General features: G+C 40.7%; 2 protein-coding genes across 4 annotated transcripts in view; one reads left to right on the forward strand and one right to left on the reverse strand.

The window, feature by feature from the left end:
- Positions 1-23942: 23942 nt before the first annotated feature.
- On the forward strand, positions 23943-56452 carry CFAP100 (cilia and flagella associated protein 100). Of its 3 annotated transcripts, none has more exons than XM_063426268.1 (16): positions 23943-24008; positions 27078-27160; positions 28668-28757; positions 29170-29273; positions 31342-31525; positions 31997-32064; positions 32917-33080; positions 34502-34582; positions 37802-37995; positions 39682-39787; positions 40497-40566; positions 42843-42994; positions 43175-43310; positions 50500-50702; positions 50897-50990; positions 54507-56452. In XM_063426268.1, exons 2-16 carry the CDS (start codon positions 27094-27096, stop codon positions 54618-54620), a joined length of 1827 nt encoding a protein of 608 aa, XP_063282338.1. In that variant the 5' UTR covers positions 23943-24008; positions 27078-27093; the 3' UTR covers positions 54621-56452. The 3 variants fall into 3 exon arrangements, with proteins under 3 accessions (XP_063282338.1, XP_063282337.1, XP_063282339.1); XM_063426267.1 differs by lacking the exon at positions 23943-24008 and adding an exon at positions 24015-24067; XM_063426269.1 differs by lacking the exon at positions 23943-24008 and adding an exon at positions 24015-24067 and having other exon boundaries at positions 50897-50999; positions 54515-54627.
- Positions 56453-64112: 7660 nt separating this feature from the next.
- The window catches only part of LOC134568032 (zinc finger protein ZXDC-like), a 15604-nt gene continuing 7627 nt past the window's right edge, over positions 64113-72089 (reverse strand). The window contains exons 5-10 of the mRNA XM_063426270.1: positions 71353-71523; positions 69285-69970; positions 68504-68585; positions 67256-67416; positions 66098-66199; positions 64113-65079 (exon numbers count right to left, since the gene is read on the reverse strand). Of these exons, the coding sequence (XP_063282340.1) occupies positions 64993-65079; positions 66098-66199; positions 67256-67416; positions 68504-68585; positions 69285-69970; positions 71353-71523 (1289 nt within the window). The 3' untranslated portion in view covers positions 64113-64992. The remainder of the gene's footprint in view (positions 65080-66097; positions 66200-67255; positions 67417-68503; positions 68586-69284; positions 69971-71352; positions 71524-72089) is intronic.

The raw sequence follows: 72089 nt of genomic DNA on the forward strand, positions 1-72089 counted from the left end.
TATGAGTTAAATCACTTTGTTTCTGTTTATGCAGCCCTAGCCAAACCTCCTCTGGCTGTGACTGACACAACCTACATGAAAGCAAAATGGTTTCATTTTCAATCACGTATTAACTTACTTTAAAAGTTTGTATCTCCTGCGCTGTAAATTTTTATTTAATCACATACAGGAGGCTCCCGCAGGGACTACAATGCTATTAACAGAGCAGGAGATAAAATATAAATTCTAAATTAAGCAGAATTTGCAATAAAGTGTAAACAGTGAGGTGTGGCTAGGGCTGTATAAGCAAAGTGACATAACTCCTAAATGGCAGAGAATTGAGCATTGAGACTGCAGGGGCATGATTTATACATGAAAATGGGTTCATTAGGCTAAAGTTGCTTTGATGACCATAGTGTCCCTTTAAGCTACTATGATCTTAACTTTGAAATTTAGTTTGAATCTTTACTATAGTGAAAAAAAACTGTTGGGCAGGGAAATGGCTTACCAGTTGGTAAATTGACTGTACTAACTGTAATAGTTATGGAATTCTAAACTGCCAATTCTGATTTCCAGGCTTATAGTATGTAAACCCAGAAAGTAAAATATATACACCCGTATAAATATGATCTAGTATGACTAGTATATACATTGGTTAAAATTGTGTCTTGTATAATGCAAAAGTGAAAATGTATTATCTATAAAGTGGCACCAAAACATGTTGGCCATAAATTAAGAAAAACTAAAAATAAAAAAGCTAAAAATTATTTGGCAAAAAAATTTTTTTAATGAAAAATGCTGTCACAGTGCTGTCACAGTTCCTTCATTGCAGTTTGGAGTAACTATGGCTAAATGTATCAGTGAACACAGTCAGCAATGTCACTATCCATTGAGTTGCCAAGAACCCTGTCTGAATTCCCATCATCTGACTGTTCAGTGATTGGTTGTAATCTGGCATTTGCACAGCCAGCAGCTGCAAATATATGCTGCTATCAACAGGATACAAGTACACTTCAAAGACTGTATAGTAATTTCTGCAGAGTTTGCAGAGAATCTAGAGAAACTGCAACTTGGTTCACATCTATGAATCCCCAGGGAAATCAATGGAATCCTTATAGTGAAAGTGGCCATATGCACCCTTTATATCGTTAATATAAATATGCTGATACCATAACCATTACAAATGCCTGTATTGCTTAGACTGCCCCTTTAGTTGCAACTAATGACAACAACTTTTGATGTTATTGCTCATGTGCACAATAAACCTATTGTATATGCACAGTGTGTTGTACTTTGACTTCATTGTGGAATTAGTTGGTTAGAAAGGCTCTACTTTATTTTGGCTTTATAAGAAGGCAGGAAGGAAGGGGTTAATGCATGTCAAGCGTGCTGAGCCAGCCCCAGGACGAACACAGACCAGCGCTTTTACGTTATCCCAGAAAACTGAACAAACTTTGCTCCAAACTTTTAAAACAAGCAATGGTTGAATCTTGATATGAACCAGACCTTGACTCGCTACACTGCACAAAAATCTGTGCATCCTTTCTGGGTTATGGCAGATAAATTCTGTCAAAACTTTGCAGTTGGAAAGGGATTATAACTAGATACAACAACAGAATATTTATAAGGAGACATTGTGAGACAAAGTACTGAAAATTGAGCAGTTTCCATGGAAACCAATGGAATGTCCCGCTAAATGATTAATACATGCTTTGCCTATAGATCATACACACATTTATGTGCATTCTTTCACTTGAGCAGAAAGCACTCACTTAAAGGGACACTCTAGTCACTATAACCATTTCATCTCTTTGAATTGGTTATAATGCCTGGAGTCACAAGGCACTGTCCCTCCATTCAGCGTTAAACCATTTTTGAGCAGTTTAACACTAAATAAGGGTCCGTGGCCACCCACAGTCTGGCCCCTTCTGGCAGTGTGGCTAAGGCAGAGATGACACACTCCCTTGTTTTTATACCCATTCATACCATCACTTGGAGCTCTGATAGGCTAAAGCAGTCAGCTGACACTCTCAGCCACTCACAGGTGCCCATTGCTGCTCAAGCTAATACTTCCTCATTAGCCAAAGCAGGACAGGAGAGGTGGACTGCCAGGGACTCTCGTTTAGAAATAATACATGCAAACATTCAAAAAGGGTTTCATGATGAATAAAATGAGTACCAGGGGACCCTGGACATTATTACCAGTTTAATGTGATGAAGCAGAAACAGTGCCTACAGTTCCTCTTAATGGATCTGAATACCGTATTTTGGTGTTTATTATTCTGTTATGTCTCTATCAGCGTATCACCCCTCTTCTCATGCTGTTTTTGTTATTTTCTGTATCCAACTTTTCTATTCTGTAGAGTTCTCTCCAAGTCGATATCCTTCTCCATCACAGTATTGTACATGATTATTGCATACCTCTTTAAACCCTTAAAGTCATTGTGTTTCCACCAGTCTTCCCCCAGTCATTTCCACCTTTGCCCTGTTCTAGCGGAGGACCTGATATATGGAAATGTTTTAAGCTCCCTGCTATCTCCTCTAAACCCACGGCATCGATGGGAACAGGCCTGACATTTACATAAAGTTTACAGGTTTATTCAATAAAATGTGAAACTCAATAAAGTGTGAAACATAGGGAATTTAAAGGGAATATCAAATCTTAGAAAAAAATAGCCAAACGTAAAATATGGCTGACTTTTTTTTTTGCTTAAAATGTGAACATCCATTTGAAATCCCTACAATTCATACTTTAGTAAATAACCCTGCTCATAGGGGTACTCCCAGACAAAATAATGACCGAAAATATAATGAAAAGCTTGGGTCTAAAACACTCACTCTGTGTGCAAGACTTTTGCACAAATCATTTTATGTGGGATCAAACAAATCAAATTCCTTTTAATCTACCTTGAAACTAATCATTTTGTTTGGAATTCACCTGTGAAGTCTTATTCAATGAATACAGCTACACAGGTAGATCCTGCAAGTATTGATTAGTTCCGGGGTATATTAAAAGGATTTTGATTTGTTCGGCCCACATAAACCGCATTTTGTGCACTAGTGCTGGGGTAGGCATCTTTTAGCACTCTAGATGTTGTGGACTACATCTCTCACAATGCTCTTACTGCCATAATTGCTCTTCAAGCCATAATGCTGGCAAAGCATCAGGGGAGATGTAGTCCACGACATGTGGAGTGCCAAAGGTTGCCTACTCCCGTACTAGTGTATTCAGTAAATTAAGGTGTTCTAGATCAATTATCAAAACATCTAAAAGGGACACTATAGTCACCAGAACAACTACAGCTTATCGAATTTGTTCTGGTGAGTAGAATCATTACCTTCAGACTTTTTGTTGTAAGCACTATCTTTTCAGAGAAAATGCAGTGTTTACATTACAGCCTAGTGATAACTCCACTGGCCACTCCTCAGATAGCTGTTAGAGATCCTTCCTAGGTCATGGCTGCCTAAAATGCATCCAAACATTCAGTATCTCCTCCCTCTGCATGCAGACACTGAACTTTCCTCATAGAGATTAATTGATTCAATTCATCTATATGAGGAGATGCTGATTGGCCAGGGCTGTGTTTGAATCATGCTGGCTTTGCCCCTGATCTGCCTCTTTGTCAGTCACAGCCAATCCTATGGGGAAGCATTGTGATTGGGTCAGACTACCACTTCTGATGATGTCAGCAGACTGCTTGTTTTTCTGAGGCAAACAGCATGCAGAGTTACAGTTTCAGGCTTGAATACAGTAAGATTTTGCTATATTTATGGAGGCATGAGGGGCCCAGGGGGGCTAGATGGTGGTTTTAACACTATAGGGTTAGGAATACATGTTTGTGTTCCTGACCCTATAGTGATCCTTTAAACAAGTGTTCAGCTAGAGTAAATAATGTTCACATTATCAATTACCAATTATGAAGAAAAGCCAGAGTAAATATAATAACAAAATGCATTTGACTCCCAGTGTAGAGTCTCATGCGAAGGTGAAGTGGATTGATGTAACTGTGATCCCGAAAGCATATAAAATACAAAATACATAATAATGTATAAAAGTACATCATTTTATTGTACTTATCAGGGGTCCACAGGCAGCCCTCCAAAGAGGTTGATAAAGGCACTCTGCGGTCCTGGGCAATAGATCAAACTTGCACCACATATTGCCTTTATATCCCATACACAAAAAAAGTCCCGTACTCTTCCATAGAAATCCAGGTGCTCAGGGCCCAGAGTTGACAAATCCCAATTCAGCAGATATGAAGAAAGTTAAGTCCAGGCACTCAGGATATTGCAAAAAGCAGATTTATTGGAACAAATGAGCAATGTTTCGGCCTGCACAGAGGCCTTTATCATTCACTATTTGTTTTCCTCAGCTGGCGCTGTAATATAAATTTCCCGGCATTTTCTGCATAGTGTATTAAACTTAGCTTGGGTCGTCTTTTACCTATGTTATTATCTTTTTATATGTACAAGTATTTTTGATCCTAGCAGACTACTGTCTGGTCTTACGGTAAACTCCGCCGGTTTTTAGGTGAGGCGAATCCCGCCTTCTAGATCTCAGTAAGTACGTCATTTAGCTCCACCTTTGGTTGCTGCTCCATCTCAAGTTCATCTGGCAAGGGATAACTCCCTAGTTGGAGTTCCGGTTCTGGGGCCTAGTCCATCTTAATCTATCCTGGAGAAGTGGAGGGATTTGTCCCACTTTATATCTCTAATCTAATCCTTTGTTTGTAGATATATTTATATATATATATACATTTATTCAAATACCTTTATATATTTTCAAGTTTATTGTTAGACATTGACAAAATGTGATATATATTTAGTTTTTTGTGATTTATTGATGCATTTCTTTCAAAGATTGATTTTACACACTTGGTAATTGCATGATTTCTTTTTTATTGATATGTTTTACATCCTATACATGTGCATTATGGTAAAAGATTGACAAAGAAATTTTAAATTTAGTCTAAGCAGGTAGAGTGTGTCAGGTTGCTGGTTAGGTGTGGGGGGTAACCCCTAACTGAAATATGTAGGCGCGAAGGAAAAGAAAGGATCGGAGGTAGAAAATAACTCATACCTCACAAACCTATACCTTCCAAGTACAAGTGCAACCCATGAATTGATCATTAAATAAATTAAGACATAACCTTTAATCAATTTAAATGTTAAAATAGGTATGTTTTAAAGTATCACAGCTATTGGTGCTGAAAATAAGGAGAGGGGAGGAATATTGGCTAGAAAAATAAACAATTAAATAATAGCTGGGAACAGGGAGGGGAGTAACTAACAATAGGAAAAACCTATATACACCCAATATCAACTGAAGTGCCTTCGTGGGCACACCTATAGAAAAGACTAGACTCCCAAAGTCGCCAATCCCCAAAACCCAAAACGAAATAAAGGAGCCAGACTCCTTCCCCTCACCTCGATTGCTAACTGTTGTTAACTAGTGAAAAGATATTGCATACTAAAATCACAGTGGTGGCTTGTCTAAAGAATAGAATATATTATAGCTGCAGCATCATCCCTTATCTAACTGCCACCCACTGCTCTAAACTGTCCCGACGCGCGTTTTTGCCGAATATTAGCTCCTCCAGGGGAAGACAAAGGCCTCTGTGCACGCTGAAACGTTGCTTCTTTGTTCCAATAAGATAAAAGAGAAGTATATGTGTCAGGATCGGGACAGGGATCCAACACGCAGAGTACAAACAGTAGAAAGGTACGTATACCGGGCCTTAAAATGGCCGGACTAACATACAGAGAATAACAGAGAATGGTCAGAGACAAGCCGAGGTCGAGGGAACGAGAAGACAGGTAAGCGAGAGACAAGCCGGGTCAGAGGGATAACAGAGATAAGCAGAATAGTACAACAAGCCGGGTCAGAACCAAAGAGAATACTAGAATACAAGAGCACTGAGTGACTAGACAAGCTAGAACCACGACAGGGCAATGAGCTGACGAGAGAAGCAAGCTTAAATACCCTGAGTCCGGAGAGTAGACACGCCTCCGATGGGTGCTGATTGGATAAAGCCAATAGAGTGACAGGTCGCTCGGGATAGCGTGAAGACGTCACGTATCGAGCGTCATGTTAGAAAAGGAAGCGGATCCCTTGCGGCCAGCGTTAGAATGACTGGATGGACCGCGAGGAACGGGAGAAATGGCCTGTCTAGACGGATAAACAACTAAGTCTCTACCCTTCTCAAAGGTAGAGACCTCAGGTACCCTGACAGTACCCCCCCTCTCAGATACGCCCACCGGGCGGAAGGAACTGGGACGAGATGGGAAGCGGGAGTGAAACGCCCTGCGGAGACGGGGAGCATGAACGTCCTCCTGAGGTACCCAACTCCTCTCCTCAGGACCATATCCCTTCCAGTTGACCAGATACTGTAATCTTCCCCGGGAGAATCGGGAATTGATAATGGAGTTGACCTCGTACTCCTCCTGACCGTCCACCTGAACCGAACGAGGTGAGGCAACCGTAGAGGAGAATCTGTTGCAAATCAGTGGTTTCAGCAAAGACACATGAAAGGAGTTGGGAATACGTAAGGCCGATGGCAGGGCTAGGCGATACGCAACCAGGTTGATACGAGACAAAACCCTGTAAGGGCCTATGTACCGAGGCGCAAATTTCATAGAGGGAACTTTTAAACGAATGTTCTTAGTACTCAGCCATACTCTATCCCCAGGAACAAAAACTGGAGCCGCCCTTCTGTGTTTATCAGCGTGTTTTTTGAACAACATAGAATTATGCAGGAGAATTTGACGAGTCTGATCCCACAACTTCTTCAGATTGGCGACATGATCATCAACCGACGGTACTCCTTGGGAAGAAGAGACCGAAGGAAAAATGGAAGGATGAAAGCCATAGTTCATGAAGAAGGGGCTAGAACGAGTAGAATCACAAACGAGATTATTGTGTGCGAACTCTGCCCAAGGAATCAAACCGACCCAATCATCCTGGTGTTCGGAAACAAAGCAGCGCAGATATTGTTCAATCTTTTGATTAGTACGCTCAGCGGCTCCGTTAGACTGAGGGTGATATGCAGAGGAAAAGTTCAATTTGATACCTAATTGAGAACAGAAGGATCTCCAGAATCGTGAGACAAATTGAGAGCCTCTATCAGAAACGATTTCAGAAGGTATCCCATGTAAGCGAAAAACTTCTCTCGCAAAAATCTCCGCCAATTCAGGGGACGTGGGGAGTTTAGGTAACGGCACAAAATGAGCCATCTTAGTGAATCTATCCACCACCGTGAGAATAACAGTCTGTCTCTTGGAAGCAGGTAAATCCACAATAAAGTCCATGGCCAAACAGGACCATGGTTTCTCAGGAATGTCCAAGGGGAGCAACAAACCACAAGGAGATGCGTGAGGCTGTTTAGTCCTGGTACAAGTCTCACAAGCTCCGACGAACTCCTTAATATCCTTTCGTAAGGAAGGCCACCAGAAATCCTTGGAGATCAGGGAATAAGTCTTGCGAATGCCCGGATGGCCAGCCACCTTGCTTTTGTGGAAACACTGTAAGAGCTCCAGTTGGAGTTCAGGAGGGACAAATTTTCTTCCCTCAGGAGTCTGTCCAGGTGCCAGATGTTGTAAGTTCAAGATCTGAGCAAGCAACGGAGAATGGATTTTGAGACTTGTGTTAGCAATAATATTGCATTGGGGTACTATAGAGGACAGAACCGGTTCAGAAGAAGCCAAAGGTTCATATTGACGAGATAGAGCATCGGCTTTAGAATTCTTTGAACCAGGCCTATAAGTAAGAACGTAATTGAAATGGGTGAGGAATAACGACCAACGAGCTTGCCTGGAAGACAATCGCTTGGCCTCTCCAATATAGGACAAGTTCTTGTGATCCGTTAAAATAGTAACAGGATGTAATGTCCCTTCCAATAAATGTCTCCATTCTTTCAAAGCCTTGATAACAGCTAGTAGTTCTCTATCACCAATGTCATATCTGCTCTCCGCACCAGACAATTTTTTAGAAAAAAATCCACATGGATGTAACGGTTTATCCACACCTAGCCTTTGGGATAGGATGGCACCTATGCCAGTCTCCGAGGCGTCTACCTCAAGTAGGAAAGGAAGAGTGGTATTAGGGTGAACTAAAATTGGGGCGGAAGCAAAAAGCTCCTTGAGAGTTTTGAAAGCAAGGAGAGCTTCCGTAGACCAATTCTTAGTATCAGCCCCCTGTTTGGTCATATTGGTGATGGGCGCAATAATAGAAGAATATCCCTTAATAAAGCGCCTATAATAATTGGAGAACCCAATAAATCTCTGAACGGCCTTAAGATCCTTGGGTAGAGGCCAATCTAGAATGGACTGGAGTTTATCCGGGTCCATCTTAAATCCCTCCCCAGAGATCACATAACCGAGGAAGTTTACTTGGGATTGATCAAAACTACATTTCTCCAATTTGCAGTACAGACCATGTTGAAGAAGTTTGTGCAAAACCCTTCTGACTTGTTCGTGGTGAGTCTCAATCTCTCTAGAATGTATGAGTATATCGTCCAGGTATACAATAACACACTCATGCTGAAATTCCCTAAGAACCTCATTTATCAGATCCTGGAATACAGCCGGTGCATTACATAACCCAAAAGGCATTACTGTATATTCATAGTGATCGTATCGAGTATTGAATGCCGTAATCCACTCGTGTCCCTGCTGGACTCTCACCAAGTTATATGCCCCTCTGAGATCTAACTTGGTGAAAATGTTAGAACCCTTTAAACGATCAAAGAGTTCGGTAATCAAAGGAATGGGATAAGCATTCCTAATGGTTATCTTGTTCAAACCTCGATAATCAATACAAGGCCTAAGTGTACCATCCTTCTTTTTAACAAAAAAAAATCCAGCCCCGGCAGGGGAGGAGGATCTCCTAATAAATCCCTTGTCTAAATTCTCGTGAATATACTCCTCAAGAACTGAATTCTCTTTAGTAGATAACGGGTATACATGACCCCTGGGAGGCATGGTACCAGGGAGTAAGTTAATTTTGCAATCAAAGGATCTGTGTGGAGGTAAGGTATCGGCTCTCTTTTTATCAAATACTGCCTTTAAATCCAGGTACTGAGGCGGTATTTGTGTCTCTGTAGGATTAGAGGAGTTAGCCGACGTGTTAGCCAGGCAAAGAGGTGAGACCTTCCGCAAACATTTCTCTTGACAATTCTGACCCCATGAAACTATCTCCCCTAACTCCCAATTAATGATAGGGTTATGTCTCTTTAACCAGGAGTACCCCAGGACTATGGGAATAGAAGGAGAGGAAATGATCAACAGGGATAGGTCTTCCTCATGCAAGATACCAACAGTTAAATTAACAGGTATGGTCTCACGGAAAATAACAGGCTCAAGTAAAGGTCTACCATCTATGGCCTCAACGGCCAGAGGTGTCTCCCTTAACTGGGATGGGATAGTATGCTTGTTAACAAAGACTTGATCGATAAAGCTCTCAGCGGCTCCAGAATCGATCAAAGCCATGGTTTTGACTACTCCCTTCTCCCAAGTCAAAGAAACGGGTAACAGAAGCCTGTGATCTTTATAATTGTGAACAGAGGACAAAATAGATACACCCAAGGCCTGTCCTCTAGAGAAACTTAGGTGCGAGCGTTTCCCGAACGATTGGGACAATTTAGGCGTAAGTGACCTCTGACACCACAGTACATACATAAACCCTCCCTTCTCCTGTACTGTCTCTCCTCCTCTGTGAGGTGAGTATTACCTATCTGCATAGGCTCTGGGAAACGTGAGGTTTCGATCTCAGAATTTTGAAATGCAGGAGCTAGTTTAAAGGAGGGTCTACGAGTCCTATCTCGAGTGTTCTGCCTCTCTCTTAAGCGTTCATCAATGCGAGAGATAAAAGAAATTAAATCCTCCAAATTCTCAGGGAGCTCTCTAGTGTCAACCTCGTCAAGGATTACATCTGATAACCCATTTAAAAATACATCTATATAAGCCTGTTCGTTTCACTTAACTTCTGCCGCCAAGGATCTGAACTCTAGTGCATAATCCACAAGTGTTCGATTTTCCTGTCTAAGGCGCAACAGTAATCTAGCTGCATTGACCTTCCTACCAGGGGGGTCAAAAGTTCTTTTAAGAGCTACAAAGGCATTATAGTTATAGACTAACGGGTTATCATTTTCCCATAAAGGATTAGCCCATCTCAGAGCCTTCTCAATGAGTAACGTAACAATAAATCCAACCTTCGCTCTATCTGTAGGATAAGAGCGGGGTTGTAATTCGAAATGGATGCTGATCTGGTTCAAAAAGCCACGACACTTCTCAGGAGAACCGCCATAACGTACTGGTGGAGTAATACGAGAAGAAGCACCTACAGTGGCTACTTCTAGACCTGAACTTACAGGAGAGATCGAAGGAGTACGTGTCTCCTCTGGTGGGTTACTAGCACGAGACAATAGCGCCTGTAGTGCTAGGGCCATCTGATCCATCCTGTGTTCCATGGCATCAAACCTGGGGTCGGAAGAACCAAGCTGACTGTTTGTACCTGCAGGATCCATTGGCCCTGTCGTAATGTCAGGATCGGGACAGGGATCCAACACGCAGAGTACAAACAGTAGAAAGGTACGTATACCGGGCCTTAAAATGGCCGGACTAACGTACAGAGAATAACAGAGAATGGTCAGAGACAAGCCGAGGTCGAGGGAACGAGAAGACAGGTAAGCGAGAGACAAGCCGGGTCAGAGGGATAACAGAGATAAGCAGAATAGTACAACAAGCCGGGTCAGAACCAAAGAGAATACTAGAATACAAGAGCACTGAGTGACTAGACAAGCTAGAACCACGACAGGGCAATGAGCTGACGAGAGAAGCAAGCTTAAATACCCTGAGTCCGGAGAGTAGACACGCCTCCGATGGGTGCTGATTGGATAAAGCCAATAGAGTGACAGGTCGCTCGGGATAGCGTGAAGACGTCACGTATCGAGCGTCATGTTAGAAAAGGAAGCGGATCCCTTGCGGCCAGCGTTAGAATGACTGGATGGACCGCGAGGAACGGGAGAAATGGCCTGTCTAGACGGATAAACAACTAAGTCTCTACCCTTCTCAAAGGTAGAGACCTCAGGTACCCTGACAATATGTTGGCACTCAAACTGTCGTTTGGTGCAGGTATCAAGGTTCCCCACCTATGACGGACCTCAAAATACTAAAACAAAAATAGAGAGACTGATACCGCACTTGAGTATATAAAAAAAGTAGCTCATTTTTTTCACCTTAAAGTTAACATTGCACTGACTCTTATTGATAAGAAAACTTTGATGGATTAATAATACGTATTAAACTTTTTTTTTAGCATTTATTATTGGAGTGCGTTATCAGTCTCTATATTTTTGTTCTAATAGATCTGCTTTTTGCAACATCCGGAGTGTCTGGCCTTGACTTTCATCATTTATACGCCATACAGGCACATGTTTGCCCCCCAGCCCAAAAAACTTCACATCCCATAGAAATTAACAGGAGCAGTGATACCTACAGGAGTTTGTCAGTATTTGAATTCTTAACATAAAGGCAGCGTTAAAATGTCAATCTTTGATTAGTGTATTTAAAATGAAGCCAAGTCATGTATTCCATAAAATCCCAGCAGGAAATAAATAGCAAAACTCATTAGGGTGAATTCAGAACTGTTTTAATTGCAATAAATAAAAGCATTATCTAAAAATAATTTTATATTTGAACTGAAAATGAACTTTCGCAATCTGTTCCAAATGTTCTGCTTCTTTAGATCACATCTTACAAATGTCTAAACGGTATGGATAAAGTGAATATTATTCAGACTTGTAGCTAGATGGTCACATTGTTTAAATTCTTCACATTAGCACATGACATGTTATGTAATAGCACACAGTATATTTCCACTACCTGTATGAACATGGCTTATTTTGATATAACCAGATCAAATACCTCTTATTTACTATCCTAAGGCTTTAGAGAAAATCATCATGAATTATTTAAGGGGAGATTTGTGGGGAATTTTAAGTGCATTTCAAACTGGAAGCATAGCTGACTTGGGAAATGTTTCCAGTCTGATTATTTTAGCCTTAAAGGAACACTATAGTTTTAGGAATACAAACGTATATTCCTGACACTATAGTTCTACTAGTGTTTTTTAGGCCCCGGCCCCCTGTTAGCAAGGTAAAACGCTGCGCTGCCCCATTCAGCATCTTCTCATAGTGATGCATTGAATCAATACATCTCTATGAGGAACGTTCAACTCCTCTATGCAGATCATTGTGCAGCACTGACCCAGGAAGCACCTCTAGTGGCCGTTTGAGTGACTGTCACTAGAGGTGTTCCTAGGCATTAATGTAAACACTGCCTTTTCTGAAAAGGCAGTGTTTATATTAAAACACCTGCAGGGACTGACTATATTTGCTAGGACAACTACATTAAGCTTTAGTTGTTCTGGTGACTATAGTGTCTTTTAACTTTGATTTTCATTTTAAACTCCCAACAATTCTCCCTTTAGTGAATAACTCTGAAAATGTTAGCAGAATAAAATTTAAAAAAGTATTATATATAAAACAAAACTGATTTTAGACAAGCTGAATGCAGTTATAAGCTTTCATTAAAACATCTGTCCGTTCTAAAATCAGTAATGATGACTTCTCAAGAGGTGAAATAAGAAAATTGTTGAAAATTGTCCCGTTTTTGCCAGCATAGTCCCATGTTTTGGGTTAATGTCCTGGGAAAAACAGGGCCTGTCCCGCATTCAGTCTAGACTAAGTGCTTGTCAGCTGGTGGATCTTTGTGGCCCAGGCATGGGGAGAGAAAACCTGGGCCAGCTCCCTCCCAGGGCTCGAGTCCTGCAGGAACGCGTGGGAACGGCGTTCCTGCACTTTTTTTAGAGCAAGAACGCCATTCCTGTTTGTGGTCCTGCAGGCACTCAGGGGGCGGCAAAAAATGCCGCCCCCAAATGCCCCTGTGTTCCCCCTGTCATGGGGGGCCCAAGAGGTGGCCTAATGGCCACCTGATGGACCCCCCCGGCCGGCTCTTGTCTCTCTGTCAGACGCGGCGAGGGAGCTGTGTTCTCTCTGCTCCCTCTCGCCGCGCCGTTTGCTGATGCCGGGAGCCAGAATATTATGTAATTTCTGGCTCCCGGCATCAGCAGACAGCCCGCGCGGCGAGAGGGAGCAGAGAGAACACAGCTCCCTCGCCGCGTCTGACAGCGAGACAAGAGCCGGCCGCACTGAAGCCCCACTGGACCCCAGGGACAGGTCCACGCCAGCTCTCCAGGTAGTGAGGCTGGGTGGACATTTTTAATTTTAAAAAAAATATACAAATAATTTTTGTGTATATGTGTGTGTGTTGTGTGTCTGTGAGTGAGTGTGTCTGGGAGTGTATGTGTGTGTTGGTGTGTGTATGTGTATGTGTCTGGGAGTGTGTGTCTGGGAGTGTGTGTGTGTCTGTGAGTGTATGTATGTGTGTGTATGTGTCTGGGAGTGAGTGTGTGTGTGTCTGGGAGTGTGTGTGTCTGTATGTGTGTGTGTGTGTCTGGGAGTGAGTGTGTGTGTCTGTGAGTGTATCTATGTGTATTTGTGTGTGTTGGTGTCTGTGTGTGTGTGCCTGTGAGTGTGTGTGTGTGAGTGTGTGTCTGTGAGTGTGTGTGTGTGTCTGTGAGTGTATGTATGTGTGTGTGTGTATGTGTATGTGTGTCTGTGAGAGTATGTGTGTCTATCTGTGAATTTGTGTGTGTGTGTTTTTGTGTGTCTTTGTGTGTGTGTGTGTCTGTGTTTGTGTGTGTCTTTGTGTGTCTGTGAGTGTACGTGTGTGTCTGTAAGTGTATGTGTGCACCTGAGTGTGTGTACGCGTTTATATATGCATACAAGTTTTGTTTTTTTTGGTGGTGGGGTGGGGGTGAAACTCGAGTGAGTTCCCACACTTTATTCCCCAGGACTTGACCCCTGCTCCCTCCCATCAGCTGAGCAGCAGTGGTGTTATTCTATAAAGTATGCATGTTCAAGCAAATGTATTCTTGCAGCCCCATAGCAGATACATGGAAGTGACCAGGTGATTTGCCCTTATACCTTCTCAAGTTTCAGGTAAAGATCTCTATCCCCCCCCCCCCTCTGTAGAATCCTGTACTGCAAAACTTGTCATCTTATCGGAGTACCCTCTACATGACGACCACCAGAGGTACTTCTACTTTGAGAACCTACTCAAACTCTCTTCTCACAGCTAACCTCCATCCATGAGAGGTGTAGGATAAGTGGGAGGCCCCCGCTCCTTCGCGAGCCACGGGGCGCCGCCGGTGAAATACCACTACTCTTATCGTTTTTTCACTTACCCGGTCACAGGAGGCAGATAGAGCAGGGTTGTACTCCTAGTGTTATGGTGTTCCTTTAATGCTATTGTATATCTACAGGATTCATCCACCCAATTATATTGCCTTTCACCATTAAAGGATTACTCAATGTACCATGACAACTTCAGTGAATTGAAGTGCTCATGGTGCTTGGAGTCAAATAGCATGCTAACGAACAATAGCAGCAGAACTCCTACTTCCATGCTGCCCAAGTCCTACTCTGAGCTCAACCTCTAGGATGTCCCTCCCATCAGGGCCGGACTGGGAAAAAAATTCGGCCCTGGCATTTTTTTACCACAGCGGCCCCCTAAGAAGGGGGCGGGGCAGAGAGGGTGTGTTTTGTAATCACTAATGACAAACACGCCCCCTCTCAAAGTGAGCATGTTGGTTCAAGAAGAACTGAAGAGCTCTAGCAGAGAGTTCTGCACAGCGCAAGCAAATTTAATAACATGCTTGCACTGTGTTTCCTTGCAACTTGTCTCTGGTGTCTCTATAAATGATACCAGGAGACAAAAATGCCAGGAAAGAGTATTGTGTATGTGTTTGGAGCCTGCTTGTTGTATTGTGTGTGTGCAGAGTGAGCTGATTGTGGTGTGGTATTGTGTTATAAGGTTGGTTTTAGGCGTGTTGTGTTTGTGGTGTAATGTACTGCATATGTGGCTAGGGGCTGTAGAGAATGTGTGTATAGGGGATGTAGCAAGAGTGTGCATGCAGGCTATAGTGTGTGTGTATAAGTGATGTAGTGTTTGTAGAGAGTGTGTGTTTAGGAGTGTAGTATGTGCTTGCTTACAAGGAATCTAGTGTGTGTGTATATAAATATATATGTTTGGAAGTATTGTGTATGTGTGTGGTGCAGTGTGTCAGGGGGGGTTCTGTGTGTATGTGAGGGGTGCAGTATGTGTGTGTGAGGTGTGATGTGTGTGAGGGTGCTGTGTGTGATTGATTTGTGTGAGGGTGCTGTGTGATGTGTATGTGGGTGCTGTGGGTTATTTGTGTGTGTGGGTGCTGTGGATGATGTGTGTGAGAGTGCTGTGTGTGATGTGTGTGTGAGAGGGTGCTGTGTGTGAGAGTGCTGTGTGTGAGAGTGCTGAGTGTGATGTGTGTGAGAGTGATGTGTGTGAGAGTGCTGTGTGTGATGTGTGTGTGTGAGGGGGTGCTGTGTGTGATGTGTGTGTGAGAGTGCTGTGTGTGAGAGTGCTGAGTGTGATGTGTGTGAGAGTGCTGAGTGTGATGTGTGAGAGAGTGCTGTGTGTGAGTGCGCTGAGTGTGATGTGTGTGAGAGTACTGAGTGTGATGTGTGTGAGAGTGCTGTGCGTGAGAGTGCTGTGGATGGTGAGTGTGAGAGTGATGTTGATGATGTGTGTGAGAGTGCTGAGTGTGAGTGCTGTGGATGATGTGTGTGAGAGTGCTGAGTGTGATAGTGCTGGGGATGATGTGTTAGAGTGCTGAGTGTGATGTGTGTGAGAGTGCTGAGTGTGATAGTGCTGTGGATGATGTGTGTGAGTGCTGTGGATGATGTGAGTGAGAGTGCTCTGTATACATGTTAGAAGGGATTGTGTGTGTTTGGGGGGGTAAATAAAAACAGAAAAAATAAGTAAGCATTATGTCCCCCCCCCCTCCCTTCTTACCTTTTAGCCTGGGAGCGGGGGGCGGCACGCTGGTGAGTGGGAGAGGGGTTCAGGCACTCTGCTATTCATCTCTGGTGGTCCAGCGGTGAGTGAACTCTAGCCATGGCAAACTGCAAGATAGAGCTCCGCCGGGTTCCTCTGCTGGCAGGCTGGCTCCCTCCCTCTCTCACCGCCGGCGGCCGCCTTTGACAGCATGTGGGCCGGTGAGGGAGATCTTTGATCTGCCCACCGGCCCTCCGTGGAATACAGCGGGGCCGGCGCTAGGATAGTGCCGGCCCTGCAGGGGAGCGGCCGGGGAGATCCTGTGATCTCCCTGCCGGCCTCGGCCCACGGCCACCGCGGCCCACCGGGCATTTGCCCGGTGTGCCCGATGGCCAGTCCGGGCCTGCCTCCCATTGTAGATGTGTGATGGCACTGGAGGAGGATCAGGCAGCAGGGGGAACTTGGCCTTGGTGTTGAAACAAAGGTACGTTTTTGGTTTATATATATATATATATATATATATATATAATTTTTTTCTTTTAAGATGGGGAGGGGGGCAGCATGTCAGCGAGTTTTAGAGCTATTTTGCAGTTTTATTTGTGTGGCCTTATTTTCTATATATGTGGTTTAAGCTGTGTTCCAGATCCAGACCAGACGTAGAGGGGATGGGGGAGATGTCTCTCTTGGCTTCTTTTTTTTTTTATTAACCAGAAAGTCAGTAAATATAGGTATTCGGGTAAGACAACTAGTTACCAGAAAAACACAAATGACCATAATATAAACAGTATTATACAACTGAAAACCACAGCAATTTATATGGCATAGCATTCAGCCCAACAATCCCAGCATTTGCGCAGATGTTGCAGAAAATATTATCAGACCTGGGAACTATTTCTGGATTGAGTTTACACTATTTCTCCAGAGTCTGTCTAATTCTGCCACATCGCCATACTTCATACACTCCCTTCCTTAACTGTTTGTTATTAACATGTGATGTATGAGTCAGACGTGGATTGAAGCTAAATAAATCATTATGACTTGAAGCATGGTGTGTGTGTACGTATTCTGTTAGTATGTAGCGTTTAATAATAGTCACACACAGTGCAGGTTGAGAAGTAGCAGCTGGTTGTTTGTTCCATTGAAACACATGAGCATCCCTTACATAAAAACAGTTCAATAGCTACAACATATTGGGTTTCATTCATCCTTCTTGGCTGCAATACTGAAATACAATAGTTAGCACATGCACACGAGCACATGCACATTCTCTTTCCAAATGGAATATATTTATCTATACAGTGGGACCTCGGTTTACAAATTTATTGCGTTCTCAGGGACGTTCATTATTGTGAAAAATTTGTAAACCGAAACGCAGTTTCCCACAGGAATGCATTGAAAACCAATTAATCCGTTCTGGAGGTAAGAAAAAAATCAAAATGAGCTGGCATGGAAACCAACCCACAATGCAGAACACACAATAAAAGGCATGTAAACAACGAAGCTCAGCTCCCTACCTTTCCACAGCTTGAGAAATGCACCAAAAAGTCCCCAAACAACTGCAAACAATTTCCAGAATGGCTCCAAAACTCGATGCAAAAGCCACTCCAACACCTCCACACTCGATGCCACGTGCTGCCCACAGGCTTCATCATGCAGGGGGCGGTGCTATAAACCTCCCAGGTGCAATGCATCCTGGGGAAACTTGCTTTGTATTGCGAAAAACATTTGTAAACCGAGGCATTATTTTCAATAGATTTTAATTTGTAAACCGAAAATTATGTTTGTAAACTGAGTTCCCACTGTGTATGTAAATGTATATAAAGGATACTTAATGGTGAACTGTGTATTATGGGACAAAAATTCCGTTTTAAATAAATGTCTCAAGATTTAGTGTTCTGTAAGAGTTAATGTTTAGTGCTAGTGTAGTGTATGTGTTAATACATACATGCCTCAATGCTGCCTGAGGGATTGCCCTGTTGTGTCTAAAGTGTTTTTTTTTTTCTTTTTCTAAAAACGCCTTAGACACAACTGGGTTATCCCTGAATCCTAGACTGTGAGGGGGTACTTGAGGACTGGGTTAGGAACCACTGCCTTAGACAACAACCGATAGAGAATGCAGATTATAAAGAGGTTAATGGCAAACTAGACCCATCCATGGGATGTACCATATGCAGATGGTGGCTGTGGCTCACATTATGAAAGCCTACCAGCTGGAAAAAGTGGTTGGAAAAAGCACCAAGGCACTAATCGTAGCACAGGCACCCAGCACCAGATCAAAAGAAACAGGTATCTACCTTACCAGTGGCCAACTAACCCAACATTGTGGAGGTAGACAAGAAATAGAAGACTGCAGATGAGTCGAGAATCATAACATCAACAAAAAGGAACATGGACAAGTAGCAAGAGCTGAAAGAGGAGCTAGAAGGAAAATGGAAAGTGAAGGCAGTATTACTCCTAGTTGTGATTGGAGCACTCAGTGTTGTAAACCCCTGTTGGGAGAGTGGCTTCAACAGATTCCAGGTGGGACATCTAATGAAAGAGTTAAGTTCTAAGGACTAGTAAGATACTATGTTGAACCGTCACATAGTCTCTGGAAGCCTCTGGAAGACCCAAGAATGTGGAATACAAAATAGCACTGGAGGATAGATATTGGTAGATAGACAGATAGATCAATAAGCACATTATAATTTGGCATTAGTGCCCTCTGCATAGCATAGAGTGTATCTAATGATGGGCTCGTGCTATGGTGCTTGAAGGCAGTTCCCTGGTGTCCACAGATGCAGGACACCAGGGTACTAATTCGGGACAGTGGGAAAGGACCCCAAATTCACATAGTCTCTGGAAGCCTCTGGAAGACCCAAGAATGTGGAATACAAAATAGCACTGGAGGATAGATATTGGTAGATAGACAGATAGATCAATAAGCACATTATAATTTGGCATTAGTGCCCTCTGCATAGCATAGAGTGTATCTAATGATGGGCTCGTGCTATGGTGCTTGAAGGCAGTTCCCTGGTGTCCACAGATGCAGGACACCAGGGTACTAATTCGGGACAGTGGGAAAGGAGATGTCCCACCTGGAATCTGTTGAAGCCACTCTCACTATGTGAGATTGTATTCTCTGAAACTGCTATGTTTATAAAAAAAATGGGTTAACCCTAGCTGGACCTGGCACCCAGACCACTTCATTAAGCTGAAGTGGTCTGGGTGCCTAGAGTGGTCCTTTAAGATACCCTGGAGAAGGGAACATAACAAAAAACTTACATATCAGGAAATGTTCTGGATATATAATTTAAAAACATTAGTTCCCTTTGGCTTAAACGCCGAGTGTGAACTCTCTAATATTTTATGATCATTGAGTAGATATGATGTTGGCCGCTAGAGTTATATTAGTGTCAACACCATTACCTGTTGAGGATTTTATCTGTTATTAACAAGATGCATTAGTATATTTTCTATATATTAGTGGAATGGTATCTCTAGTGAGAACTAACATCAAGATATTCATTTTCGGCAATTTCCACTTACACTGATCACATCTTATGACATTTTAATGAAATGTAATAAAGTTTGTTTGATTAACCTCTTTATCTATGGGTAGTAGTTTTATGGAAGTCGGTATTTGGGTCTCGGCCATATATATATATATATATAAATATACTGCTTCGCATAGCTGACGCTTCCTATCTTGACAAAGCCCACAGGAAGTGGGCGAAACGCGTTGATCGTGAGATCCAGAGCCTTCAGGCTATCACAGCGGTATACGCGTCAAGCATCCCTCCGTCTCTCGGACCTTACATCCCAGCTCCAGTGAGGAGACAGCCCCAAATAGGCTGATAAACGGAGTGGTAGCACTTTGATCCCAATACTGTACTAAGCTGTTATTGTGGTTATTGGAAACGAGGCCACATTTATCTATGTAAGGGTTCCACTTGGGGGATAAGGGTTTCTGACAGCAATAAATTATGCAATATTAAACTATATGCACTTTTTTGTATCTTTTTAATTGTATTCCATATTTCTATACTTGCTTGATAAAGGACGTTATTTTTGAATACATTTTGGATACTTTTGAAACTGGCAGGATAACACTGATATCCTTGATTCATACGTTATACATCAACATCAGATGTGAATTGAATGATTTATAACCCTTGCTATACAAGGTTATACAATTTTAGTGATACCCCCGATTATTGACTCTGGGGTAATATGGGGGAATATTCACTAAGCGCTAACACTGTTTTTTGTATATTTAAGTCTTCTGAATTTGGAAGAAATTCTTTATGTTTAGCTGCCATACTAATATTCATTAATTGTTCAGGATATTATCTGTTTTTGCAAGTATTGTTTGTTTTTTCATTTATTAACTGTGTATGCGGTATCCTTGTGTCTGTATGGGTTAGCTGTCTGTGTATGCGTTTATGTGTGTATCTGTGAGTGTGCATGTGCTACCAGTGTGTGTGTGTATGTGTGTGTGTGTATTTGTTATATGTGTGTGTGTGTGTGTGTGTGCCTGTGTGTGTATATGCATATATGTGTCTGTATATGTTTGTATGTGTTATCTGTGTGTATATGTGTTATCTGGGGATTTACCATTTTGTCCATGCTTGCGCCGGAGGAGGTCCCCCCAAAATACTTGCACCAGGGCCCTCGCTACATAAGTTCTGCCCCTGGCTGCGGAATAAGTTGGTGCTATATATATATAATAATAATAATTTAAGTAATAGGAAATATAGTTCAACCTCAACATCTGCGGAAAGGGATTTAGGGGTAATTATTTCTGATTACTTAAAGGTAGGCAGACAATGTAATAGAGCAGCAGGAAATGATAGCAGAATGCTTGGTTGTATAGAGAGAGGTATTAGCAGTAGAAAGAGGGAAATGCTCATGCCATTGTACAGAACACTGGCGAGACCTCACTTGGAGTATTGTACGCAGTACTGGAGACCGTATCTCCAGAAGGATATTGATACTTTAGGGAGAGTTCAGAGAAGGGCTACTAAACTGGTTCATGGACTGCGGGATAAAACTTACCAGGAAAGGTTAAAGGATCTTAACATGTATAGCATGGAGGAAAGACGAGACAGGGGGGATATGATAGAAACATTTAAATACATAAAGGGAATCAACACAGTAAAGGAGGAGACTATATTTAAAAGAAGAAAAACTACCACAACAAGAGGACATAGTCTTAAATTAGAGGGACAAAGATTTAAAACCTATTTCAGGAAGTATTATTTTATTGAGAGTATGGAATAGCCTTCCAGCTGAAGTGGTAGAGGTTAACACAGTAAAGGAGTTTAAGCATGCGTGGGCTATGCATAAGGCTATCCTAACTATAAGATAAGGCCAGGGACTAAGAAAAGTATTTTGTAAATTTGGACAGACTAGATGGGCCGAATGGTTCTTATCTGCTATCACATTCTATGTTTTTATGTTTCTATAGACTCAATTTTAAAAGTGTTTTGTTACAATAATAAAGCTACTTTGTTTAGTGTTACGGCAACAATCAAGACAAGGCCGATGAGAAGAAAATTCCTACAATCTGTCTGCTCTCCCTTTTCTCCTATTCCGGAATCATTATCACACCAGATAATATAATTTCTCCAAAGAAGCCAATAATTTCAGGGACATGTGGTCTGCAGAACAGCATACAAAGTGAAGGATGTGTGTTGCGACACCTCATGGCTCTTTATAGTATTGCATCATTTTTTTCAGTACCACTTTCAAGCAAAAAAAAACCACACTATTCAGGGCTTATTCACTTAAGGAAATTGAACATTTTCAGAATACAGCAGCTGAGCTGGATAATTAACCGATCTGGAGATTTTGTTTAATTTTGCTATTTTGGTTTATAAATTGCAATTCCTATGTCAGTTCTTCCCAGTTTGCAGTTCAATGAATACACTCCTATGGCAGGGATAGGAAACCTTTGGCACTCCAGATGTTTTGGACTAAGTCTCCTATAATGCTCATACAGCCACAATGCTGGCAAAGCATCATGGGAGATGTAGTCTGCAACATCTTGAGTGCCCACGGTTGACTACCCCTCACCTACGGTTACATTTGTGATCTGATTTTCTCACTTGACTTGTGAAATGTTGCTTTTCTGTGATGTTCATTCGTGCTCCCAATTTTATACTTGGAATTCTTAAAGAGGAACTGTTAGTTTTACGACAGTTCTTCATTCCCTTACTCCTTTAAAGCCCATTTGAGTGTGAACTGGGATAAGGAGTGCAGCAAAGGCAAGTATAAAACACACTTCCACCGCTTTTCCTTGTCCAGGGTGATATCATCTGCTACTGCTCAAGACGCAATCAAAAAAGGAAATTTATGCTGGGGCATTGTTTCCAAAGAGCTATGTTCGTGCACAGTGCTTACATTAATTAATATTGCTTGGACTGACTGTGCCAAAAAAAAAATTTTTTATCATTTACAAAAAAATTTTTTAAAGAAAGAAAAACTCGTACATAACATTTGAAAAAATAAAAATAACTGACTGCTTACCTTTACTCTCCCCACAAATCTAATGTAGACTTTGACTTGTTAATAAAAGAGGGTTATGTACAGTATATAAACCGTGTCTGTTCCGAATTGGGGGGCAAACATGAAAAATAACACTTTTTATACATAACACTATTGTTTTTTCATTCTGTTTCTAATTAGAGGAGGGTAAAAAAGTATCATTTTAAAAAGAAAAGTTCTGATTTCTAGGAAATAGCTGCATGACACCCTTGTGACATCTTTTTTAATCATAATAAAATCTTTTGAATAAAACACTGTTTTTGGTTGGAGTAACCCACACTGGCATTCCCCCAATAGACAAAAAATAAAACTTCCTGCATCAAGTTCTCAAGTTCTCCCTGCAGCCTAACCCTCCTTTAGTGGCATTATCTCCCATTGCTGCAAGGGAGGGAGGACTTGCGCAGTTTGGAAGGGAGGCTGTGCCACCACTGGTAATCTGTCACCATCATGCCATGAGTGCTAGCAATGGACTCAATCAGAATTGACATTAGCACCTGGAGGTCTCATTCCGGACTGTTGATGTTGCAGAAGGTTGAGTAACATCTCTGGCAAAAAATGATGTATCTCTCTAGTGCAGCATTTCCCCCTTAATGTTTCACATACAGACTACAAGCACCTTGGAGTAAACCTTTAAATTCTGTTATTAGTACAGATGAGCTACATATTATTATATTATCCATTGTTCCATTATATAATGGTGTGGCCTACTTTAAATTGAATATTTAATTACAAATGTAGTATTTTTGTTGCAATGTGATTACTTCTGTATTAATTTAAACTTCTACAAATTGTCAGCTGTATCCTTTCCTGTAATTGGTTCTGCCACAAAAAAAAAATTCAAAAAAATATAAATTCAGTGCTACTTCCAGGTTGGCTGCTTTTGCCTTAAATTTTTAATTCACTTTGAATTCTCACTTTGGTTAATAGCCCTGTGTGAAATGGGGGGTGAAATAATAATAAAAAAAAAATCAGGCCAAAACAGAGAAGCTGGAACAATTATTCTACAGGATTATAGTCACAATTTAAGCCTGAATTTTACACTTTAAGTATTAATTTACCCAAGTCACTGTTTAGTAAATAAACCCTTTAGCAGTTATTCACCAAACCATGACTTTTTAGTAATATTTCAAGGAATTATACATTTAACAAAACAAACAGCCGAGCTGGAAAACCAACTGTAGCCTTGAAGAACTGTTTACATTATTTTGGCAAGACATATGAAATTCCCTGGGGGATGCCCACCGATTCACTATCTAGTGAATAAACCTGTCCCTTTCTCATTCTAGTTTGATCCAAGTGTAACAGTTTCTCCTCCTCACTGCCCCCAATACTCACCCCTTATTCAATTCCCTCATATTCCATGCGCCACCTGCTGGCCTGTGTTAGAATGTCTGGGGAATGCCTGGCTGAGTTCCATAGTGTGCACTCATGTTTCCTTAGAGACTGAAACATTGGTCTCCATGGTGATGTAAACAAAAGGAGCTTCCCCCACGTGCTAGGGCCACTCTGTCGAAAGGTAGATGTCACCATAAAGAGGGAACTGTATACATTTACTTTATAATAGAGAGGTAAGTGAAGGCACCAGAGTGGATTCATGCAGCATTCTACATTAGAAAACAATTCAAATGTGAGAACATGTTTTATTTTTTTAGTGGATATTAATAATATATGTATGCAAAAATAGTATACACAAATATACAGGTAAATTAATGTTATCAGCATAGAGAGAAGGCAAATGTGTCACACATCACTATGTATGTATATGTCTGTGTGCACATAGACATTATGTATGTAAATATGATTTGTGTGTGAGAGCACATTATGTTTTATGTTTATTATATATATATATATATATATATATATATATATATATATATATATATATATATTTGTTTGTATTATGTATGTGCATATTATATACCTGTGTGTAGCTGATTATATTTGTATATCTGGTGTGATACACCTTCTCTTATGTTAGATAAAACATGGTTTGCCACTGGGACATTTTCATTAAGTGTCGAATATGTGACAAATTAGTTTTGTGGAATCCTAAAGGGTTACTCCAAGCATCATGATCATTTCAGTGATTTGAAGTGGTCGTGGTGTCTGGAGTCTATATGTGCAGTGTCTGACTATGAAACACTGTGTACATACCAAGTTTAACCCTTCTGCTGCCACCTCTGAAAGCATCATTGGGGCGTCATGAGCCAGCCCAGAACAAGATCAGCTTGCACAACATGCTGGAGACAGGCATAATTGGTGGCATCCCCTACCTTCTCTTCCGTGTTCTCCCCTCAGCCCATCCTTCCCTTGCAGTCCGTTTTGGTAGATATTTCTATTACCCAAACTGGACCACATAGTGTTAAATGGACCCTGGCTTTCGGACAGACCCCAGTGATTAAGTAAAATAATAAGGGTGCAGGCACTCCTTGGTTCAAGACAGGTACTTTATTGAGAACCAGAACTGCAACGTTTCGACCCCAAAAGGTCTTTGTCAAGCTGATACATACATCAATTTTACAATATATATAACAGACTTTAAACAATCACAATTATAAAATACACATGTGAATCAGTATCCTAAGCAAGTAGTTTAACAGCTGGAAGTAGAAAAAGAGTCTAATACTTAATTGCCAATAATGAACAAGCTTTGAAAAAGAAATGTATACATTATTTTCATGTGGATACTGACATAACATCCAAGTGTATAAAGGACATAAAATACACATATACAACATAAATACAATACGAAGTTAAGACCAGAGTATACGAGTACAGAAATTTCCATTATCAATTAGAAATCCTTAAACAAATTTACAGTGTATTAATATTAAGTATCCTTAACACACAAAGCGCTTCAAGTTCAAAGAGTTTTCATATATAGAAGAAAATGTGTATAAAGAGATGCCCTTAAGTAGGTTATTTCCTATATCAATTAAAGATCCTTGATCAAAATTACAGAGTATTAATATAAAATATCCTTAACACATAACGCACATCAAATTCACAGAGGTTTTATGTGTAAGGGAGCGTGTATAAAAATAAGTACCCTTAAATAGACTAGAACGACTCATTTAGAGTCGAAGTGTATATAATATCTGCATAAGCTAAAACTTTTAAAGAGACAAAGATTCGACTATAATCACTGTAAGTGATAGAAAAGTGCAAAGTGTATAGGATTTGAACCAGTGTTCAACTGTGTTTGAATTAGATGAATGGCTATACATATAGAAGAATGAAGCCCTTAATTATGAGATTAAAATAAGGAAGTATATTATGAATTAAAGGTATACACACATATGTAAAAAACAAAAGTGCAAAAAAATTTAAGAAATTGGTGCAAAAAGATGAAGATAATGAAGAGAGATGACAGCAGTATAATTAAAGTTAAAAAATATCCACAAAGGATATAATAGAAGACTGTCATCTCAGTTAAAATACCAGTGATTATACCAACACCAGTTCATGGTTTGCAGTCGTGAACCATTGCATCCATGGTAGTTTCGCTACTTATTCCTGTTATATCAGTGTTTGTCTCTGACTATTCAGGGTCAGTATAAAGTGATAATGTAAATATTAGTCTATAGTACAATTAACTGCATATAGTGTAATGTAGAGTTTTGTGTATGTGGATAAACACTCTTGGCCGTTTTAAAAGGAGCACTGAGTGGTTTTCTAAATATTTGTGTCCTTTCTGTCAGCTTAAAGCAGCAGTGTCACTGTCTGGGGCCTTGCAGAATTCGCAAAGACTCCCAATGGTGATATCACCACTCCAGGCCATGGGATCCTCCATATGCAGTGCTAATTTCCTGCAGCCATCACTGATGACGGGAGTCGAGTTTGACACTGTAGGTCCGCCCAGAGTCTAATAAAGTCAAGCCGAGAAAATATACAGAGACAAAGTAGTCACTACTTTGTCTCTATATATCTCTAGATTGGCACAGTAAAAATAAGAATATAATAAAGTGACAGGGCGACAGTGCCGCTTTAAACAAGTCTGGCCAGTGTCCTCTGACCTATATCTTTTTACTAGAGCTGATGCAGATACCAATTATTAGTCGCCTTTCAAGTTGATTGACAAAACCCGGTTCTGATATTCTGTACATTTAACATTTTAAAAGAGTAACACAATTTCTACACAAATCTGCTTTTAACTGAACATGCTGACAGCAACCACCCTCCTATTACTCTTTAGCAGCCAGTACATGTTGGAATCTTACTGATACAACTTTCAGTCGGCCACCCCAATACATTAAGGTAGATTATTCACTGTCACCTCCCTGCCCTCAGCTGAGCTCCGCATGGGTGGACTCACAGGGACGGGTGACGTGAGGTTGTGACGTTGCGTCTCATTGGCCGATGGCTCGAGTTTCCAGATAAGGAAGGCGTCACGTGCCAACTGGGAGAGGCGAGTAAGTTATTGGTAATATCATTAAATTACGAAACCGATTAAGATATAGATTATTCGAAATATGCCGACTAACAGCTGTAATAATCGGCAGAACCGATAATTGCTCTTTCACTAATACTGAGCTTAGTATAAGGGGTCTCAGTACCAGTAGGTTTATTTTAGCGAAATGCCACACCAAGTTATTTCGTATAACTGAATGAACAAAGCTCCTTTTCTCCACCTGCAGGACCCTAAGTGGCAGAATGTCCTCCTTATCTCTAGAACGATCCACTTTATCGCGGGAAACAACATCCTCTGGTCTTGGATCAAGTAAGTGTTCTTCTAAAACCTACTTTATTACAGCATCAGAAACACCAGAATAATACTGCTGGCAAGATTTACTAAAGCGTCACATATGGAAAAATGGTGCAATTCCCATGGAAACAAGTGGAGCAAGCAGGAACATTTTATAACTTTCTCTAATCTTTCCCATTGTTTATTTATGCTCAAAACCAAGGCTCAAAGTAGTTCCCTTATTATGGCCTCAATGTCTTGCTTTTGGATACACTTTCCAAACGATCACAATCTATTAAAAAAAAAGTTTCAAATGAGTTTTGTGCAAAAATTCCCATTGACGTTAATGGTGACTTCTGTAGATAAATAATTTTGAAAGTTTTTAGTTTTTTTAACAGATTATGATTATTTGAATAGTTTATGCAAAATAATTAAACTAAGGCAATATTTGCAGGATGAACTCATTTCCCACACTTCCCCATTACACTTATTTTGTTTTATTTTAAAGGGACATTAAATGTGATATAGTGGTTATGGTGCATAGATGCTGTCACTTTACATTTGTCCGAAAACAACTGACTTTCAAAGGTCTTCATGTCATGAATTATCACGAACAGCACGATGACACCGAATGCATCTAATGATTTTCATAGAAAAGCATTTGTTTCAATGTTTCTCTATGAGAAGCATCTAATTGTCGCACATGCACCCTTTGTCCACAAAGCATTGGATTGGACAAAAGTGATCAGAACTGATTATTTTACCCCTGGGTGGAATAGCTGCTGCAATTATCTTTTTATTTTGTGTAGCATATATTTTAATACTTTTTTATTGTACTAAATTTAAAAACAAAGTTCGACTCAAGCACGAGGTGGCCCTAACAGGGTAGGTGACAAAGTTTAATTAAAGTGAGGCAGAATCTTGATGAGTTCCCACACTCTAAGATTTAATCAGTGCTCAACTATTACTGAAACCTATGTCGCAGGAGTCAGACATACCCTTGTCACGCCAATATGGCTAGGGGGGACCTATATGTAGATGTAGATTATTAATATTTCAATTTATTCATTGCACATTTATACATTGCACTAGAAAATAATTATTAGCAAATGTAGACATTACTGTGTGTATCTGTATGTGAAGAATGGAACCCTATACAACAACCTAATAGCAGGAAAAAACAAACAAATATATAGATATTGGGGTCCTAGGTGTGAGTGTGGCTACTGCTGGTGCCTTAAGTGGAAAATTTTAATTGGCACCAAAACATTAGATAAAAACATAGATGTTTTATATTTGTTTCACATGCTTTAACTTTGATTCATCGTGTTCCATATTTTAGAATTTTGTTCTGCTATTTGTGCATTTTTAATGAAGACAAGCATACAGATGCAAATGTTATACGAAAGATGGTTTCTTTTTAGCAAGTGCAGTTGCATTAATCCAAGCTTCACATTCAATGGAGTGCTTTCTATTGACATATTCACTTGTATGTTTCAGTGAATTTTTAACATGTTTTAACCCTTTCCTGTCCCTCCTACAGGGCTGGCTCACACTGCATCCCATCTGTCTACCCAGCGATCCAATGCGAACTCTGCCAAGTCCGGATCAGATGTCAAATCTACGATTTCAGGTACTGACTTTTCACTAAAATATGAATTGTTCTGAATTCTAATTTTAGGCCAAAATAGCTGAACGGTAACAATACTGACTTAGAGAATTTTTCCAGTTTGGCTATTTTTGTCTATGATTTGAAATCCGCAATTCGCACTTCGATAAATACACTTTTGTCACATCTTTGAAGCCGGATCACAGTCAGATCCTATTTGGAAATTCTCTGTTATAAGAAAACAGCGCACTGTGCTCTACTATTAATAAAAAATAAAACCTTGCTATCGTGTAAAATACAAATTGTTTTAATTGTGAGCAAATGATTCTGCTCGTGATTAAAACATGAGCAAAATGAAGATTCTGTTTTTTATATAGTATATTGTCTTTTGTGTTTTCCACTGTCACACTGTCATGTTCTCCCCGATTCTATGCAGGTCATACAAAGAAAAAAAACAACCTGGAACAAAATCCATTTAAAATCCCTCCAGATGTTGATTTCTTCCTTATTCGAGACCAAGAAAAAGAGAAGAAGCAGAAAGTAAATATCTTTCTTGCAGTTTCTATGCGCTCCATAAGTGCAAGCTATCTAGAAACAGTGTAACGAGGACATAAGAGTACATAACCTGATTTTAGAGAAAGGTATCATCAGTAAAGTAGTAAATACTAAAGATATTTCACTAAAGTGTGGAATGTCGGGAATTAAAGGAAAATTTCACATTTTAGAATTCCTAACAAATTCAATTTTTGTGTATAACCTTAAAAGAGGTATGGATGCATGAAACAGACTCTCAGCAGAGAGGGAGTAGAATGAGACGAGTAAAGAGCTCTTGGAAGTGTGGGAAAAATGCACTGGTGATCAAAACAGGAAACAAACAGGGATATTCACTAAAGAGTAAATTGATGAGAGTTCAAATATGATTTAAAGTTTTAGTCTACAATAACTGATTACTCTTTACTTTAGTGAATTATTCTGGATCCAAGAATAATAGAACAAAGGTTGAACTCGATTTTAAAGGTTGAACTCAATGAACCCGAGTCTTTATTTTTTTCCACCTAGATTACTAGGTAACTAAGTAACAGATAGAGCTTTTAGATTGAGACTACATTAGACGAACCAGTTGACTTTCTGTCTGTATGTGTCAAATAAATACCATTATTTTTTTCTGCACGGAGATCAATAATATACAGAACACCTATACTTTCATCTACACTATCTGCATGAAATATAGTCATAGTTTCTCCAATCTCTCCCAAACCTTTCATTCTCTCCTCATCTTTTTACCTGTCTCTAAGCATTTTTGGCCTTTTTTATCTTTATCCACCATACCCCAATCCCTTCCCCCATTCAGCACATCTCACTTTTATTGCCTTTAATCCTTATTTCAGCCATTCAGCTTTCTGTTTCCTCTGTCCCAAAGTGAGCTTCATTACTAGATGCCTGATTCATCCAATGTTTCACAAATGAGCATTGTTTCATCTTTAACAATATATTAAAGGGACAGTGTAGGCACCCAGACCACTTCAGCTAATTGAAGTAGTCTGGGTGATGTGACCCTTTTGCACTTAGTGCTGCAATGTAAAACATTGCAGTTCCAGAGAAACTGCAATGTTTACATTGCAGCTCTAAGTCTGCCCTCTGGGGCTATCTTAACAGACAGCCACTAGATGCTTCCGGAATCCAAACGGAATTTTGGTCCGTTATCTGGCACTGGAAGTCCCCAAAGGTACGTGCGCAGCTTTTCAAAGAACACTGTTATGTGTTCGGGTGGTTTGTGCATCTTGTGCCTCGTTCTGCGCTGCTTCTGCGCCGCCATTTTAGCTTGGCCCTGGTGGTCCCTCGTGGACAGGGCTTGTGTCGCTTGGGTTGTTTGCTTCATGGGGCTATTCGACCCCTGCGAGGACCGGGATATCCCCCGCCGGTCCAGAGGGGGGGGCAGCAGGGCTGCAGTGTGCCCATTCCTGGGAGCCCGTCCAGTGGCAGGAGGACGGCCATCTCCCCCGGGTCCCAGACTTCGCTCAGGTTTAGGCCGCATAGCCGGATCGGGTTTGTCTGCGGCGCACCGGTGCCGGTTCGGTACCATTCAGTTGCTCTCGTCGTGCTGTGTACGTTTCTGGTCACTGTTTGCCGTTGGTACTTTTGGGTCACTCGATCGTGGCTTTCTTGTGCCTGTCTTAGCTGGAGCTCCTAAAGCGTGCGACCGGCCATGTTTGCTGCCAGGCCCCGCCCCCCGTGCTGTCAAGCTGTTGTTCTATTCAAATCTCTGTTCAGCTGTGTTTTACTGTAAGAAAGAGGAGAAGCTTAAGGCTTCATATACATATACATATACATATACACTGTTTCTTGTTTTTGATTGTTTGTAGTTGATCTTTGCTGCTGTGGAGTTAAAGAAAGATATGCAAAATACTCCCCTACTGTCATTATTAAAAGATTATAAATACACTAAAGCTATCATAATCTTGAATTATCTATCACATATCTGCATTATCATTAAGTTACTGTGTAGGCATAGTGGGACATAGAGCAAAAATATTGGTCGTTATGTATAGTGAAGGAAAGACAGCATATACGGCTATAAAAATAGATCTCCCTTTGTTCATCAAAACAGGAGAAAGAACGTAACAAGAACCTAAAAGTTCATGAAAAGACTACATATACAACACAAATGAATGCAAAACTGGCTGGGCTTCGAAAAGCGATGGAAAAAGAGGAGCTGGAAGAAATTGGAGAGGAAATAGAAAAAACTGTTGCCATACGACAAAACCCGTCATGGAAAGTGTCAATTACAAAAGGTACATAGAACACAAAGCTCTTTAATGCACGCAAGTTGTGTCAAGTGGTACAACGTACTATACATAACAAAACAGATTGTGTCTTTTAGAAGATGTTACTGTTACAGAACAGCCAAATCTCTAAGATGATATACATTTGTTACAAAAAAAACCACAGCAACAACTCTGTATCTATTATACGTTATTGTTACAATATGTAGAGGGTAATACAATACATTACTGTTACAACACCATTAAATCTCTGAAAATATCATACTGTATTCGTCTAGAATATGTTGCCAAACCAATAAGATGAAAATGCTGTACATGACGGTTACAGTGTTTTGAAGTAACTGACAAGTCAGTATGTATTATTGATATATTATTGGCTAGACAGATACTTTATTGCACCAGATATATCGCAATAATAATAGTGTTTTAACAGGAGAGATACTTTTTGTACAGGCAGCTCACCTGTCTTTTTCATTTTAGACAAGCAGGCACATAAAGAAAGTCTCCATGAATTCATCGACAAGAAGAGGGAAATGTTCCTTCTGCAGGTAGGATATTTGGGCAGATTCTCTGGGTCAATAGTGGTGAGGTGCCATGTGATATGTATCACCAGGTATGCCTATTCACTCTTTGTTTGGTTCCCTTGGCTCAGGGAGTTGGCAGAATGAGAGGTAACACCCTAAAGCTAGCGATCGACCTATCTATCTATCTATCTATCTGTCTGTCTGTCTGTCTATCTATCTATCAATGATCTATCTGTCTGTCTGTCTGTCTATCTATCTATGTCTGTCTGTCTGTCTGTCTGTCTGTCTGTCTATACATCTATCTATATGTCTGTCTATCTATCTATCTAGCTGTCTGTCTATCGGTCTGTTTGTCGATCTGTTTGTTGATCTGTCTGTCTGTCTGTCTATCTATCTATCAATGATCTATCTGTCTGTCTGTCTGTCTATCTATGTCTGTCTGTCTGTCTGTCTGTCTGTCTGTCTGTCTATACATCTATCTATATGTCTGTCTATCTATCTATCTAGCTGTCTGTCTATCGGTCTGTTTGTCGATCTGTTTGTTGATCTGTTTGTCTGTCTGTCTGTCTGTCTGTCTATCCAGTTATCTATCCTTTCTACAAATCTTGATGATATTACCCAGCTCCTCAGACATATTTTTTTTGCAGTTCCCCCCATCAAGCATGGGAATTTGAGCAAGACTGATAAACTGACTCAACTTTTTATATATATATATATATATATATATATATATATATATATATATATATATATGTATTACCTTAATAGACATCATTTACTTCCTACTAATTTTGTTTTTGGTGTAACAACTGATAAACTGATATTATTATTCTAGTGACTACTTGAGAAATAGTAATTCAGAGTCTTTGCCTTTAGTATTCTCTTACAGTAAAGCGAGATGTAATCCAGACGCTGGAGGCACAGGCTGCAGCCGAGGAGATGAAACTGGAGAAGGCTGAGCAGTTTCTAGAGGAAGACGCCTTACGGTTCGATGAGTTTCTGAAGCAAAATGATAAGAATTCCGTGGAGGCCTTAAAGCAGTGAGTGGACTATCTGCTATTAGGAAATAGTTTGTTTCATCCAGTTAGCATTTGCACACATCCTCCAAACTGCTCTTGATCCACAACTCCTATAGGTCTCTCCAAGTGTTTAACTAAGACTTGTGGGAGTTGTAATCCAACAACAAGCTGAAACTCATGATTGGATATTCAGGCTGTATCACAGATGTTTTTGGATATCCCAGATGATTTCTGGATATTCCAGCTTAAAGAACCACTATAGGCACCCAGACCACTTCAGCTTAATGAAGTGGTCTGGGTGCCAGGTCCCCCTGGTTTTAACCCTGCAGCTGAAAACATAGCAGTTTCAGAGCAACTGCTATGTTTTCATTGAGGGTTAATCCAGCCTCTAGTGGCTGTCTCAGCTTTCGTGATTCTCAGTGTGAAAATCACACTAAGGTGATGCTGACGTCCATAGGATAGTAATGCTTTCCTATGGGGGTTTGAATGTGCGCAGCATTCGGTGCTGATGTCGGCAGGGGGAAGAGAGGCGCTGGATTAAGGTAAGTGGCTGAAGGGGTAACCCCTTCAACCCAGCAGGAGGGGGGCCACGAGGGTGGGGGGGACCTTATAACCCTAAACTTCTTTGTTTTGCTAAACCAGGGAAATCCATAAATTGCCTTGGCCTGGCCTGATTCTGCCTTGGCCTGGACCTAGACATTACTTTTGTTCATTTGTCAGTTATAGAAACGCTCTGATCTACTCCAATGAGCGATAAACACTCCCACAATTCAAGCTACCAGCCCCCTATTGCATCCCACAGGTTCGATGGCATCAGAGACAAGTTGTCCCTTAAGCCAGCAGGGCACCCCATTAGAGAGGCACCCAGTGGTGCCTCTGCCCAGCAGCCTTAGTATGCAGGACATTTTGAAGGAACAGTAGTCAATATCTGCTCCCTCGTGATCCCTCTTTTCATAGAACTCCTCAGCTGGATGCCGTCAGTCCCAAAACAGAATGGGCTGCCTTTGGGTGAGTGAGCTGTGCTGCCACTTGGCGCCCCTGTTGCCATTGCGATCTGTGTGGCCGCACAGTTTGCACAACCCAAAGTGTGTGCCTCATTCACCTCATCCTTCCTACGGCTCTGTCCCACTGCAACAGTGTACCACATGCAGTCAGATGTAATAGGAAAAATAAACAAATACATCTAAAGCAACCTGAGGTCACTAACATTATATAGGCCCAACCATCCAAATTTCAGTGGGACAGTCATGGCTTCTGGGTCCTGTACTGCAACCCAGACTTTGATCTCTGGTGTTCTGCCTTTGGGGACACTAACAAACTGTCCCCAACAAGCATAACGCACGCATAATTAAATGCTATGGGCATCCTTTTATATGATTTTCCAGTTTAAGTTGCATGTTGAACATAATTTTTTACTTTATTCTGTTTTTCTGCCTATCCAGAGCTGAGAAGGAAACAAAGCTGAAGATGGAACGAGTGGCCCAAATCAAGAGTCAGTCAGCACAGATGGTGAATATCAAGAGGTAAAGAAGAAGCCATTCAATTAATTTATCAACTGTTCTATATTATATATAATGTACATACTTTTTTCAGTGTCATATGGTAGAGCTGGATTCAGTGCAGAAAATAGCACAGAATAGACGCAATGAGAGCTGTCAGGTGATTAATGGTTCATCTGTTGCACAGACTGAGTATGAAGCTTCTTCTAACTTCTTCATACTTGGAGGAAGGCGTCTACTGCTGCACATTCTGGATCTGGAAGCAAACTGTAGAACCATTGAAGGTTGATCCTGGAGGCAAATAGATCCACCAAGAACGAGCCCCGCGGGGTATACAGATGCTGGAATCTGGAGGGCGTCAGCATCCAATCGCTGCCATCCCTCCAGTCCACTATGAGGTTTGTGGCTCAGGGTACACATTCCGGTCAAAATAGAACTGATAAATGTCAATCGTAGCTTCCACCAGTGCTTGAGATTTCCTTTCAACGAGTCAATTAATTTATTGGACCACCAACACATTGTCCATTCGCAACAATATGCAGCCTGGTGAAACTGCGGATTATGAATGAGCACATTATCAGTTCCAGACACTTGATGTGTTGTCCAATTTCCGCTTCCGCCCATGGCCCCTTGCCGTCTGCGCAGTTCACACTCCAGTAACACAGGCTGGTGTCTAATTCCACCACAAAGTCTGGGGTCGAGCCAAAGATCGCTTTGCCATTCCAGGCTTGCATGTGGAAAAGCCACCAACAGAGTACTATTCTGACCCTTTTGTGTAAGAGGGACCATCTGATTGTAGGATGGAGTTGAGCGGAGTTGTTCTGCTCCCAGATATTGTATTGCCCGATAGTGCCAGGGATCCAGAAATATCACCTGTATAGATGACGACAGGAGACTGACAATCCAGAGAAAGTTGATCGTGTCAAAGGACCTTCTTTATTTCCTTGATGATTTCTGAAATCTTTGACTGGGGTAGGCATAGAACATATTGAACAAAATCCAAAATGAACCCCAGGAAGTGATTCACCTGTGCTGGGTTGAGGGCAGACTTTTCTTTGTGTACCAAAGATCCCAAGAACCCTAGAAATCTCAGTACTAAATGTGTCGGACAGTGAAGTCAGGAAACGTTGTTGCAAAAAAAATGTTTCTGCAGTTCTTCTTGGTCTTCGGATAGCTTGGGGTTAAAGTGCAGCCAAGCGACTTTAAGCACTTCCAAGCAGAGGGGTGCAGTGCTATTGCAGCGAGGGCAAGTGGATTATTGTGCCCACTCCCTGATGCAGATGGGTTTCCAGGAGGTGGCCATGGACAGCAAAGTACAATATGTTCACCAGCGGCCCCAGGATGTCGAGGAGTTGTTCTTGCAGCAGTTTCAGGCCCCATTCTGAGCTCTTGTGAGGGTCCCATACAGTCCAGTTTGTGTATATTCTCTGGTTGCTAGATCTGGGTTGAATCCTCCATTCATAGTAAGCAGTGCCCGGGTGTTGATATCCATGGTGTCCAGCTCATCCTTGTCAAGGGTTGCTAGCTTTTCTATGATAATTTCTCTTATATCTGCAGTTATGCCTTCTTGGGGCACAGGTGCAGGCTGGCTACCCTCCATAGGTATAGGTGCAGTTATGACATTTTTTCATCCTCATGGTTAATGCATGTTCTTTTGTGTAGTCTATCTAATTCCAGTTGTGTCACTAGTTTCCTCTTTAATATGTTGAAACGTTATGTACATTTTTGGGCATGAATGTAGATCAGCATTTCCCAATTAGTGTTCCGCAAAACTCTAAGGTTCCATGAGAACAAAACTGTGAATCCGCCGCAATATACTACATCCAAGATGGCTGTCAATCCCCGTTGCTCCTTGAAGTCGGAAACAGCAGAGATCCCCAGGCCACGATCTTATTCCTGCCCACCATTGGCCATTTTACACTCACTTAGTTGGTTGTGAGTACTGATACAGGATATTTGTGTGTAGGAAATCTCTTTTTCTTTCAGGCTCAGCTATTTTTGTTGTTTCATTTGGTATTGTGCCCAATCCCGGTCACCACTGGCACATTCTCGTGGCCTACTACCAGCAGCTTTGCAGACCAAGCAACTCATGAGATTGTGGTCTATCACTCAAAATGTCCATCCTGCTACAGCCAGCATGTATACAAACCTTCCAACAGCAATCTACCTACAGTGCACCATTTCTTCGGCTATCATACTCACCACGATGCATCCCTATATCGGGCATACGTCCGAGCATGTGACCAACGTAACCGGAATGTTCAGAAGGCTCATCTCTCCTGTCGCTGGCAAGACGGGATCTAGGGCAGGCAAACAGGAGCTCTGGCTGGGGGTCAAGATGCCAGCCTGAGGAAGAGAACCCTGCGCTGTCTGTGTGCTGGGGCATGATGGAGAGACCTCACCGAGGTGGATGGCGATGGCAGAGGCTGGAACTCACCCTGCATGGGAATAGGTTGACTGATCCACATCTTTGCTAGCAGCTGGGCCCCCTACAACCTGCCTGCACTGTTTCAGTCACAATTTTAGTCATCAATCTCTAATGAAAGTCTTAGCCTTAGCTTCATGTTCAGACCCAGTGGTTAATATATAGCTTGTAATTTAACAACAGTTCAATGTTTCAGCTTGATTCTCTCACTCTCTCAGCTATATAGAACTGTGTACCCAATGTTCTGTTTCATTAGTACAAAAGTGGTGTTTGATTAGCCCGTTTTATTTTATTTTACTTAATTATTGAGACTACACTGTGTTTCTACTACTGATGTAACTACACTACTCAATCTATCTAACTCATCATATCTAGAAACTTTACCCTAGACAAAAACAACAGTCTCACCAAGAATATGGATATGAATGCTTAGCCTCTCTACCTTTTACTATAAAATGTGCACTGTTATCAATATGCTATGCAATTGTTTTGCTGTGTTTTCTTTTTACCGTGCAATAGCTGTCGTGGCATTGTGATCATGTCTGTAACACCATGCACAACAAAAATAAAGAATTATAAAAAATATAAATAAAATGTAATTCTAAGTTGAATTTGGGGAAATTTGTGTTGAGTGATTTCAATATATTTTTTTTTTTATTTGTTCATTGCAAACAGCTGAAAGTCTATATTTTTTTTGACAATAAACCTGATTTTCAATGGGGGTTGAATAACTTTGATTACAACTGTATATATATATATATATACAGACACACATACACAAACAAAATAAACCACACTTATCGGTTGCTTTTTTCCAGTGACATCTCCAAATGCGAGGAAATTCTACGGGAGTATCTGATGTACAAAGATTTCCTCTTTAAGCTGTCACCCAAGGAATGGCAAGAAGACGTGCTAAAGAGAAAGGCAGAAAGAAAGAAATCCGCAGCTACTGTGTCCAAAGAAAAGCGAGGTTCAGAAAGTAAAGTTTCTCTGTCTCCTGTTCCTGTTAAGAGTAAGTGATTTGGACATGGCACAGGGCCCCGGCAAAATTAATCTATTCATTGTTATTTACTAAAGTGTGAGTTGTCAGAAATTCAAAATCGATCCAAACTTAACTAAAATAGCTGAATATTGTAAAGCGCTACGGAATCTGTTGGCGCTATATAAATGGAGATAATAATAATAAAATTAATTGGGAAAACTTCTACAAGTTCAAGTCTTCAAATTGACTTTTAGTGTAATTTCTCACACTTTAGTGACTAACACTTAGCAAGGAGGAATCCATCCCGATCTGGACAGATTTGATGTCACCTCCTTTGTTTAATTTGTGTATTGTATGCTAATCGTTATCTTTTATCTGTAGCCTAAATACACTGTACTCCGTTTAAGCTAACTAATTAGCATTTTTTATTAAAAGAAACCACAAGAAAAATAATAACAAAGTCAATGCATGTAATGGCCATAGCCCATGGCTTCCATCAATTTATTTTTGCTTTGTGGATCTGAGTATAAGTAATACAGATTCTTTTTTCCCATACCTCATTCCCCTTAACAGTTAATTGTTTCTCAGAGCCCGTCATTTGAATTAGAGGTAGGGCAAGAAATGCAGGATTAGCTATTATGGTTTGTTTTTGTCATTAGTTTATTGATGCTTAAAACATGTTATCTCTAAGCACCCACCCTTAAGTCCTTAAAGCAGGCTTCCCCACACTTCGACCCTCCAGATGTTGCTGAACTACAACTCCCATGATTCTCAGCCTATCTATTTAATTCATAGAATCATTGGAGTTGTAGTTCAGCAACATCTGGAGGGCCAGAGTTTGGGGAAGCCTGCCCTAAAGGATAGAAACATGTTTTCCTAATGCTATAATTAGGTTACCACCCCCAACCTGTTTCTACAAAATAAAGCCACTTTGCTTACCTTTCCTCCCTTGCCTCGCTGGTCTATGCTCTGCCGTCTTATGATCTTGGCCAATCCATTGCTTTTCCATAGACATCATTGGGAGGCTCCTGTGCATGCGCGGCAAATTGCTGCGCTACAACAAATAGACGGTCTCTGTCAGACTATCTGATTGAAGTAGCAGAGTTTCACGTGGCTATTTGGAAGAAATGTGTAAATATAATCATTGTGTGCACAACCACCTTTTATTGTTTTTGTATTTTATGTGTTTAACAATGCACTTTGTTTTTTCAAGCTGAACTGGGATATTGTTTTAGCACCAATTATCCCTTAGAGATTTTAATTATTTGGGAGGAAGTACCTTTAGTGGCTGTCAGAATGAGCACCACTAGAGGTAAACATTGCTGTTCCTGCAGCGTTAAACAGACAGGTACATGGCACCCTGACCAATTCATTGCGATTAAGTTTGGTTACCTATAGTATCCCTTTAACTCTGTGGAGTTTATTCACTGAAAACTGAATTTTGGACAAAATATGGTAAAAATGACCAGGCTTTAACCATATTTGTCATTCTCATATTTACTAAGAGCAAATTAAGCCAACAATCCATGTAGAGTTCTCACAAACTGAAAGCAATAGCCATATATTTACACATATCACGTGGAGCGGCATAATACATGTATGGAAGAGCCGCTCCAACAGAAATGCGTGAGCAGATGGTTATTATAATTCATATAATAACATTGTATGTTTGTTGGGACAATCAAAAAAAATACCCAAGATGTCATCATATTTTAGAGGCAGAGAGCAGATCTTCCGGTCAAGTTATCCAAAGTCGTGATTCCACAAGAGATATTCGTCAGCCTTCGAGACACAGCACAAAAACTGTGGGTTCTAAAAAGACGTGAGTATTAATGCTTATAATCAGAGAGTACAAGACAAATCTTGCCATACTGAACTGAAGTAAAAATCACCATCCCAAGAGAAAAATAATAGAATACTGTAGAATGGGGAAAATAAAGTAAATCACTGTTGATGATGTAACTTTAAGATACCCATTTTATACAGCAAGCATAGATATTCTGTATACTTTACTGCTGCACCTTGGTGGGATCCCAGAGGTATCTTTGCTTATAACTATATGTTCATATATGATTATAGATGCTCAAGAAAATCTATAGACTTGACAATCGAAAGGTATGGTCCTTATTAAGAGGACATAGTTATGAGTTTGAATCCTTGTCTACTGAATAATACAGATTGTAGATTTGATAAACACAAGTTCTAACTTCACATTTTTCCTCCAGGCTGGGCAAAAACTAAACCAGTTAAGCGTCTGAGCTTGCACTCCAGTATAGTGAATAGAGAACTTAGAGGTTTACTGAAGCATAAAAGTAGCCAATATTTTCCTCTCCATATTTTGTGGAGCTACGTCTCCTGTGATATTTTGTCAGCCATGCATAGGTCCAAAGAAGTTGAAGCACTTACTATTGGAGAGTCTCCAAATCGGCTTGTGTTCTGCAGTATACAGGTGTCATTTAATTTCTAGACCCAATAAATGTACGTAGCTCAGTTCGCAGAGTAGAATGACAAATGAGACTTTGGTTTTCCAGGAGCAATACAGCTTTTCTGGTGGAGGAAAAGGAAATCCCAGAAAACCCGATATATTCAGACAGCGATGAGGTTGGTGAGAAATATCTTGTGACTGTAAATGATCACATTTAATACAATTCATTCCATGAAATTTCACAATTTCACAAAGAAATGCTTTCATAAAATTCCTGGAAGAATTTAAAAGGCATTTATTTTCCCTTCCTTGCAAAACCTTTTTTTTCACACAACATGAGAAACAGCCAAAGCATGTTCTAGATTTAACCCCTTAAGGACCAAACTTCTGGAATAAAAGGGGATCATGACATGTCACACATGTCATGTGTCCTTAAGGGGTTAAATTCTTTCAGGTATGTACTTAAGTCATAACATTACAAACAGGCCAGTAAACTGTTGTCCAAAAGAGCATGTTGAGGTCACAGGCTCTTTAATTCCTTTGATCCGATTGAGAATTTCCCTACAGGGCTATTGAGTAAATTGACAGTAAATATTTACTGCTAAAAACTACTGGCTTCAAAGTCTGATCTGGAGAACTTCCTGCTTTGCTTGCTAGACTGCATTCTGTATGTGTGTCACTTACTGACTTTGGGTTAATTTCAATGCTTGTTGTTAAAAAGCAGCAGTTAAACATTATTACTAAAAGGCCTTGAATGTTTGCTGCTAAAAAATACTAACAGGCTTCCATGAGTTGCACTTGTGTTTGACGTCTGCACACTGTTCATACCCACCTACACTTATTCTGTACACCACTTACTGTTTAATATTTTGCAAATTGGATGTACATAAAAAAAAAATGCAGATTTCATAATTCATTGCCATAACTCCACCGGGTTTGCTCAGAGCATGCACACTTCAGTTACAATCATCTGGGCAGGTTGGTCATGGGAGTTGTGGTATCCTAAATAATAAAAGCGCCATGGAATTTGTTGGCGCTATATAAAAATATAATATGTTATTATTATTATTATTATTATTGCCCTTTACATAGTGTCAACAGATTCCGTAGCACTTTATAATATTATTAGAGGGGGGATTTAACTATAAATAGGACAATTACAAAAAAACTTACAGGAATTATAGGTTGAAGAGGGCCCTGCTCAAACGTGCTTACAGTCTATAGGAGGTGGGGTATAAAACACAGTAGGACAGGAAATGGCAATCAAATAAGGTGGGAGTAAAGCAAAGCTGGAGGAGAGAGTAAAGTGCTGCCCTTTAGAAGAGAGCAAGAGACAGGTATGTGAGGTAGAGGTTACTCTGGGAGGCCATACGTTTTCCTAAACAGATGGGTTTTAAGGCACTTCTTGATTGAAGACTAGGGGAGAGTCTGATGGCGGTAGGCAAGCTATTCAATAGGACGGGAGCCGCCCGCGAGAAGTCCTGCAAGCGTGAGTTGGCCGTACAGGTGCGAGCAGCGGACAAGAGAAGGTCACGGGCAGAGCGGAGAGACCGAGAAGGGGCATACCTATGGATCTGTTAATAGATATAAGAGGGGCTAGAATTGTTAAGTGCTTTATAGTTATGTGTTAGCACTTTGAATTGACTCCAATAGGATACAGGCAGCCAATGTAAGGACTGACAGAGGGGTGAGGTGTGAGAAGCCCGACTAGAGAGGAAAATCAGTCTGGCGGTAGCATTCATTACAGACTGTAGCGGGGCAATACGGCTTTTGGGAAGACCAATTAAGAGAGGGTTACAATAATCCAAGGGTGAAATTACTATAGCATGGACAAGCTCCTTGGTAGCATCTTGCGTAAGAAAGGGGCGGATGTGGGCTATGTTTTTAAGATGGAATCTACAGGATTTGGCAACATACTGGATGTGAGGCTCAAATGTGAGGCCAGAATCAACTATAACGCCAAGACAGCGCGCTTGCAAGGATGGACTACCTTGAAGGTAGAGTGAAAGAGGAGGATCAGTATAAGGAGGAGGAAAGACAAGGAGCTATACTAAACCCCTATGTTCTTAAGGGCACATTACTTCTAAATCTCAGATCTTTGACATTAAAAATGGTGCTATGGTGCTACTACTTCCTTATAGTCTGTTGCTGGCAAGCGTTAATTAGACATCACGCATTACATATCCCTGTCATTTTCCTACTTTACAAATATTTTATGGTCTATACTCTTATACTCTGTATGCAATGATCCCAGAGTATCCTGGCACCCCCAACAAGCTGCAGTATACATCCATACAAATACATACAAATAAATTGCCCACAGTCAGGGGCAGTTGCTCCATTTACAAAGTTAGGTCCAAGCCAAAGCTAGAGTGAGTTAATTTCTGCATCTAAGATAGTCATGTTTGTAATAATGGTAAAATAGCCTAGTCTATGTATGTCATTTCTCCAGGAACCGGAGCTGTACTTCACAGACCCTCAGCAACTGCTCAAAATCTTCTCAGAGCTGGAGGAGCAGAATTTGTCCTTAATCCAAAACTCTCAGGAGACAGAGGAGGCACTTGAGGAGATCAAACATACCATTTCCAGCACCAAGGAGAAAATGTAAGTCTAACATAAAGCATGTCCATGTCAAAAAAAGAATACTAGATTTTATAGCAATGACATATCGCAGCTGGCCCTTCACCTAAAAACATTTTTACTGGAATTAGCTGCACTGTTAAATGTTTTTTGTTTTGTTTTGCGTTTATTTGTATTAATTTTTTTGCTCTTTATGTGTTTTAGGGAGAAAGAGACTCAGCAACTCGAAGATCACATTGACCAACTCAAAGCAGCTATTACCCTGGAAGAAGAAAGAGCTGCTGATTTAGAACTAAAGTCCAGAGTTTTTGCATTTGGGCAGTACAAATCTGAGGATCAGGTAAACTGAAAGCACAAATGTGTCCCATTGGTATTTTTTCCATTTTATTCAGACAGTTGGTCAACGACCTTTAAACCCCTCATGGTAGATGATGTGACAGGACTGACATGATATAGGTTTTAACCAACTCTGTGTCCTACAGGAGTAGAGATGGTCAAGCAATAATGACATTCTTACTGCAGGAAGCCAGCAAAGCGAACAATATTCATTTTCTAGGATATACTAAACTTGACAGAGAAGAATCAGTAAAGTAGACACTTTTTTGGGGGGGCGTGGCCGGACCAGCAACGCGAGCAGTCGCATGTCAGTGGTGCTCCGCACACTGAACGGCAAAATCAATACAACTAACCCGAAATACGGCACATACCGACACCCGCAAGCACTCCCGACCCGTGCATAATCATGGGGAAGAAGCTTAAAAAGCTAAAGACCCACCCGGGAGACGGTAGCAGGAAAATTGGAGACCTCTTCCCAGTGAGGCCTACCTCTAAGATGGCGGCCGCAACAGACTCCCAAGGCTCATCCTCCGAGGAGGAACCCCTGGACGCACCCGACGCCATACCAGAGGCCAGGGACCCGTTTGCAGCAGCCCCCATGGGCGACATGGGAGCCCCAACCACAAAAGGCGACATAGTAAACCTACTGAAAAATATGCGCTCCTGGTTTCACGCCGATATGGTAATACTGCGAGAAGACGTGACGGCGGTGACTGACCGGGTAAGAGTCACGGAAGAAGATCTATCCACAGTCACACAACGCCAAACAGACACGGGCACACAAGTCCAGAAACTCGAGGCCTCACACAAGTCGCTGCAAGACAGACTGGACATGCTGGACGACGCACGGCGACGGAATAATCTAAAACTACGGGGCATAGCAGAAACAATAGACGACAAAGAACTCCCCCACTTCCTCCGAAGGCTACTATCAACAATTTTACAGCCCAGGCAAGCAAAACACACCCCTCTAGAGGGCTACCACAGGCTCCCCAAATCCACAAGGGCCCCGACAGCAGCATCCCGCGACGTCCTTCTTCGATTTCAAACCTTCCGTGACAAGATGGCGGTAGTGGAAGCATTCAAGACCCAGAGCCCCTTCACATTCGAAGAAATGCAACTCACAGTATTCCAGGACTTATGCAAAGCCACTCTGGACTGGAGGCGCTCAGTCCGCCGGGTGACACTAACCCTCCAAGAAGCCGGCATCAGGTACAGATGGGGGCCAACCCACTCCCTCACTGCCACCAAGGGAGGCAACACCTTCCAACTTACCTCGACCGACGACTCCGGTGCCTTCCTGAACAACCTGGGGCTAGCGCAGATCACCCGTCCCAGCATTCGCGCTGGAAGCTCATGGGACGTCACGAACATTGTGCCCTTTGTGCCCAGCACTGCAGCAGGCACAGGCTGAAATACTTCGCCCTAGTCGCCGGACTCTCACTCTCACAACGGACCTAACGGTGGACTCCACCGTTCGCTGGACTTAGTCAAAAGTTACCGCAAGTCGTTATAGTTATTTTCTTTCATTTTCTCTATAGTTTATGTATGTTCCTTTACCACCAACAGAGGGCCACCTGGGGTCATATTTCTTTGGGGCCCCTCGTAGGGACCATAAGACGCCTATAGCTACTAAGGTTCATACAGGGGACCATATATCGGACCATCCCTACCCCCCCCCCCTCTCCCTAGCCAAGACGAATAGATCACTCCCTCATCTCAGCTCATCCATCCGCCTAGTCAGGAGCCCAGACATTTTGGCAGCCCACTTAACTGAGAAAACTCTTCGAGACCATCACACATGTCTCTCGCGTGTGAAGTCCGCGACTACCTCGACTCTCTAGCTAAACCTTATGCCCCTGGGGATCTTGTCGACAGGCGCCTCTGTAACCCGTAACCACGGCCACGCTAACTTCACCCTACCAATTAGATAGGCGTAGATAGAAGGGGGAAGCCCTACAGGCGCACAGACCGAGACCATAGCGGACGCCCCATGCATCTCAAAGAACATAACCACCGTTAGCAACACCCTAAAGCCTAGACACCCGTCTAGCGGCGAGCACACAGGGCTCACCAACTGCTGGGAAGCTTAACCGCACGGCCTAGACCGCACCGCCAGGCCCCTACTACTTACGCTAAGGTATTAACTATCACACCAGTACGCGAGACACGTTAATTAATGTCACACAACCTTCCATATGACTTTGGAAGGTCAGGCTGCAGCAAGTCCCTAGAAACGTGGGCTCAATGTCAGCTCTCACTTAACGGTCCACGACAGCACAGGCATATCATACAATACTAAGAGTTATCATTCTATTATGCTGTTCTCCTACTTGTTTTAATTATGTTTCAACTCTGTTTCAATGCTATATTTAATTTTTATCTTCCTTTCGCTGCTATAAATGTTTAGCAAAGCCAGAATAGTCACCTATTTACATAACCAACTCAACTGGTTATAATTGACTCTCCGGCCTACTTTTTTCGGTAGACGTGCATGCTTCAACACCCCACCATACTGCTGTAGCAGCACACAGCAAAGCACCCTAATTCACACACTAGATGACCTACAAAGCAGCAACGCTTCACCCTTATTAAACCTGCTGTGTGGACCTCACTTGTATCTCATTTTATATCTTAAAATGTGCATGTACCCTTGCCAATGTTAAGATTGTACATCTTTATATATAAGTACGCTGTTGTGGCGCCTGTCACTGTATTGTACCCTCCTGCACTACAAAAATAAAGAATTTTAAAAAAAAAAAGTAGACACTTTTAAAAACTACCAGCGTAACATGCAAAATGGGACCAGGTGGGAAACAGGACATATTCACATGTTTGATTTTAATTGCAAGTTGTTTTTCATAATTATTTTTTTAAACAGAAGGAATTCTCTGTGTATGCATGTGGACTGACTTGTGGCGGGATTGGACCAGTCAGGGATTAAGATAATCTTAATGCTAAATATGGATGCTCTACTGCTGCCATTTATTCTCATTTTGAATACCCAACATTGCTTAAAATTTGAAGTAATATCCAACTAGCGAGGCCTTAAAAGTAACTCACCACTGCAAGCTGTAGCATACTAAGGGGTGAATTTCTCCTTAACAGGGCTAAAAAAAATTTTTTTTTACATTTAAATACAAAATATACAATTACAATTACATAACATAGTATAAATATCTTGCTAAGGAGAAATGTGTCTTTTGTTTAATACTAGACTTGAAATTTTCATTTTTAAGCTTTAAGAGACCACATTTTCTCAGTTCTTTGTTACATAGAGAACAGTGACGCAACTAACAGAAAAAAACATTCATACTACCATACATTCCATGACGCTCAGGGAAAGTTATTAGTGAAATTAAACTTTCTCTTTTAAGTTCATAATATTATCTAGGATTTGGATCTGTTTTCTGTCCCACTCCGACCATCTTTTTTTGAATTTATCTAAATTTAAACTATTATTCTGATAATAACTTTTTTCCATAAGGTATTGGTATTCTAGTTGGACATGTAACATTTTAATTTCCACTTCATCCTTCAGTTTCCATTTTCTTGCTGTTAGTAGTTTAAATGCTGCCAAGAGATGGACCACAATATATCTTGTTTCTATTGGGAGGGTATAAATATCAATATGGAATAGGTCACGTGATGGATCTAAATCCCATTTTTTTTATTTATTAAAATGGAAATTATATTAAAGACTTTAATCCATTGAGATTGAATATTAGTGCATTTCCACCAAATATGGACTAATGACCCTTTTTCTTCATTACATCTCCAGCATATCCCATTTTCATTGGGAAAAAAAACTTACTTAGTCTTTCTGGAGTTAAGTACCACCTAAAAGTTATTTTAAAGTAAGTTTCTAACATTTACATTGTGAATGGCTGTTTTTGTAAAATGAATTGATCTAATCCATATGTCCTCTTCTACTTTTAAATTTAAGTAATTAATCAATTTTTTTATGGTTGGATATACCTTAAAATTTACTTTTTCATCCGCAATATTCATAATCAATCTACTAGTTTTTATTTTATATATGGTTATAAAATCCACTCGAAGGAATATCGTAAATGTTTTGAATTGTATCAAACAGTTTTACCTTATTATTTTAAATCAACTGATAAAGATATGCTATTCCTTTATCTTTCCAAATTTTTAATTTGATATTACCCAACATATTCTCCAAAAGTATCACTGGCATAAAAATATTAAAATCCCATAGATTCAGATACCTATAATGTAAATTTTACATGCTACACTCAGATCTCTAACTATTGGACTCATCATATTGAATTTTAATTTTCTTTTGGCCCAAATAATATTTCGGACACCCTTTGTCTTTAGTGATTCATTTTCTATGCTCAACCATTGATAATCTCCATTTGATCTAAACCATTTTGAAATATGAGAGAATGAAATTGAATCATAGATCTTATTGATATCAGGCACTCCTAGACCTACTCTTTTTTCCACCCATTAAGTTTATTTTTTAAATTCCTTTAATAGTGTAATATAGTTTGAATCCATAATAGGTTTTTTGGAGTATGCTATTTTTATCCCTAAATAATTAAGAGTATTATCTAGCCATTGCAGATTGTATTTTAAATTAGTATTTTCTTCAGAGCTTAAATTCAACACTAGGACCTGCGATATATTTAAATTAACACTATAGTAAGACATTTACGATTAAGCTTCAATCTCGTTCAGATGCTTCCATTGACCCCTGTGGTTCCCCCAATGTAAGTAGAACATCATCTGCAATTTTGCAAACAATGATATTTTAAAGTTCTTAGTCCCAATTTGATATTCCTTTATATCTTCATTCTCTCTAATTATCTGGGCAAAAGGTTCCGGTGATAAATCATATAACATGGGAGCTAAAGGACATCCCTGGCGGGTACCATTAATTTTGATTTCTTCCGGAACTCCTCTAATTCTCATATTGTTTTTTCTTGATCTTTCTTCGGGATCCGCGATTTTTCTTTCCATCTCAATTAGTTTTTTATTTGTATTTTCCTGTACGTCTTGTTGTTTGGACATATCAAATATGATTACCGGTAATTCAATTTTATCTTGATTTTCCTGAATTTTTTTTATATAATAGTTTTATTTCTTCTTTCATTTAATTAAGATAATTTATAATTTCTTTTTTTTTTTTATAGAGTCTCTATGCTCTTCTAGAATTTTTATCTGAAATTCTTTTGAGATTTCTTCTCGCTTTTGGGGGTCCTCAGGCACAACTGGTCTTTCTCCATCAGTATTATAGACTTGTGCTTCTTTTTCTCCTGTAAGCTCGTTATTTGTTTGTTTTGTTGGTGAGCTTATTCTTCTTCTTGAGATAATTTTTTCTTCTACAATTGGTGATGCATAATATGTCAGTAGTGATTTATTTTGTGATTTTTATTCTTTGTTAATGTTTTTTATTTTTTTGGGCATTCTTGGAATCTGCCTTTTTTTTTGGTGCCATCTTTTTTTTCCCCCTTTATTTATCAGATGTAGATTTCCTTTCTTTTTTTCTTCTTTCTATGTCTATTAACATAGCAGGGGATAAGAAAATCTTAATTAAACAGAATTTGCAATAAAGAAAGCCTAAATAGGGCTCTCTTTACAGGAAGTGTTTATGAAAGGCTGTGCAAGTCACATGCAGTGAGGTGTGACTAGGGTTCATAAACAAAGGGATGTAACTCCTAAATGGCAGAGGATTGAGCAGTGAGGCTGCAGGGGCATGTTCTGTACACCAAAATTGCTTCATTAAGCTAAAGTTGTTCAGGTGACTATAGTGTCCCTTTAATATTTCTCTTTAGACTGTGCTAAGAGATGGTATCAATTATCAATTGTCCTTTATTGGTTGTTTTATGTACTACAGCACAACTTAAGTACTATAGTAGTCATAGTCCAGAAGGATCTAATATATATCTCTTCAGATAGCTGATAGTTAAGGATTATCCAGTAAAAAACAATTTCTCTGTAACTGAAAGGTAGTGGTTTTTCCACTGTCAATCGTTTTTAAGCACGTTTTCATCACTCCCTCTTTTTTATTTATTTATTTTTTTAAACCACAAAATAATCAAAATAACTATATCCCCAAAACTATATACATCCAGACAAGGTGGCAGGTAGGTTTTCTGCAGATATACAAGATGTATCTCTTAGTAGATTGTAGTATGGAAAAAGAGATTTTTGTAAAAAAAAAAAAAGGCCAGAGATATATTTGTAGTTTGTTTGTTTTTAGTTTAGTTTTTTCAATTAATCCTTATTTGCTTGAGCTCATATAGTTACACATTATTTACATGTTTGATGGCACACTGTAATTTCACTGTCTTTTCCCACACTTCTTTATCTTGAGTTCCTTTGTGTTTTATATATATATATATACATATATATATATATATATATATATATATATATATATATATATATATATATATAGGTTCTTTTAGTGACCTTTAGTAATCTTTTCACCAGTCACCTTTTTATAAGAGATTACTCAATGCGCTCCCTCTGTTTATGTTGTTTTTATCACTTCTCTCTTTTTCCATTAACTGTTTGGATTCCTTTTTCCAGTCTCGGCCTTGCATCCGCTTATCTCGGAGTTCAGCAGAAACTTCCGATTCCTTTTCTTCCTCTCTCACTCTCTAACGCGGTTGGAGCATTGATATTGCCTCGAATCCTTTTGCTCCTCTCCCTACTCGTTTCAACAAAGTCTTATTTAGAAGTTTAAAAATGTTGAGGCTGTAGACTTCTGTGGTCACTTCTGTCTGCTCTCTATCCTCCTAGCAAGCCAGGTCGTCAGGAAAATGTTTGCCTCTAACTAAGGATTCATTTATTGCTCTATAATTGTTCATACCCCATGCTTCCAGCATTCCAGCGTTTCTCGTGGCTGACCTCCTCCTTCCCTGACGTCACCTCAGCTTGCCCACCTCACATCATCACGTCCCTTAACAGGGCTAAAATTGTACTTGCCAATGCCTAGTAGCAAGTTAAAATGTTGAGCCCTGCTGTAAGCCAAAGCTAACATTTAGGACAGTCCGTTGCAGAGAATCTGAAAGAACTACAGTGAACAATTGACTATTTTTTAAACTTTAGATTTCGAAGGGTGCGAGAAGGCAGGAGTAAGTAGTACAGGCATGGAACAGTGTGTGGATTTGACTCTGGGCATGTAAGTCATCTAACACTTATTCTTTCCATAGGACAACATGCTGGCATCTCTCAGCAAAAAGGTGGAAGATGTATATCAGGCCTGCATTGGAGAGAACAGAGGAAACCTCAATGCCCTTCAGATGCTAATGATAATTGAGCACCAGTTGGAGGAGCTACTGGATAACATTGAGGTGATCCCCAAGGATAGGATTGAAGTTGCAGAGAAGGCCAAAGAGAAAGAGAGAAGACTGAGGTGTGGAGCAAGTACATACTGTTATTCCGGTAGCGAGCATTGCAATGGGCTAACTCTCAATTAATACACAAGGGTCCTGAAAACAACCCGGGAGCCAGTGAGAGCAGTTTAATGGTTTTATTTCATCAAAATACATGTATTCTTATCTTGACTAACTCCTAAAAAAAGTTGTTTTTTTCCTTGTTTTGCCCCAGGCTGAGAGAGGAGAAGATTAAACAGCAGAAGCTCCACCAGGAGGAAAGGCTGCGCAAGGCACTACAAAGAGCACAGGCTGATCCCAAAAAAACAGTGAGTATTGTCACAGCAGAAATATTGGACCAGCTCATTCCATTGGATTTGTCTTGTCTTGGTCCAAAATAGCTAAACCAGAGAGTCTTAAATGTCAAATTACTGTTTAGCGCCTTTTTCTAACAGGGTTCGATATATTCTGTTTGGAGTAGAGAAAGTCAAAAGGTCCAACCAGACACAAGATCTTCAGGCTGTGGTTGTTGTGGAGCTGGAGACCTGGTGGGTGTCTCCAAGAAACCACCTTTAGCAAATCAGATTAGATGCACACTGGGTTTATGTGCTACCCTACCTAAATAAAAGGAACATTCCAAGCACCATAGTCACTACATCAAGCTGAAACCAGGAATGCCCTGGTGCCCCCCATTCTAGGAATTCAAATTGTAGAACAATTATGATGCTTGGAGTGTTTTTTCAAGGAAGGACTACAAGATGATATCTTTTGATAATCATTAAATGGAATCCCATTTTTTTGTATAACCATTCTACTGGAAACATTATGCTTTGGGGGTGTTTTGGACAGGGCCATGTACCATCAAATCTTGGGTGAGAACCTCATTCCCTCAGCCAGGGCATTGAAAATGGGTTGTGGATTACAAAATAATGAGAGCTTTATTATACATTGTTTTATTGCATATAAGATTATACTCACACGCAACTGGAAAAAAACACAAGAATTATCATGGGAGCTAATTAAAGCTCAATTGCTTTTACAGCTAAGGATGGAAAGAGATTTAAGCATCCTGTTCTTGAATGCTCCAAAAAGACAGGGTGTGGCAAGCATGGCTAACAAAAATACAAAAGGCCTAAGCTCAAAATAGATGTAAATACCGGCAAATATACCCCTGAGCATTTTTATACCCCTCTCCTCTCTCGGTTTCACAGAAACTCTGTTGGTTTTTATTTTTTGTATACCTTATATACTCGAGTTTTCAGCAATTTTTTTGTGCTGAAAAACCCCAACTTGGCTTATACTCTAGTCAATTGTATGGTAATTTTATGGTAATTTACATTGCCATAATACAGACTGGGGGCTGTGGGAGCTGCAGAGAGTTTACTTACCTCTCCTACAGCTCCTGTCAGCTCCCTCCTCCTCCGCGCCGGTCCGTTCAGCACCTCTGTCAGCTCCCAGTGTAAGTCTCACGAGAGCCGCGGGGTCATAGTGCGGCTCTCGCGAGACTTACAGTGTTAACTGGCAGAGGGAGCTGCACGGACCGGCGCGGAGGAGAAGGGAGCTGACAGGAGCTGCAGGAGAGGTAAGTAAGAGCTCTGCCAGCCCCCTCCTACACAGTGCCCATCCACTGGACCACCAGGGAGTGAGAGCCCCCCTCCCTGCCATGTATCAAGCAGGGAGGGGGGACGAAAAAATTAATAAAAATAATAATAATTTAAAAAAATACAAAAATAAAAAATAATTTAACAAAAAAAATTATTAAAATAATAAAAAAATAATAAAAATGCCCACCCCCCACCAAGGCTCTGCAACACACACACACACACACACTGCATTCATACACACACACTGCACTCATACACACACACGCTGCACTCATACACACACACGCTGCACTCATACACACACACTGCATTCATTATATACACACACTGTAAATAAATATTCAATTAATATCATTTTTTTAGGATCTAATTTTATTTAGAAATTTACCAGTAGCTGCTGCATTTCCCACCCTAGTCTTATACTTGAGTCATTAAGTTTTCCCAGTGTTTTGGGGTAAAATTAGGGGCCTCGGTTTATATTCGGGTCGGCTTACACTCGAGTATATACGGTATATTGATGTGATAACCCATGAGGAATAGAACACACTTATTAATGGCATAATTGTGTTATGTTGATATATGTGTCTTGGATGTGTCGTTTTTTTTTGTTTTCTTTCTTTTTTGTGTATAATTGAGAAAAAATGTAATAAAAGAATTTATAAAAAAAAAAAAAAAAAGAAAGAAAATGGGTCATGGATGGGTATTCCAGCATGACAATGACCCAAAACACACAGCCAAGGAAACAAAGGAGTGGCTCAAGAAGAAGCACATTAAGGTCCTGTAGTGGCCTAGCCAGTCTCTAGACCTTAATCCCGTAGAAAATCTGTGGAGGGAGCTGAAGGTTCGAGTTGCCAAACGTCAGCCTCAAAACCTTAATGACTTGGAGTGGATCTGCAAAGAGGAGTGGGACAAAATCCCTCCTGCGACCCGGTATGTACCCACTGAATGTGGGGCCCGGACGACTTGAGCAGTCCGGGCCCCCCAGGACCGCCGGGCCCATGACAACCGTTGCGGTTGTCATGCCCTGATGGCGGCCATGCATGCAGGTAGCAGATAATAGACTATAACTTCGTGGAACTCTCTACTGGCTTCAGGCTTAGCGTGCGGTGAGTGGAGTTAGTAACAGTAACGATACCTGCTGCACAACTCACTCTTCTGTCTATGGTTGCCAAAAACTTAAAGCATCACTGTTAGTTTACAGGTTTTGCTTTTAAATAAATGTATTTTCTGTCCTAGATCATTGTTTTTTTTTTTTTATTCTTTATTTTTGGTGCAAAGGTAAAATAAATAAATGTATTTTCTGTCCTAGATCATTGTTTTTTTTTTTTTATTCTTTATTTTTGGTGCAAAGGTAAAACACATTAACATTTTCTGGATTTTTTTTTCTCATTATTCTGTATCTCACTGTTAAAATACACCTACCATTAAAATTATAGACTGATCATTTCTTTGTCAGTGGATAAACGCTCAAAATCAGCAGGGGATCAAATACATTATAGTACCCGAAAAGTGCACTTGTGCCTGCAACAAAATTCCTGTCATGAAAGGGAATATTTTTACATCGTTATATCTCTACTGAGTTTCTCTAAGCATTTGTTCATTCTCAGAATTTTCATATTCTCTGTTTTTGTTGCAATGCATTAACTTGGCTCTTCCCAAGTTAAAAGGGTAATCCAGATGTAGACACAGTGCTCACTGTGCTTGGGGTGGTATCAGCTACACCTCACTGATGAGGCCCAAAAAAGGCTGAAACAATTGCCCGGGATTGCTGTATTTCTTGTGCAGAGAGAACTTGCCGGTCTTTCTGTTCTGGACTGCCGTTATGGGTGGGATGAGTCTGATGTGCCTTGGAACTGGTTCACTCTGTAAAGGCACAAGTGAGCAAAAACTAATTTGAGATGTGAGCGGGAATTTACCGAAAGGCAAGATATTGAGTTTTTGTTAGTTTTTAGCGTTTAGCATTAACCCTAACTTTAGGGTTAGAATAATAATATTCCTTAATGTTAGAATTTAAGTTCAGGTTGAATTTATTTATGTACTTTTAAATGTTAGCTAAAACACAATGGCCTTAAGATTAACCCTTAACTTTCCAATTATTTCTATAGCTATAGGTTAAGTATTTGGCAGTAGAATTGAGTCTTTTTCCCTAAATCAACACCGCCCTGTGTAAAATTATTATGATTTTACATACAAATGTATGGTTGATAGAAACATGCTATTTGCTTTTGTTTTATGTTACAGACTGGGAGGAAATTGATGGCTCGCTCTGATCCACCAGCCCTGAAACTCAAGCTCGATAAAGACCAGGACATAATAGACAAGGAGAAGGAAGAAGCTTTGCTTTTTTTCAGCTAGTTTTGTCTTACAGGGTCCAGATGTACAATGTGACCTGCTCGTATGGAATGGAAATGGACATGAATATGTAAGGAATGTAACTTACCTCCACCATTATTAACCAGGCCAGGACCCCTCCTGGGCAATCAGCACTCAGAATCATTCACTCAAAGAAATATTCCAAGCTCCATAACCACTACTGCTGGTACCATCCTTAAGTAGTAAAATTGTTCAAGGACCACTAGTGTTACGAATACAAAACTCAATCCCTAACACTACAGCATTCCGCTGCCTCCAAAGCCCCCGTCCAGGAAAGGTGTAAATAACCCTTTCAGTCACTTACCTGTTTCCAGTGCCAAAGTCCCTCGGTGCTGGATCTGTCGTCTTTCTGGACGTCAGCCGATGGGAGGAACCTAATGCTTGGCAAGTGCCCACACGCATTAGCCTTCCCCACAGGCAAGCATTGGATAGGGGGATTTAGAAGACACTGGACATCCTCAAGCAAAGTGTGAGGACATCCATTGTCCTTTCATGGAGTTAAACCCTGGTAGAGGCAGTCTTAACCCTAGTCTCTGAAACTGCAATGTTTTATATTGCAAGGATAAGGGGACAGTGACATTGCACCTAGACCACTTCAATGCAATGAAGTGGTCTGGGTGCCTGTAGTGTCACTCTAAATTACATAGTGACACCTTACCTGGGTCTGGCTGGGCACTTCTGGCCACTTCCCCTGCATCTGGTCTTGCTTTTGAGGGAGCATAATGGTTGTTCCTTAAAGCAAAGCATGGACAATTTAGGATTGAAAACATTATCTGAGACCATGATCTGAGTGCTTTCAGCCAGTGAATGCACTCCTGCATCAGCATAGGTTTATTCTACAGACCCACCTGACTTAATATGGCGTAGGTACCCAAGAAACCAAAGTTGTTGAAATGTACTAAAACAGTTTGACTACTTTCTGTAAAACATCATGCTAGTTAATTAACTAAACACTGAATATTAGTGATTTGGAATCCACACTGCAAAATTGAGACAAAACGTTTTAGGGTCAAACCAATAATCTGAGACTATAGTGGAGTTACAGTGTTTATCAAACTTAGTACTTTTTGTCTGAATTTTACAATTTGGAGTTCATTTCACTTCTATTTGGTGTTTAGTGAATAAACGTATTCCAGATAAAAAGACTGACGCATTAAAGACACTGCAATCATTATGTCACAGCATCACGCTAAGAACAATTCAGCAATTAAAAGAGCGCTGTGTCAAATGATAAGATTTATAAAGAGTTAAACATACTGTAAGTGTTGGAGAGACTTAGGATTAGCGTTGAGGCAGTATTATTAGATACTTAAGGTAAAGATTAGAATAAAGGGGTGTTTGGATTGGAGAGGTTTAAGGTAAAGGCCAACCATCCTAACAATTTTGCAAGCCCCCCTCATCCACATCGGATTAGCACCACATACATAGGTAGCAATTTACATATAATCAAGTAGACAATTTTGCATACAGATTTATTCATGCATAACTTGCCATACAAACACAATCTCACACACAGACATAAAGAAAACACAGATGCACAAACAAAGGTATAAACTTGCTCAGAGATACCCACTAGCACAATAGACACACTATAGCAAACATATGCATTCTTGTGCACATAGATTGTAAAACTCATGCAGACACAAACACGCAGACATCCATGGACAAATGCAAACACACACATGCACAACTTTATTCACCCTACCTATGCTAACTTTACTCAGAAAGGGGCTTTCTGTTGTCACTAGTGTCTCGTGTTTTGGGAAATGATAATGCTGCCCTCTTGCTCCTTCGGGGCTGATTGCATGTCATGCAGGCAGGGCTGCCATCAGAAATTTTGGGGCCCCTGACACAGCTCCCCCCCCGAGTCCGCCCACAGGGATGCAGTGTCTGCAGGGCCGGTGCAAAGATTTTTGCCGCCCTAGGCAAAAGTAAAGTTTGCCGCCCCCCATGTGACATCACAGTGCCCCACCCATATGATCTGCCATGTTAACTAACACAGTGCTGCAGTGCCGCCGTGTTTACAATAAAAGACCTGCAGGGACAGGCTATAGACACCAGAACCACTACATTAAGCTGCAGTGTTCTGGGGACTATAGTGTCCCTTTAATGTGAGGTAAATTAGAGATTAGTGCCACGAATAATATACTAGATTGCCTACTTACAACCAGATGAGGATGATGATGGGCTTCAGCTGCCATCTGGCTCCACTGGTCTGGTGTAGAACAGGCTCTCTGGAGGCGGTTTGTAACTGTGGTCACAAAAATCAATGTTCTGGGAGAACGGGAAGCAGCTCCATTTTTTGAGGGCCCTTTACACAGCTCAAGGTCTGGGTCCCAGGGTCCACCTTCATGTTCCACCAATGAGTTTGTTCACAGGGGTGTGTGTGTGTGGGGGGGGGGGGGGATGTCCTGATGTGTGTAAAGAATGCATTGTGTGAATCTGTGTTTGTATGTGTAAGGGCTGCAAGGTGAGTTTGTGTATGTATGGTATGCAGTGTGTGTGTCTGTAAGGGATGCACTGAGTGTGTGGAAGGGGTGCATTGTGTGTTGCTGTGTGTAAGGGATGCATTGCTTGTGTATGTGTGTCTGTGTGTAATGCATTGTGTGTTTTTCTGTGTGCAAGGGGTGCATTGTGTGTGTGTGTGATGGATGTCAATCTCTGCCCCCTCTCCCCCCCACTCACTCAAATTTCCTCCCTCTCCCCCCCACACCCCCACCCCCTCAAATTTGCTTCCTCTCCCCCCCACCCCCACCCACTCAAATGTCCTCCCTCTCCCCCCACTCACTCAAATTTCTCCCTCCCTCTCCCCCCCCCACTCACTCAAATTTCTCCCTCCCTCTCCCCCACCCCCACTCACTCAAATTTCTCCCTCCTTCTCCCCCACTCACTCAAATTTCTCCCTCCCTCTCCCCCACCCCCACTCACTCAAATTTCTCCCTCCACCCCACCCCCACTCACTTAAATTTCTCCCTCCCTCTCCCCCACCCCCACTCACTCAAATTTCTCCCTCCCTCTCCCCCAACCCCACTCACTCAAATTTCTCCCTCCCGCTCCCCCGCCCCCACCCCCACTCACTAAAATTTCTCCCTCCCTCTCCCCCACTCACTCAAATTTCTCCCTCCCTCTCCCCCACCCCCACTCACTCAAATTTCTCCCTGACACCCGGCGGGCGCGCGAGGGAGCACTCTCCCTGGCTGAGTGCTTCCTCTTCAGCTCCCTCGCGCGCCGCGTACTGATGCCGGCATCAGTACGGTGCGCGAGGGAGCTGAAGAGGAAGCACTCAGAGGAGAGTGCTCCCTCGCGCGCCCGCCGGTTGTCAGCAGGGCCAGCCTCTGGGGGGCCCTGAGGTGACCGGCTACTGGGCCCCCCAGGAGAAGAGGCTGGCCCAGTGGGTACATACCGGGGTCGCAGGGCCCCCTGCGACCCGGTATGTAACCACTGAATGTGGGGCCCGGACGACTTGAGCAGTCCGGGCCCCCCAGGACCGCCGGGCCCATGACAACCGTTGCGGTTGTCATGCCCTGATGGCGGCCATGCATGCAGGTAGCAGATAATAGACTATAACTTCGTGGAACTCTCTACTGGCTTCAGGCTTAGCGTGCGGTGAGTGGAGTTAGTAACAGTAACGATACCTGCTGCACAACTCACTCTTCTGTCTATGGTTGCCAAAAACTTAAAGCATCACTGTTAGTTTACAGGTTTTGCTTTTAAATAAATGTATTTTCTGTCCTAGATCATTGTTTTTTTTTTTTTTATTCTTTATTTTTGGTGCAAAGGTAAAACACATTAACATTGCTCTCCTTGCCCCAACAGCAGTTCCAATATCATATTAATACAGTGGTGAGGCATAATAAACAATGCACCTTATTAATATTAAGCAGGTTAGGTAGTCGGGTATGGTCAGTTTGGGGGTAGATCATTGATTTTATTTTTTTAATTCACTATAGTTGAATTATACATAAGAAAAACTAAGGCCAACTTTTTACTGTGGGGAGCGTGATCATCTATTTTTGGCAATAGATGGAGCTTAAGCAAATTCCATTTCATTTACTAAGCTAATTTGCCCACAATCCATTATTCAAAAGAATCCTACAAAAGGGGCAAACTGCAGACATCATGGACAGAGGAGAAGAAAATGGCAGCGGTGGTATATTTTGGATTGGTGTTGCCCTAGGCATGACAGATCTCGGGTACCCCCTAATTTAAATTCCCCCCCCCCTTCCTGCCAAGGACACCCCTCTTCCTGTTAACTAACACACATTTTGACTGACAGACACACACTCTCAGATACACCGACATACACACACACACACACTGATTTGACACAATCTGACAGACTCATACAATCATTCAGACACACTCTGACAGACACGTACAATCGCTCAGACACACACACACACACACACACACACACACACATTCACTGACAGATACGCACACACTCACATTCACTGACAGATACGCACACACTCACATTCACTAAGACACACACACACACACAATTATTGTTATTTTTTTTAAATTTAAATTCACCCAGCCTCCCTACTTTTGGAATAGATGGGTGGATTTTTTTTACCTGGGGTCACATGTGGCCAGTGGGGCTGCAGGGTAGGAAGGCGCGCTAACGTGCATGCAGGCGGGTGGCCGCGCTAAGCTGTCAGCGAGGGAGATGTAATCTCCCTGCTCAGCTCCCTCGCGCGCTGCAGGGTGGAGCCGGAGTAACGTCATATTCCAGCTCCTGGCATCACTGTGGGTCGCGCAAGGTAGCTGTGCAGGAAGAGCTCATGAGAAAATGCTCCCCCGCCGCTCGGAAAACAAATGGCTACCTGCCCCGGGGTGTCCAAAACTTTTGGGCCCCCATAAAACGAGGCTAACAAGGCAATAGCCTGGGCATTTGTGGTGGTGGCTTTTGCTGCCCCTTGGAAAATGCCGTCCAAGGCAAATGCCTTGTTAGCCTCGCAGCACTTGGGTATTGAAATGTGCTGCAAGGAAAAAAGGATAAAACATATAAAGACAGGTGGTGATGAGGAGAGTATAATTGTTAAGATGCAATGCTATTCTAACAATGAAAAACACTCTATCGCAGCTTTCACACCTAATAAAATAATGGTGCCCAGCTTGACAAACATAAAGGGCAGCCAGGTTAAAGGGCAATTAATTGGAGTCTACCTGCTACCATTCTTAACCAGGCAAATCCCAACTATGCAGCTCTAAGTCCCTTTATTGCTAACCCGCCTAACACTGATCTTAAGTCTCCTTAAAGCTACAGCATTATGTACATTTCTATAACTCAAATGCTGCTGCTGCTGTTTTTGCAACAATGTAAGTTGCTGCCTTACGGGCACAATGTAATTACTGCGTTAGTCTGTTTATCTTCCACATTCTTTTACTCAAATTGGTCCTTTTTTCTTTTTAATATAAAGTGAATGATATTCTGCTGACTAAAACAACACATTGGGAACATAGTCCCTTTTATGTTAAGAAATAACGGTCTTAGAAATAAATGTAATTTTTGCCAGTATTGTTCTATTTAGATTTTCTGGAAGGTCTGATTATTTACAGCCAGTAGCTATGTGACATAAAATGTAAGAACATTGTGGGAGGCTCACACTTAACAAGAACAAAGAAAAAAAATTACAAAAATCACTTTAGAGAAGGTGCATGTATTCTGGTTCAGCCCAGACCACTGTAAAACTGAAATTCACGTCTCTATTGTGTACCTTTATTTATGTCAAGTTAAACTGTGCATATGCTAGATATGTCTGCTCAACAGGGGGATTAATGGTATTCAAAGTTCTGCACTTTCAGTACTTTCATGCATAAGACAAGCACACATGTATTATCTATATGCGGTTTAAATAAAGTGTGTTGCAACTTTGTAGCATTCTTTGTCTTAAAAATATTTTTTTATCTTACCTTTTTTAATGCTCTGCCTTAACTTAAAACCAGTGAACCGGTTAATACCTGGTTTAACCCTTTAGCTGATTGTTTACAATGAATTATAACTAAAAACACTGCTTAGGTGAGACTGCATAGGCTGAACTGGTGTCTCGAAGTAGAATTCTTGGTTCACACAAATCTACACTCTACTCTGATAGCTGTAGAAGCTGGAAGCCTAAGCAGATGCCATACATTGGCTGGGAGAATCAGATGACCGATTTTAATTAAAGGACCACTATAGGCACCCAGACCACTTCAGCTTAATGAAGTGGCCTGAGTGCCAGGTCCAGCTAGTTTTAACCCTTTTTGCAGTAAACATAGTAGTTACAGAGAAACTGCTATGTTTACTTTAGGGTTAATCCAGCCTCTACTGGCTGTCTCATTGACGGCCGCTAGAGGCGTTTCTCACTGTGATTTTCACAGTGAGAAGACGCCAGCGTCCATAGGAAAGCATTGATAATGCTTTCCTATGAGACTGGCTGAATGCGCGCGCGGCTCTTGCCGCTCATGTGCATTCAGCCAATGACGGAAGAAGAGGGAGGAGAGTCCCAGCGCCGAGGGAGCCCAGCGGGGGAAAACAGGTAATGGATTAACCCCTTCCTCCCCCTTCAACGCCACAGGTCGTTTTCCTGGCACTATAGTGGTCCTTTAAAGAACGGCACCCTGCAAAAAAACAGACAACAAATTGCACAGAATAATACGAGCCAGCCCGGAAGTCTAGCTCAGGGCTGGTTGATGACACCCCATATGAGGCTGCCACAGGTGGAGTTACTTCTTGCAGCCACAGGGGTAATGTATGTGCAGTACCATTGTCCAGATGACATCTTAGTCCTAGCAGAAAACAAAGAAACCTTTCTGAATTACAGACACATGTCTGCAATGCCTTCGGCATAATGGTTGGAAAAGCAACATAAGCAAAAGTCAACTAGCCCCATCTCAGAACAGGATATACTTGGGAGCCCTGTTCAACACTTCCAAAGGCATGGTACAGCAGTCACCAAAAAGAGGTATGAGATTAAAGAAAGTCAAAGGCATGATGGCATCCAGTGTAACTTTTGCAGAAAAGACCATGAGTCTACTAGGCTCCATATCCTCTTCTATATGCCTGACAAGGTAAGCACAATAGAGAATTAGAACTTTTCAGGACAATTTCCTTTGCCAATTCAAATCCGGTAACCTCTTGCAACCGATCTGCATTCCTTCTCACGTTCACCAATCCCCGATGTGGTGGCTGCACATAAAAAAAAATCCCATTCAGAGAATTTTCCCTAGGGAACATTCCTTGGACTGTAATAACTATAGATGGCAGCCAATGGGGATAGGGAGCCCATCTTCAGAACAAATATATTCAAGGAAAATTGACATTCTTTACAGCAAATACACCTTCCAATCTACTAGACTAGAGCTTCTTGTTCACAAATGGCTCAAAATCAGGACAGACAATGCCACAGTTGTAATGTATATCAACCATCAAGGAGTCACAGAATGATGAAGATAATGAGACCTCTTATGACCTGGGTACAAGCAAATCTGGCAGGTATGAAAGCCATACATCTTCCTGGAATACAGAATTCTTGACCCAACCGATATTCCAGATGATAAAGTAATAGGCACATCCTCAAATAACTTAATGGCAACGAGCAGCAAAAGGAGGATGAAGGGCTTCTTCTCAAAAAGCCTGGATCACCAAGACATAGGCAGAGATGCACGGTCGTGCAGATGGCAATTCAACCTAGGATATGCATTCCCTTCAACTCCACTCATCTCTTCCCTTCTATGGAGACGAATGTAAGAGAAAGCATCCATTATACTCATAGCTTCATTCTGGCTACGTAGACCATGATTTCCACGCCTAATGAATCTTTGCCAGGAAGACCCATGGCACCTCCCAAAAGTTCCATTCCTACTGCAACAAGGTCCAGTTCTTCACCCAGATTCAGCAATCCTAAACCGGATGGCATGAAAATTGAAATAAAGGGCTAAGAAACAAAGGTTTTTCCCAAGCAGTTGAGACACTTTAACAGGCAAGATTTTTTTTTTTTTTTTTAAAGTCTACTTAAGCCACATATTACAGAGTTTGGGATGTCTTTTCTTCGCGGGCAATGCCTAGACAAATAGATATTCAGAATCCATCTATTAAATATATTCTGGAATTTCTGTAATTCAGCTTAGACAGGACTAAGTTACAATATTTTAAAAGTCCATATTTCAGCACTTGCCAACCACAAGTGGGCTTTTGACATGGATATAGCCAGCTTCATGACAGCAGTTGTGGCGGATAGTCCAAATCATCCCTGAAAGACTATAGCACTACCCTGGCACTCTGTTACTTTCCACTCCACGTGGACCCAGTAAGCCCCTCTTTCTAAACCTTGTGGCGGAATGTCCCAAAAGCTTCAGCAGGAAGTCCCTTTGTTTTCCCTTGAACTCCAACTCGGCCACAAGTACCACCTTGGCCTGGTCACCTTCCATCCTGGTCCTTTCCCTTTTCCCAACGAGAGCGCTCTTTTGAGGGAAACTACGAGACATCTAAAGGATCCATTGCTATCTAAGAGCCAGTGGGAGTCCCCCTTCCTCAATCATCCGGGGATATAATACTTGTGGGGATTCATAACCGTTTTCAGGGTAGACAGAGCCTACAAAGCATTTAAGAGGATGGTCCCTGAAGGTCTTAAGGCTCATTCTATACGATCCCTGTCTTCATCCTAAGCAGCAGAGGCAAAAGAATCCCTAGAACTAATTTGCAAGGCAACTACTTGGTCTTCATCAAATACTTCCATAAGACATCAAACAGATGTAAAGGCTGGTCAATTTGATGAAAATGTTATTTCTTCATCTAACTTATAAGTTTGATTTATTTGCAGTGATTGTCACGTTTTGGTTGGATTGTGCCAATACACTTGCATTATCTAATTTGGAGTCTGAGTTTTTTGTTATTGCTGGGTAATACCCATTGTTGTGCTGCCATGGATATGAAAATGTATTCATATTTACCATACTTTTCTTTTTCAGGTCATAGGCCATGGCTGCACAAAGATCCCATCTTGGGATATTGCTTATAAGACTAAGGGGGAAGAGGAGGGTATTTGGACCCTTATTTTAATTAATGTGTAAATTAGGGATAGGGAGGAGCTAACCACTGTCGTGCTGCCATGGCCTATGAACAGGAAAAGAAAATTATGGTAAATATTAATACATTTTCATATATGCATGTTAAATACATTAAACATGTTTACAAAGTAACAAATCAATTTTAGATTTCATTCACCAGAACACAACCAAAAAAGTATATACAAATGGTTTATTTATATTTTATACACACTCTCTCTTTCAAAAGGTTTTAACATGGACATTTCAAATCGGATATTGTTTTAGTACGGCTTTAAATCTGAAATTTACTTTGAATTACTGACAATTCACACTTTAGTGAATACTCTGACACACATTATATAAACATACACACAAAGTTCTACAAAGCAATAAAGATAAAAAGAAAAACTCCTCATAGATTTTTCTCCCCCTCTCCCCCCCCCCCCTTTCTTTTTTTCACACTAGTCACAGATTGGAACTTTCCATCTACATATGAATAGTTATGTTTGCAAGCACACACATTTGTTATATACACTTACAAAAAACACCCATCAAACTGGGTGATATATATATATAAAAAAAAAATACTCCTGCAAATAAATAAATGCAATTATATTTTACAAATGAATGTAAGCAAAGTTCTTGTCTTGATTCTATAATTCCAATGTGTTTCCTCCACAAACATATTGGCTCTGTAGGCACACCTATCATTACTGTGTGAGGTATAAAATTAAATTTACCCCAGAGGTAGGTGGACCGTATCAATCCTGGTTTTAATCATAAAACAGCAACATAAGTTCAGAATATCGGCACAATTTAAAAAAATGATCAGAATCACGATTACATGAAAGGCTCCTGATACAGGGATTTCCCAACACACAGATCCTTCACAGGCATCCAAATATTTAGTAGTCCATAACCAATGTTGAAATCCTGTGGCTTTTCTGCTCCTCCTACTCTGGCAAACATGGGAAAAAGAACTCTTTTGTAAGTCACTCAAATCCTTTGCTTCAGTGTAAAGAGGAAGAAAGCAGACTTATTCCTTTAGAAATCTTGCTAGGTCCCAGTGGGAGGCTCCGAGGCAAAAGACAGAGGCAAATAAACATAGTGCAAATATCACATGCCATCTAAAAAGCAAGCTTAAAATCGGGCATCAGGGCCATTGCTCCAGCATTATCAGATCGACTGGCTCCTACTGTACAAAGTGGCAGTGAGCCAAATGGCAGCGAGCCTACCCCGATCGAAAAACAAAAACAAAACCCTGAATATCACTGGCTTGTCCTAAACAGTTCAAAGCTTTTCCTGCGCACATTGTGGTCAGTTATTCCAAATCCTGCAAGTTTATTGTGCTGCCAGTAAACTGAGAGTTATCACAGGCTGTGTCATCCTCTGTAGACGTGTGAGGCTCCTACAATGAGACACAATAAATTAGATAGAAGTATATAGTGAGATAGACAAAAAGGAACCAGTAACATGACATGCAACATTACATTCAGGGCCGCTTATAACATAGATTGAAGCCATACTCCCTCGCTCCAAGTAAAATGTATGGAATACAGTTGTTAAAGGAACAGTAAAGGCACCATAACAAAGTCACATAAATTAAGTTATGGTGCCAGGAAGCCCTCTTGCCAATAAGGGGTTAAACCGTTCTTAAATGGGTTTTAACCCCAATGTGAGCCTCCAGCGCCGATCCTCAGGTCCCCCATGTGGCATCGGGCTTCTGAAATGGCAGTTGACACTCTCAGCCAATCAGGAACTTTCCATTAACAAAACTGGCTTGAAAAAGCTAGGTTTCTTCTTTTTGTTGAGATCGGTGCTGGAGGCGCACATTGGGATTAAACCGGAGAACAGTTTAACCCCTGAATGTAAGAGTGTGCCCGGTGGTCTCCTGGCACCATAACAACTTCATTTAGAATAAATCAGATTCCCTACAGAGATGTTGCTGGTCTGAGGAGAGCTAGCTGCAAATGTGGAAAATCCTGCTCTTCAAAATTATATACATAGATTTTTTTCATTATAGTATTAATTTCATATTTCAATGGTTCAATTCTAAGTTAAACACACAGTACAATAAGTGAAGCTACACAATTTAGACTTTTGTTTTCTTTTTAAGGTGTGTAGGGAGGTTAGGATTGCATAAACAGTGAAAGAGATTTAACTCCTTAACGGTATGGAATTGAGCAGTGAGCCTGTAGGGTCATGATCTATACACATCGTTGCGCTCAAGTTGTTTTGGTGCTTCATTAAGTAACAAAATAAACAGACAGCCTGTGACCAGAAGAATGTAGCCATGGTTGTCTGTACAATGCAGAATATACAAACAGATGTGCAAGCTACACTGTATGTTCAGGCAAGACTATAATTCAGTCATGTACTCAAGCATTTGTTCCTATATCTGTACTTGAGGAAATAGGTCTTTGTACCTGTAGAATGTGAACAGGCAGATCAACAGTGAGCGAAGTATGTGGAGCTGGAGACTGGGAACTCAGCTGGAATGACAGATCCCCATCTCCTGGGGGATCATCCTGAACACAAAAATAAAACAAAATATTAACAAATTTTTTTAAATGGTTAGCATGTGTCTAAGCACAACCATGTAGCAATTAAAAACAGCTTACATTCAGTGCCGATATTCTTTTTATTCCAATGTATTTATTTTTAAAAACATTCTGTGTATATTAAGCATTTATTGTTAAAAGTAGCATTACAGATTAGGCTTAGTAGGCAGACCAATTTGTTTATTTTATTTAAAAGGTTAAATGTTTACATACTATCAAAAGAGAGTTCAGACAAACTTTCTCTTCTATCTTATACAGTTGGAATTGTCAGCATCTCAGATTCTTATTGGCAGGTGAAATCAAATGTTCTCTACGTCCTTGTTTTCTTTTATCAGTTACAAACAGATTTGAAGATTGTAATGCAAGTTTAAGACAGCTGCCTTTACACTTAAGAATAATGTAAGTTGTTTGAGCAGTAATCACTGCTAAACTAACTACAGGCTGGAACACACTTTGCCATTCCCAATACAACTATCATGGACCAACCGTGCATGAAGGATATCCTCTCAAATGTACCTCTGAGCTAGCCAGCTGCAGAGTTGCATTGCTTGAATCAATGCTGCAACTCCATAGTGAGATCCAGCCTCAGTAAATACGACCCCCGCTGCCCCCTCCCCCCTCCTTTTTTCTAGATTTCCTGCCTTACCTTTAGAAGCAGAGACTATATCATCAAGATTGTTGCCAGGCATGACAAGGAAACCATATTAAACTTAAAGCTAAATGTAACAAAGATTTGCTATTGATCCCTTAATCAGAGAACATCTCCAACAATGATCCCTCATAATGCAAGCTCATTTGAGAAGAGCCATCGACACCTTCTGTCCCTGTATGCCAATTTTGTTTTGGTGCAACTACTTATTTATTAGCCAACCTGTTGTACAGCACTGCAGCATATGTTGGTGATTTTTAAATAATTTACAGAAAGGAAGAATCATAGGATATGCCACAAAGAATGAGCAATAGTTAAGGCACTCCTTAACTATCCAGGCCCACTCCTGGATCATAGCATGTGAATAAACTCACCTGTAGCAACTGAATCTGAACATACTGTGTCCCGGTTGCTGGATCTCGTAATGTAAGGCCTCCGTTCGGCATAACAACATTAGTGTTACACCGGCCACCAGCAGAAGGCAGTGTTGAGCTCGGCTTTGTACTTTTACTTTTCTTCTGTGTAGGAGACGATCCTTAAAAACAAAATTTTGAAAATTATGAATATGCTTCAAATTTAAATAGCCCTAACATAATGATATATCATGGCTGGCTTAATTAGGGTTTAAGGTTTTAATTCATTGGTGTAGCACATTTCCAGTCCCCTGCTCCCGCTTACAGCAGTGATTAGCACAGTACCTCATGTAATTTGTAAGGTGTTGCTAACAGCTACAGTAACACGCATGCTGTGCAAAAAAACATAACTGTGTGATACCATGGGAATTATATAAACAAACGTGTACTTTTATGTGGCAAATTTTAATTGGTGCTCTAAATGAGATATAGCCCAATACAGTTGGAAAAACTGTAATGCATTGGCGTCATATTTGGCAGTGAAACATTTCTGCAATTGTGACAAATGTATGCATCACCACAACACATAACACCAGATCTATTTATTTCAATATTATTAGTGCACGGTGTGACTCACACTATGCAATACTGTCCTCTTGAGGTTAGTGTAGCACCGACATGTGTCCCAGCATGCCTGAGACTGGCAGGTGACAGCACCAAAATATATTATATATTCAAATATTAGGTGTTGCTCAAAAGGGTGACTGCATTTATTTCCACCTCCACCCATTACCATCATTTCGGGGAAAACACCTATGGACAGAATAACACATTGTGTCACACAACCTGTCTCACTGTCATATTAGTTATGGATAATGTACTGCATTAATGATTGCTGCTGTATATAGCAACTACCACCTGGTCTTGGGAAGACCGGAACAAAGAATAATGGATCCTAACCCTAGGTTTAGAAAGCATACAATATATGTATAGAGAAAGAGACTGATACATGCATACATAAAGATATGTGCAATTTAATGTGTATTTTCCTTCATTTCATCTACTTAATATCTCACATACTTCATTCATTGTATTATTCATTTTAATAATTTAAATTCTATAGAAGCCAACAAGATCTTGCTTTCTTATATTTAATATTGACCATCGTGGCATTTTCTGGTATCTGGACAATGCAATGCTTCTAAAACTTATCCAGATCCTGAATTTAAGATGCTGCTAATCTTTCTAAACAATGCACATATATCTTACCAGGACTGCCAGTTCCTCCCTTCTTTTTGCTCTTGGCCAATTGGATGGCTCTATAATCGGTCCTTGCTGAACCACCACTTTCCTAATAATATAGGGACAGAAACATTAACTTGTTTTGTTTTTTTTCAATCTAATGTGTAAAATAGAGTGGCTAACATGATTTTAAAAAAATACATAAATAATAAATTATATAGGACACATGTATGTACAAATCCACAAGAAATTGCTGCACTCCTAGGACTCCAAATAGTGATAAAAAGAGAATACTTAAATTTTAGTCAAACGTTAAAAAATAAATGTGTCAACATTTCAGTTCCTCACAGGGAACTTTCATCAGGACAGAATGTGTATGCATGTGATGTGATGTGATATATATATATATATATATATATATACACACACACACACACACACACACAGTGCATATACATATATACACACACTTATTGTTTTATATACCCACCAGCTGGATTTTAGCTTTAAAAGTGTAGAAGCTCTTTTCTTTTCTTTTTTTTATATAAATACTTAAACGGTTTAGTCCACAAAGGAACTCCTGATGAAAGCCCCTGGGCGAACTGAAACGTCAATATGTAATTATAAATAAGAAGCATCTACACTATCGAAGCTAAAATCCAGCTGAGTGTGCTCCTTTTGGTGGATGTACAGTGCCTTGAAACTCCACGCCAGTTATTACGGTTGTGACTCATCAAGTATAGGATCCTGTGGTTTTGAAATAGATAGAAAATATTTTTATGTAATATAAGAGTAAACGTTTGCATACCAATAAGGAGCTCCCAGATGGTGAACCATAATCCATTTCCTTTTGAGAACTGAATGTGCCAATGTGGTTTGGAAACACAAACTGTGTTACTACTTTGCTGCCTTCCTGCTGGTCTACCACCTCTGGACCTGGCAGTGAGCTTCTTTCCACTTTAACTGGCGTAAGTAATTCTGGCATTGAGCTGCCTGAAGCAAAGGTGACAGAGGGAGTCAGGGTGGATGGATCTATGGTTAGATGGTTACTGGATGTAAGTCCGTGTATGTCCTGGCTGGAGCCTCTCATGGACAAAGATGCCAAAGAGCCCAAAGCCTCAGCATTCACAGTTTGTACGTCATCCAGCTGTAAAGTGCTCTGCTGAAGGATTGAAGTTGAAGCTCCAAGAAGTAGGGAGCTTTCCAAACTGGGGTGGTTTTCATTGTTGGACACCAACACCAAAGGGTCAACAGGATGCATCAAAGAATTATTGTTGACCGATACATTCCCTCCCAGGGTAGATCCCACAGATGACACATCAATAGTAAGTATTCCTGAGTTAACCAGAGTAAGATCTGCTGAGATCCCAGGTCCATTAGAGGACACGGAGAAGAGGGAGGAGAGGTCTAAGTTACTGAGGTCATTCTGTCCTGAGCTTGTCAGTTCACTACTGGGGGTGAGGGAACTAGTTGCTTCCAGCTGAATCAATAGGTCTAAAGCAAGATAAAAATCACAAGACAATATTATAACAACACTAGCTAGACAAGATAGTTAACCCCTGTTCCATAATGCATGTTGTTTTAAATGATATAGAAGGAGATATTAGAGAAGTTGACTCATAGCTACTTATATTTTAACCCATCTAATTAGCTCTGTGTGGGGCAAGTGTTGTACTTTGAAACAGAGTGGTTTATATACAGCCATAAGCAAAGGTAAAATCCAACGAAGAGCATGTCATTTCAACATCAACATACTAGCAGCTAAAATGTGATTTTGTATCACATATTTGTAACATATTTTTCTCTTTAAAAACAAAAAATAATTAAAAGGGCTAACAAGGCATTGGAGGAGGAACAACAAAAATTACAGGTAGATATTTGTGAATGTTTTTGTATTTGAAAAACGGTGCAAAGTTGTAATAGTGAAGCAATTACTTATCAAATGTACCTGCTGTTTACACTGGTTTTTATGGTCACTGCCCCATTATTAGAAAACACCACTTTCATAAATCAAATATTTGGGTCATTAAAACATTTGCTGTTAATTCCCAACACTGCAGCTCTATTCTACACACAAAAAAAACTGAAATTAACCAGATCTATACATGCACGCAATGTCTGTACAAAACAGTAGTCTGGATTTTAAGAAATTAAACAGAGGGATCCTTAAATGAAAAGTAACATTTAAAGGGACACTATAGTGATAGGAATACAACATTGTATTTATAGCACTATAGTCCCCTCAAGTGCCCCACCCTCCTCGGTAAGGGTTAAAAAAACAGTGTTGATCTCTGTCAGCGATGGATTGGTGCTCTGCCTCCTCTGACGTCACCTATGGGGTTTCTAGCAATGCTGATGTCCTCATGCAGAGCGTGAGGATGTCCAGCGTCAGTCAACCAAGTGTCGCCTAGCAAGCAGGAAGTGTGTCTAGTGGCTGTCTGATTGACAGCCACTAGAGGCAGTCTTAACTCTGCAATGTAATTATTGCAGTGTCTCAGAAAGCAATTAGTATTATGGCCTACATGCTTGATTGTTAATGAGACTCAAACACAGATTAGACAGGCTACCTATACACTGAGCGCTGCTGAAATGTTCTCTTCAAGTGCACAGGAAGGACGTTTACAAAAAAGCATTGGTGCTGCACTTTATTAGTCTTCTCAACACTTGACAGAGCCATGGAGTGTCAGCTAGTGAATAATATTGAATTAAGTATGCACTGCTAGACTAATGTGTATGTATGAACTTCCTTTTGTAAACAAATGGAAGGACAGCAGACCCCCTGACAAAGCTGTGAAATTGGGTTTCCTGGCACCATATCCACTACAGTCTACACCTTTATTGTTCTGCCATACGCAAAATTTTCCTTTGTATTTTACCTGGGCTGATGTTGTGCTGTTTAACCATGTGAGATTTCAGACTCTGCTTAGATGTAAACACTTTGTTGCAGCTGGATACAAGGCAACGTGTCTTTGAAGCGTCTATGTCTTGCAGGTGTTTTTTGGCGTGAATATATAAACTACTTCGAGCAGAGAACTTGGCCGTGCAGCCTGAAAAGAGAAAAGGTGGAAGGAGATACAAAGATTTATAATGAAAGTGACTAACCAGAAGTATGCATAATCGAATAACGGGTTAAAAACAGTAAATACTTTAAGTTGACCATTTTAAATATTTGTTAAAATTAAAAAAAAAAACAAAAAAAACTTTTTTCCAGCTAACACAGGACATTTTTTGACACAGAGCATCACTAGAGTTCCTTAACCCATTTTAGTTATTATTCGGATTGGCTGCTGACACCACGTCTGCAGCCTTGATATTTTTTGATGCAATTCCAAGATGGCTAACTCCACAATTATATAAAACGGTCAGATCTTCAAGTGGTAATTCCAGCTAAATGTACTTTAACATGGTTACATGTAAATATTACAAATCTTTTTTTAAAGCAAATTTTAAAAATGACTATTTCAGGTTCCAGTTCCACTTTAAACATTTTCTATATGAAATGTATTTTCTGTTCCCTTTTCCTTTATCCACCATGATGTACTTGTCAACATACTGTGGAATGATAATAAACAGAACTAATAATATAGCTGAGTTTTATTTGTACAGGACATAG

Source organism: Pelobates fuscus, chromosome 7 (assembly GCF_036172605.1).
Source record: "Pelobates fuscus isolate aPelFus1 chromosome 7, aPelFus1.pri, whole genome shotgun sequence".
NCBI lineage: Eukaryota > Metazoa > Chordata > Amphibia > Anura > Pelobatidae > Pelobates > Pelobates fuscus.

What these genes read in the sequence shown, in the direction of transcription:
- CFAP100 (XM_063426267.1), top strand. An exon ending in GAAAGTGTCAATTACAAAAG is followed by an intron (nt 31,526 to 31,996) that starts GTACATAGAACA and finishes TTTTCATTTTAG; the next exon opens with ACAAGCAGGCACATAAAGAA. An exon ending in TATATTCAGACAGCGATGAG is followed by an intron (nt 40,567 to 42,842) that starts GTTGGTGAGAAA and finishes TCATTTCTCCAG; the next exon opens with GAACCGGAGCTGTACTTCAC.